Consider the following 72089-nt stretch of genomic DNA (forward strand, 5'->3'; position numbering starts at 1 on the left):
GTGGTGTGAGAAAAGCTGGAGCAGAGTGTTGCAGCTGGATGTTTTTACCAGCATGGGAAGGAGCTGTGCATCTTCTCTGTAAAGACAATGAAACTGCGACTATAAATTCAAGTGCCAAGAGGCTGTTATTGTAGTGACAGCATGACCCTAAGGGACCAGTGACAATGACAATCAGTAACCTTTACACTAGGTGCCTAATCCGCCCAGACTAACAACGGTTGTGTCCATAATGCACCCTCTGCAATTCAAAGTTAGAAGTAGTTACACATCCAATTCTGAACATCCTCTCCAAAGGGATGAGACATTCTCTCTGTTGAAGAACTGGTATTTTTTGACAGATACTGAAGCGAAAGCTGCAACATCTTTGGTTAATTTGCTTTTAGTGGCAAAATTTAAATAGTGAATCTATTTGAGAAAGGATTATGTGACGTATAAGGAATTATCCTCTATTTATATCAAATTCAATTACAAGTGCTTCATTTTTAAGCACAAACAGACTAGATGCTGAAGCACAGATGTGCTCAGGGCCAAAAAGAAGGCAAAAAAGGGCCCAGTTTCCCTTCTCTTCTCCAGAACTGAGCTGACTGTAAATTCAATCACTTAACCACAAACTGCTGCAAGCCAATGGAGCAGCTTTGCTCCAGCAGACTGCAATGACAGCACAGCTCTGCGCCCAGTCTGTGTTTGGCAACGAAGAGCACAGGGATGAAATCTGATGCCCAACATCACAACTTGAAGACACAGTCAGATGGCTATTATTTTCACTGCCAGAACTAAACTTTATTTCCATGTGTATTACATACTGGTATTTGATGCCAAGTACATTAAAATTACTTTAACAGAGGATTGAAGTGAGGAATAAATATTCTTCACTAAACAAGTTAAGAAGGAATGTAAAAACCTATAAGAAAAAACTGTTTTAAGCTTTGTTTTGATTTTGGCAAACCAAGCAGTTAAGTACTCTTCTGTTCTCTCCTCAGATCTTTCTAAGTACCAAAAAAAAGCATCTTCTCATAATCATGCAGCTCAAGAAAAAGTCTTATAAAATCCATTTCTTATGCTAAATATGGTTACAAATAAAAGTATTAACACAAAACTCCCAATTCCTATTTTTAAATACAAATACTGCATTATATTATGAAACGGGGATAATTAAAATATATCAATGACTACAAATCTAGTAATTTAAAGCAAACTCAAACATGCTGTTTGCTTTCATGTGGAAGAATTAGAATATTGTATGGTTCAAACACTGCTGTAATTTCTGTCAACTCCTTGATGCCCAGAATGTCAAACTGCCAAACAGAGACACATATTCAGGTCTGAATAGCACCAGGTGTTTTTCTTTTTCTTCCCCCCCAAGATATTAACATTTAATAAAATGAGTGACATGACAGCTTCCTGAAAGCGACATGCACATGTAGACAATTTGCTTCCAGTCTCCAACTAATAAGCTAAAAGTTTTAGACAATACTGAACAATTAGTCGTGTATTTCATGGTACACAAGGAAATAGTGCTTCCACAGCATCTCCTCAGCTCTCAAGTACAAAAATAGCAGTTATGGGTAGTCAAGAGTTATCAAAACTTTTATTGGTACAGAATGAAAGCAGCATTTACTTTATTTTTTTTTTTAAACCATACATCAGAAAATTCCCTAGTACACATGTGGAGGAGTGAAATAGGCTCTGTACTATTTACCTGCTACTGATCCTAGGTCCAGATTTAAAGTCTTTCCTGGCCAAATACAAACAATATAATTAATAGCAAAGGGAAGGCAGTTCCTCAGTGTGAAAGGTCAGCATTTGGAGTCTTAACTAAAGCACTATTTTTGAAACAATACATCACTTAAATGTATAATTACATACACTACAAGTGGAGAACAAGTTTTTATTAACAAGAACTATTGAGACTGGGCATAAACATCTTAACCACAAACCCTGGAAATCTTATGGGTGCTTTGATGTGGCCCTTTTTGGCGAGAGAGTAAGAGCAATGAAGTATGGCTTTTCAATCTTCCTTTAAAAGCGTGTTTTATAAAGTTTCATAGGCTTAAATTATTTGAGAGGATTTTTCTGTAACAACATTTACTAATTAGAAGCATTAATTACATCAGTATATGAAGCCACTGGCTGACAGCCGATCACCAGCATAACACAGGAGCCGTTTGCTTTTGCTGTTTAAGGGAGGTACTTTTCTAGCGAGAGCCATCCTACAGTACTATTAAACATCTCCGAGGTTACTACATAGCTTCTCAAATAAAATCCTGAACAGTTTTGTTTTCCAGCAGATATTCAAATCAAGCATATGCAGAGAGCAAATACAATCAAGTGCGAACAGTTCAAAAGTCTCTCTCACATGTATTGTTTTACAGTTACCCTCTGCAAAATAAAAGCCCCTCCTTACCCCAGTGAGACGGGGTGAGAAGGGGAAACAGGTCTGCCATTCATGTAGGAGTTTGGCTAGCATAAAGTTTTATTAAAGTTGTTAACAAAAATAGTTACACATTTTTACAATTTAACATCCAGTCTGACAAAAGGCAAATCAATGAAAAAAATACAAAAAAGTAAAAAAGTGCACTACCCAGTCCAGTATTTTGCTTTAAAGTCATGTCACTTACAGTATATGAAAAATAAACCCAGAAGTGTAATTATTTTAAAATACACCGCTTCCATATTTCAGTATTTTACACATATATTCTATAGTGGAAGAGGAGATCTCTTAAAAACTTTACTCTTAAAATATTGAGGTGCATATGCCAAGCGGGACAGACTTGGCAAGTTCAGTTGCAGTAGAGAATCCTTTTAAATTTGGCATTTCATTTACATACCTTACTGTGCCAGCAAGGTCTGTAGTACCCAAACCTTCTAGTAAGAACAGTAATTTTCTTTAATGTAGATTTACTAAAACGGACAACTACAAGAAACGGTGAGGTCAGCAATTCTATGGGATCTTAAGGAGATACGAGTCCTGATGTAGTCGTCAAATGGTACAATGCCACAACAAACTTTAAGGCCATGTTTTATTTGCTGATTAATGGACAAAAGGCAATGGATTTCCCCCCCACCAAATATTTTCTTGAAAGTCTGTGCTCATAAAAATCATGAAAAGTTGGAAAGACTTAATTATTGAAACTTTAAATATATTTTACACAATCTTGTTTGTACAAAAATACAAGTTAAATATAAACATAAAGCAATCATGATAATTTTATGTAAATCCATTTTGTGATATTCTGTTATATATAAAAAAGTTTCTCAGCTCTGTCTCATTTGTGAAAAGATCAATACCAGATTGAATCACTACTGGCAAAGGGCCCTAAAAAGCACACTTTAGCATTAAATATGTTTTACAATGTTAGTACCATTTCCTGATTTCTTCTTTTCTAAAGACTGGCAAAAGATAGGGCAGTATGTCCATAAACCAACAAATAATTTGGCTACAATGTCATAAAACACAAACACACAAATCTGTACAACAAACCCAGTAGCTATGCAGTACGTACTTGTTACACACACACATACACGGACGTGGAATGAAACTTAGTGAGACGCCATTTCTAGTTCACTGTTCTTCAGCCTGGCATTTTGTCTTACTTCATCAAATGAATATGACTTTGTTACCTTTCCATTCTTAAATACGGTGTGAAGGAGATCCTGCAAGAAACACCAGGGTTTCAGCAACTGAGCAAACCGCACAGGTTACACAACCGCGTGAGTGAAAGCCCAAATCCCGTCTGGTAAGACTAGAGCTTCAGACTGTCAGGATACTGAATCTTTGCCCAGCTGCTTCTGACACCTTTTGCTAATCATTAGACAGAAGAAAGGATTTCAGCTGCCCTGCGTGCAGATGGAAGATCTGTGCCAAATAGTCCCCTAAAGTCAGTTGTCCACGTCTGGCCAACGTCAAAACCACACATGCTAAATACGCCCTGGTAGAGCAGCTAGTAATAAAGAAGCCACTCAACCAATTAAGATACAATTCAATTACAGAGGTTTAAAATGAAATCTTTATTTCCCCTAGGGCAACTATGGGGGGAAAAGTAACAAAAAATAAAATAAAATCTTTATTTGCAGGTGCCTTTGCACACACATTGGGTGAAACAGCGCACCAAGAAGGGCTTGCAAATGGCACACGGAAGAGAAGTTAGCACAAGAGTGATGTTGAGCTGCTGCTACGCTTGATGACCTATTGCAAAGACATGTGGCTTCAGGGAAACGGCCCCACAAAAGTGTACTGAAGCTGCACTACAAAAATAACCCTCTCTATACACCCCAGGACAGAAAATTTCTTCAGCACTTATTTCACCTGTTAAAACCAAAGGAACTACCTATTGCCTAGTTTCAGACCCTAAGTCTTGCAATTTGTTTTTGAAGAGATTTCTCACCATTAACTCCCTCTCTCTCTACATATGCATATGTAAAAATCTGCATCACAAGCATATATACATGCATGTGCTTATATATATAAACTTTCAACGTTGTTTTTTCTTTAATCTTTGCATCCGGAGCCCACTATGTAGAATGCATGTAACTGTTTCCTGCCTTGAAATTTCTCAGAGGAAGTTCAGTTTTATCCTTACTGCTGCAGAAAGCAGTATGCCTAGTAGCAGCCCTCAGCCTAGTAGCAAAGTGCTTCTGCATACAAGGAAACTCAAGAAGCTTCCAGCTTTTAAAAGCTGAAGTACAATTCAGTAACTTCTGTTCAGGCCTCTTAATTCAGGAAGAGACTCAACATGCAGTTAAGCATTTTATTACTTGCATGCTGAAGACACAAGACAGATCAAACTGAAAGCCTGATGCTGGCATAAAGTTTGTGCTTATGTTAACAAAATAGCATTTCATTTTGCAATTGTAGAGAATTATCAGGGAAACCAAATTCCTGGTTTAAATTTACATCTTTAAAAACTGGGCAACTGAAGGAACTGTTTAAAAATCCCAATGGGGAAATAAAACCAAGTTTTCATTACTTCTGCTCCTCTCCCACCTCCAATTTGGGTAACTACTCAAATTGTACAATACAGCTGATCCAAAACCACTTGGCTTGCATACGTTCTGCAACACTGAGACGTTAATTTTGGGAAAAAGCATCAATATTCTCTTGCTTCTGAAGACAAGCAAAAGAGAAAGATCTCTCTAACTGTAAAACCTGAACATTCAATTGGCATTCTACAATTCTGCACTTACTGAATTTGGCAGTGAGTCTGCTTCTGAGGTAATAAGATGGGGGATGAACAAAATGACAGTAAAAAAAAATCAATTCTAAAATTAAGTTAAAACCTTTTCCTTGGTCTATTTTGGATGAAGAACGATGCAATACATTTTGGAAATTCATACCTGTCCATACTCCTCAAGGTCTCCCTTGCCTTCTTCAAGCGTCACATAATCTCCAGCCGGTGTCCTATGCAATGACAGTCGTCCTTTCTTTGACCTTTTGTTCGGATCAGCAACTGGATCCTTGAAGACATTTACCTAAAATGAAAAAAGGGGTTTTTTTAAGAGGAAAGGGCTTTGTGGAGCTCGTGTACTTCATGTACCTCATGCAGATGGTGCTAATGTAACAGGAGTTGTCAAACAGTTTTTCAAGTAGGCAGGCCTCTACTGAAAACATAATGGTAGAAGTAGTACAAAGACATACCCCAAGACCGTTGGTCACCACGTAACTACATTTGAAGGAACAGTTTAAGAGATCTCTGGTTAGTTTCTGCAACAAAGCTCCACCAGATCCAAAGGCAATATTCTCAATACTCCATTTATTCTTCTTCATTCCCTCCACAATCTAATAAGAAAAAGAAAATTATGATGGAATGTACTTTTAGGCCATGCTATTCTTCCATAAAAATGCTTTACTACTTAAACAAGACGCTTTTACAGACAATTAAACCAACTAACATTCAGTTTCCAGGAGACATATGTAACAATTCTGTCAATACTGGCTACACTGTTTGCATTTTTATTTGGAATTCCCGCAAAACATCATTATAGAAAGTTTTTACTGTAAAACTGTTCTCATACTGGCATGCGTACTTCCCAACTAGGGTAGCACAGTAATGCAGTGTCCAATCAGAGCTCTAAAGGAAAGACGTAGTAGGAGTATTTCAGAGCCTTCTGTTTTCCCAGAGTTATGGGAAGACCTCAAAGTATAGCAGGATCCTGAAACGAAAGTCACCTTGCTCATCAGCTCGACAAAACTATTACCCCCACTTTGACCAATGGCTTCAACAGAGCAGCCCTCATGAAAAATCACATTGCCTAGAGTTAGATAAGCCATTTCAAAGATGGGAAATGGCAATACAAAAAGCTGCTCCAAAAGTCTCCTTTGCCACCTTCTCGGACACATAGAGATCATTGTGAACTGCACTGCAATCAACAGTCAAATAAAACTTACTATATAATTCCACCCCCACCCTCATTCTACCCAGACAAAAACATGACATCCTCTGGCCTGGAGTAATGTGTGCTAGTTTAGTCATGCTCATAGGTGGCCAGGATTTGTTTCCCTGACCTGTTACCCCTATGACAGCCTGCAATGATGGTTGTGGCCCCAGTAAGAGTGTGCCTGATCTTCTGAACATTTTACTAACAGAAGTGGGTGAGAAAACTTGAGAGTGGGTGAAACAGCAAAACCCCATCCATCTGGAAAAAGGAATGTGAGAAGCAGAATGGAAAGATGTCATCTATGGAGTACAGTGCAGACTTTAAAAGGATTGACGTTGTCAGAAATTTGGTATTTTATGTGCAGTCTCAGCTTTCTGCATTAAAAGGAAATGCCACAGTACCACTAAAAAGGGCTGTTCCAGGAGCTACTGATGTGAAGATAGGTTTTTAGGGGACAGTTAGGACAAAGTTAAAGTTTCATAAGCAAAGAAAAGAGAGACCATTCCAATTTCGGACAGTGGAAAAGAGGTAGCTAATTGTAAGCAAGAGTATACTAGTATTCTGTTTATTCATTCAGTCACATGCAGACTATCTCTTCAGAGAAAAAAGTCTGAACAGCTGATGAGGCCAGCCAAGAGGAGAGGCAGACTGCAGAGCCATAACCTTTTGAGGGTATGCTCTGAACATCTTCCCACTACATTTTTAGCAGACACTACACTGTAGAGATTTCATCAGTGAGTTTCCTCATTCTAGTATTATCAGCTTATTCAGACTCATCCAAGATGCCAAGAGAATCAGACCTCAGGCTCTACAACCACGACTTTCACTCAGGTGAACCCTTTGGTAGTTTGTGTCCTGAACAAGTATCCCTTCAACATGTGAGAATCCTGTGGATTTTAGCAGTCATCATATCCCTCCAGACAGTGACTATATACAAAAAGAATCTGTATTCTCAGGTGAGTAGGTTCTCCTGGAAGCCCTTAAAAGGGGTACCCAGAGAGGACAAAGGACAGAAAGTAATTAAATTCTCCCTTAAGTAAATTCTCTCTGAAGTAACAGAAGGCAACAAAGGAAGGGTAAGAAAAGGGATTTTTCTATGCTCTCTCCTTAAGCACAAAGCCCAACAGCACTATAAAAAACAGACCTGACTGGGCCTAGACACAGACTCTACTTATCTACACTGTCCTTTGAAAAGGCAAATGTAGTTAAAACTCTATCTGGACTCTGATTGAGTTCTCTCCAGATGCTGACCAAGTCTGAAGCCATGAGAACTGTTGGCCAAGCCTGAGCCAATGTATTCTACTCCTTTCCTTACCCAGTTTTATAGATCAGGCCTGACATTAAACCTGCCTGAACATGCCTGCAAGATGTAGCACAGACAACATCCTAGCAAGGCACGTGACGCTTAGACTTCATGTTCACTGATACTCATAGGTTAATGGATGCTAGTACAAGTACAGCATAGCTGGGCCATGGCCACTTAACCTTCTCCCTGAGTGAGAAGAAATGTGACCTTCCTTTCAGCTAGTGTTCCTGCTCTCATTTACAGATAGTTTGTTCAGCTTGTGCCACAGGCACAACTCCTCACTTACCTTGGGTAAAGAACTGGCTTCCACCTTTCCTCTCTCTCCCAAGGGATTTCCTTACTCAGACTGATCTTTGGCTGGTGAGGGGTGGAAGGGAAGGGAAATTGAGACCAAGTTGAAAGTCAGCTCTGCCTTTACCAGTGACCCACAGCAGAGGCCCAGATAACAGCTTCCTTAGGTATGGGGAAGAGCTAGCAAACAGCAGCAGCAACAGGGAAGAAAGGGGGTAGATCTGAAACAAGTGAAGCCTCCCCCAAAGGAAAACAATACGGAAATTTTCTTGTTTCACTTTCAAACCCACAAGGGAAGAACAGTTCAGGCGTCAAGGTTTTGACCAGCTTCCTCTGACCATTATGAGCATGATTAATACAGCAACTGTGACTCCAGGTTAGAGGATTTTCTTTGTATAAAATTTTGAAGGCATCTGGAAATTGAATGTTCAAAGAAAATCCTTTGAAAGTGTAATATATTGTGGGGTTAGCAGATTGGAATGATTTAGAAAGTGAAAGAAAAAAGTCAGAAAAGGTTCCTTACCTGTTCTACCAGCATCCCCTATTAAAACAAAGAATTTTAAAATCCAGTTTATACTCTGAGTTGTTTTCTATATTGTTGTTTCAGCTAGTTTGGATAGTTAAATGAGACTGATCATTCATTACTCGTTCTGGATTTTCCTGTTGTACCCATTACCTTTCATCTGATTCATAACAATAAATCATGGCTAGTATCTAAGGTTGATATGGAGTATTTAGAATTGTCACTTGCACAGACTATGAGATGGGACAAAAAAGTGGCCACAACAATACATTAATATTTGTTCATGCAAACTCCTTTCTGAAAAGGCCACATTGTACCTCAGGGTTGGGTTACTTTGGGGTACATTGTTTGTTTGTGGGGGTTTTGTTTTTCTTCTTTTCTTTTTTTTTTCCAATAGAAATTTTTACCTGGTCTTCCAAAAGTCAGCACAGTAACCTTGGTTTTGCTGACACAAGAGGATAAAAAGATCCCTGAAATTTAAACATTAATAAAATTAAGCAGCAAAACCATGGTCCTTTTGCTCCACCTTAACTTGCCACGGTCAGATGAGAAGTGTCTCTTTCCTTCCTGTGCCTGCTTCTCCCAGCTTAAAACAACAGCTTATTTTCTCTCCTGTATTGTTCTGGTGAGTACTGCCCCCTCTTAGGGCTAACTTAATTACTAAATCACAAAACTGATCACTTAGGGCTTAGTTTGCTGCTCCATTGTGGGCTAAATTAGTTTAATGACCAGCAGGTCAAAGACCAAAGCTGACATGAAGTGCGCACCAAGATTATAAAGTCTAGAAGAGGTAAGAATGGGGCACTTGCAAGCACCGAGTTCTGTCTACTCTGTAAGTCTTGTGGAACTGGATCTTCAATCCTCTTCTACAACATAATACAGGTAAAATTTACTCATAATCAGTGATTGTTGGGGAAAATATGTGAAGAGATAGATCATCTGAACAAAGAATTGCCTCTTCTGCCTCTTATCTTCTCCTGTGGGCTGCTGGAATTATTCTCCTGCTCTATTTAGAACTTGGTGATCAGGACAGGAATTTAGTCCAGTAAAAATTACAGAAAACAACCTTCAAGTTTCTTACAACAAAGAATTAACGCTCCAGTTTCTTTCCTGCCATAAGTCATGAAAATCTCAGCCTTGCTTAACACAGGCGCCAGTCCTGTGCTTAACACAGACACCAGTCCTGTTAAACACTAGTTAAGAACAAGCAGTTCATTAAATACAAGAAAAAAAGAAGAAAAAGTCCCTTCCCCTTGTATCTAATGATAAGATTTTCTTTACAGCTATTAACCTCTCATGCTTGTTCTGTTAAGCATATAAGCACAGCTGTTTATTCTCAGAAAGCCACATGGGACAAAAGAGTAACAAAATAAAAAATTGCTTGAAATAACTTAAAATTAACTTGCTTAGAATAACTTAAAATTAATTGCTAAAAGGCTATTGGAGGCAGAACAAAACTGTAGTGTGACACTGCTCTACAGTTGGCAATTCAGTTAATCTCAGTATTAACAGTTCTCTAATGTTTGTTTGACATTCATGTTATGTGCCCATATTTTATATGCAGATAGTTTCAGATTAACTAAAAAGCAAGCCTGATGTCTCTCTTGCTCCTAATTTTGAGGAAAAGAGAACTTTCTTAAGGATGTGTCAATCCAGAGAGCTAAGACAAATGTCAATAGGATCCAGTAAAATTAATCTTAAACTTATCCAACTTATTTCTGGTTTTGAACTCTAAGACATCTGCAGATGAACTATCCTCCAGGACAAACCAAATCAACTCAGGTTCTCTCCCTTGTACACGCTCTTTGTCATCTGCAGTTACTGCAGGCTGCACCTTTGTAACCACATCATATTACCTATTATCTCCACCAAGTCAATACTGGTGAATTTACAATGAGTTTGAAGCATGCTGCATCTACTCCATAACCAACTTTTGTCCTGATGGAATTGTACTTTTGACTCAGCCTGGTCTGATCTGTTACACAGATTTTCTGGGCTTTCAACAATCTTTATGTTACTAGTTGCCAAACAATGAACTTGCCTTCCTTACTCTTGTTTTTAAAAAGTCTCCTTCAAAGCCACACCTTCAAAAGCAGACTTTGGATGGTACATAACTAACGAGCCAAGCCAGTTAATTACTACTATTGCTATAGCACAGCACTCATGCAGCGTGCTTTAAATATCAATGAAAGGACCAAACACTGCCAGATTTTGATCTGAATAGACTTGACAAGCAAGATGAAAGCAAACAAAAGGCAAGACAGTGGGAGGTGGTTACAACAGGGGGATTGGGAAATGCTTTTTAGGTTTTTTGATGCATCTTAATAATTCTCTGTGTAGTTTTAATGAATTTGTTTTAAGAGTTAGGGTATCACTGCTAGTATCTGGAATGAAGGGCAGGGAGGGGTCATCAGAGAAGCTGCAACATCTGACTAGTCACAGCAGAGTCCAGATTAAATATCAACATTGACAGTATCACCCTGACACTCAAACAGAATCTCCTACCTCTTGCAACGTGTTGATATCCACACCATCTCCTTGAATAACTCTGAGATACGGTGGCAGCAGCTTGTAGCCTTTTGAGTTCTCTGTAATGGGAAACCTCTTCCCTAAGATCTCCAAGACCTATTTGAAAAGAGAAGGCAGACAGTTCAAAATTAAAATAACCCCCTGCCATTCCAATAAAAAACCACAATTTTCACACACATCAAGATCTCAAAAAATAAAAAAAACCCAAACCATAAATACACCCACATATTCTGTTCTAAATCTATCCAGAGTCACACAAACAAAAAGCATGTGAGCCATTGTGGTGGAAGCCATTAGACTAAAGCAGTCACAGACCATATGGCCCTTTCAAATTTGTACCTGAGAGTTAATCAGAACCATGCTTCTTCCCTTTCTTTCTTTGGTTGTTGTGAGACCTTGCTGTTAAATGTTAATGCAAGATTCTGCTCTTCTTCTGCCATCCTTTAAGATGGTGGATGTGGCTTTCAGTTTTCCGTGATTTTGTTAGCCACCAATAATTAAAATGTAACACTGGACTTAACAGTTTTTCTTATCAGCTCTGATCTGATAAAGATTATTCAAAGTTCCTATTTGTGGTGTGTCGTTTGTCCCAAATGGGGCAGGAGGGGTGGGTGGTGGGAATATGCTAGACTGCTGGATGGCTCTAATTTGATCAGAGTACCAACATAACAAAATATTCCTTGCTTTCTTATTAAAACAGTGCTAACAGTTACTCAAATTCAAAGGTTTCAACAGTTTTTATTATAAAACTACAACTATCATCATGATCTCTAAAGAGCTTTAAGGCAAGCAGCATTTTTCAACTTGGATATTGTGTGCCACTTAAACACACATCTTGCAGAAGGGTGCTAAACATCTTACAGAAAAAGGTGCTAAACTTGAATTTGTAGCTGTCCTGGTTTCAGGTGGGATAAAGCTAATTTTCTTCCTAGAAGCTGGTATAGAGCTGTGTTCTGGATTTAGTATGAGACTTATGTTGATAACATACTGATGGTTTTAGTTGTTCCTAGGTAATAGTAGTGTCTATCAAGGACTTCACAGCTTCTTATGCCCTGCCAGGTGCTCAAGAAGCTAGGAGAGCACAGCCAGGACAGCTGACCCCAGCTGGACAGAGGGACATTCCACACCATATAACCTCATGCTCCGGATATAACCGGGGAAGTGAGCCAGGAGGTGGGACTGCTGCTTGGAAACAGGGTGGGCATCCAGGGGGGCAGCATTTTCCTAGGTGGTGAGCATTTGTGTATCACTTGTCGTATTATTATTCTCTACATATTAAACTTTCTTTATCTTAATCCATGATTTCTTTTTTCCATTCTCTTCCCCATCCTCTCTAGGGGTGGGGGAGAAGAGGGATGACGGACTGGCTGTGTGGTGCTCAGTTACAGGATGGGGTTAAACCACAACAGTAGTGTTAAAACAAGTGGATTACATTAATACAGGACACCAAGATGTGGTGATAAGAATTCTTACTGGCCTGGTATTTATTAACACTCAAGTTGTTTCCCATTTTGTTCTTGTCATGAATGTTTCTCTTTACAGAATCATCCCAGCATCGTTAACACCAGCAAAACCGTTACCTTTTGTTAAGAATCACAGAATCAAGAGGTTGGAAAAGACTATTAAGATCATTGAGTCCAACCATTCCTGTCCTGTGCTAAACCATATCCCTAAGTACCTCATCTACCCATCTGGGGGTTGGTGAAAAAGATTAAATTATTCACACTGCAAAAGCTTCCATGTCTGTGCTGACATGAGCTAAATGATCCCAGTTTTCATAGGTCCAATTTATCCAGCATCAGCTACATACTACGCATACCAAGTTACAGCATTATGTTTCCTATGTTTCTTAGCCCATCATTACAAAACAAATAATTGCCCTTCCCAATCTTGTATACACATGATTTCAAGAAAGGATTACCTTTAAAACTGTGTCAAGGGGATTCCCAGAATCTGGTCTGATAATAAGTGGTGCCTCTGGACTTCGGGCTTCAATTATATGCCGTAAGTCATCACCCCATATTTTTTCACAAGCATTGTAAATGTCGTAGCTGTCACTAACCACAGATACAGGCACTGAAGAAAACTGTGTCACTATGTGTTCAAAAGCATCTTTTTCATGATCTTTCCCCCAAGCTGTTATGGTACTGTAAAGTGAATTGAAAAATCCACATTAGAACAGCATTTATATGTGAAATCACACATTCTGTATTTCCTACCAATAATAGTTCAAGATAACAATAGGCAATATGATCACAAGACAACATAAACTATGTGCCTATCAGCTGTGTTGTATGGATAGTAAATATACTATATACTAAATAAAAAACACACCCTGGATTAATCTTTGGGAGCTCAGAAAAACACTTGACACCTGAATCTTCTTTCATATGCAAATGTGGTTTAAAAAATTATTTCTTTTACATTTGTGAGCATTTGTCTTTTAAATCTGAAATTCAGACAGTTGGGCAACTACAGATACAAGAACAGAACATCTGTTCTAGCAACTCTAGGCTACAAAATGGGAAGTAGAGAACTAGCAGCATACGTTAGAAAAATCTTGGAAGAAGCCAGAATTTATTTTATCTTTTAATAGCAATTTAAAACCATTATGCTCACCCATACATTCTTCTAGAGGAACCTCAGGGCATTACCCTTGGTACAAGGGTACAGGCAAGCACATAAAACAGAGTTGCTAAGAGAGGTTGTAAGTTACTGGCCAGCTGATCTGCAGATCTGCAACTCTCAGACCAGCTGACATAACTGACATTAGTGTGTCAACACCTAAATGTGCTCCCATACAAAGCACAGGGGTGCAAGTAAGAGGTAGTGGGCATTGAATTTTTACCATAAAATGCTGTGTGGACAAGATCAGATCAGAGTAGCGAAGGGAGAGAAACAAATTTATTTCCAAGAAGTTGGGGCAGCCTGAGGAACCACCCTGGTGGCATGCCAGAGGCAAGCCCCACACTCATACCACCACCTCACATTGGAGGTTGTGGAACAGTAGAATAATTCCAGAAAAGCTCAGGTCTCTTGCATGAGACCATTTTTGTATCAGCTTGGAAAGGATGACTGCAGCCTGCCTTTGATAACATGAAGTTTAACTAGGGAAAGCTAGCCTGCTCTCATACCACCACTTCAATATGACAAGTATAAGATCCTTGTTCTCTGACTCCATATTCTTGCTTTCATTACAAAGAACTTTATAGTTGGCCATCATTTTTTGATTTAACTGTAGTATGAAGCTAAGAGAAGACATTTCAGACAAAATTTGTGACTTCTATTGATCAAGCAGGCACTCTAGAACAGCATTACAGCAGCAGTCCAGAAAATTTTATGAAGCCGTGTTTCTTCAAAGATGACCACTGTCCTCTGAGGGTTATTCATCTAAGCCTTTCCATTACCTGTCTTGTGATCCTAAGTGAAAATATTCATTATCTAAAAGCACTGGATTTTGTGTTCAGTAAGAAAAAACCCCACCATTCTTTCCTTTATGTTTTGCTCATTTCAGTATGCAGACATACAGGTGAAATCCAAGGAGTTGCATTCACTTGTACAAGGTTCAGATATAAAAGAATGAGAGCTCCTCATCTCAAGCCACTGTTTGAGAGCAGTTCCTTAGTCTTTAAAATTTATTCATGATTCTTAGTGAGACATCAAAGACCTACCATTGCCTGAACTAGTTACACTGTTGGGAAGTTTTAAAGTAACTCCCTCTTCTGGAGGGAGAACATGATCTAGGAGACTCCAGAATTACAACTTCATTTTTGTTCATTTTATGTTTACAACTAATGCAAATCTGCAGTATCTACTTTTACCTGTAAGCTTTAAAGTCCACTCTAAAAAGAATCATCTGAATTTAACCTCCTTATCAGTGTCTAAGTAGAGTTGAAAACGTTGAAGACACATTTACAGATAAGAACAGCCATGCCACTTTTGTGCTTCTAGAACGTACAGGGTCATCAGTATTGAACTTCAGCCTCAACAGATGGATCAGTCATTGTTAATACTATGTAAGTGAAACAGCTTAATATTTCTGGATACCAAGATGGGTAAGAATAAACATCTTTTGTTAAGTTCTTTGAAAAAAGGTGTTAATTGAATCATAGAATGTGTTAAGCTGGAAGGGACCTTTAAAGGTCATCCAGTCCAACCCTTCTGCAGTAAGCAGGAGCATCTTCACTAGATCAGGTTTCTCAGAGCCCCATCAAGCCTGACCCATCTCCAGGGATGGGGCCTCCACTACCTCTCTGGGCAACCTGCTCCAGTGATCTACCACTCTCGTATTGAAGAATTTTTTCCTACTGTCCAACCTAAATTTCCCCTTTTCTAGTTTAAAACCATTACCCCACATCCCATTACATGCCCTTGTGAACAGTTCTTCCCCAGCTTTCTTGGAGGCACCTTTCAGGTATTGGAAGGCTACTATAAGGTCCCCCACAAGCCTTCTCCTCTCCAAGCTGAACAACCCAAACTCTCTCGGACTATCTTCACAGGAGAGGTGCTCTAGCCCTTTGTTCATTTTTGTGGCCCTCCTCTGGATGCACTCCAAAAAATGTCCATGTCCTTCTTGTGTTGAAGGCTCAGCAGTAGCTCAGTATCTTACCTGTGTTCAGCAGCTGGAACAGAATATCCTGGAACCGGATCTTTTGTACCATAATATTTTTTAATTAATGCAATTCCTGCTACTGTGTCTGTTCCTTTGAAGTTCACCAAATGAGCTGAAGCTCCTATTCCTGCAGTCTGAAAAAAATGCAAATTTCAGGTGCCACACCAAGTAGAGAAGCCTAAACCCAGTCCCCACTTAGCAGTACTTTGTCACAGCAAAACTCTTGGTTCACATTTCACCAGTACCCTCTTCGTGCACTTGCAGAGGAAAGTCAGCTTTCATACAGAAGAAAGCTCTCCCAGTCTCACACTCACAGTTCAGGCACACACTCACCCCCATCCCAGATCGCCCACCCCTCCACAATAAACCCAAACACCATTTCACCGCTGAGCAGGGACATGACTGTTAAGTTCGGACTTCTCAGATTATCAGATAAGCAGTACTACCTCTTGTGAAGAAACTCCTCTGTAGCCAAAGTCATGCAGTTTATATTCCAGTCCTTCTAAGCTGCCAGAAGTCTCTAGCAAATATTTGGCCAAAATCTTTTTCTGCTCTCTGGAGTTTGTAGCCACTGTGATTGGATACCATGACTGCACAAGAATAGTCTAAAACAAAACCAATCACATTGTTAGGTGCATGTTTGCTTAGGACCTATAAATCCCCACTTGGCAGTTCATCAGGCACAAAAAAATCTATTTATTTTAATCATCCATTCAGAACGTACTGGTGCCTCCAACAGTTTGCTTTAGCCTTAAATTAATTAGTTTTCATAAAACCTTTATAAGGTAGGCCAGGTATTGACCATCTCAGGAGTTATCACTCCCACGCTACAGACACACAACTGCCCCCATGCTCCTTTCCCTGTGGGTAAATACTGGTGGGAATTTCCTGGAAAATTATTACAACCTCTTGCCAGGTCTGTGTGAGAACGCTAAAAAAAGAATCCAGGCATAGTGAAAATGTAAGTTGCCAGACATTCCCCTTAAACCAATATGGCACTGAGCCTTTAATTTAAGTGCATGAATATTTATTTAGAAAAAACACGTTAACTTTCCAAAACTGACCTCAATCCAATTTGTGAGCCAGTAGCACTCTGGATCTGTGTTTTCTACTGTGAAAAGAACATTTCCTCTGGGAATTACAGACCCTTCAGGAACAGCCTTTATTTCTATAGGAAGATGGCCATCGTATTTCTGTGTAAAAAACAGTAATATTGTTATACAGCAGCCAAGATTAGGCTCTATTATTTGACTGCAATGGATAAAAGTTAGACTGAGTTTACCATTATAGCTTTCTTAATTTCTTTCAACCCTAAAAAGAATTTGGTCTGTTTACACACCCACCAGCCCAAATAAATTAAAAAACCCCACATTTCTAAAAGGGAGGGAAATCCTGTAACCTAAAAAATAGTCTCTCTATTAAACAAAATTATGATTATCAGTTGCATTCCTTGTGCAAATTGATTCAGGGTGGCTTAAATATTCTATAAGAATACCTACATTCTACCTACAGAAGAAGAAATATTTGCAACTCAGTTTTCTTCAATGCTTTCACATGAAGTAAGCTAAAAATCCTGTAGCTATAATCTAGGCCTTCAAAAAAAAACCCTCTAGCTTTGCTTATTTTAGGTGTGTGCTTTGTTAATTTATTAGGGAAGGGTCAGTTTAAAATCTATTTTAAAGAGTATTTTATCATCTCAATTATTCACTAATGTGAAATCTAATCTTGAAGCATCGTTCCATTTTCAAATTCAGTCTTTCATCCCTGAAGGACTAAACATTATGTGAAATATGCCTTTTGAAAAAGAGTAAGCGGCAAACAGTAGCTCTAAAAGAGTAATTACAGCTTTCTGGAAGAGCTTTGCAAGCCAAACTGGTAGCACGTAAAAGTGTTTGGTATATTAATAGTTTTTGACAGAAATCTTCTCATGAGAGATTCTTTAAAGGCAACAAAAACTGCATCAATTCAGAGAAATTACACAGATTCTTAAGTAGCATAAAAACATATTCTCCAGTGCCCAAAACACATCAGAAGTCTGTTCTACGCTGCAGTTTAAAAGTTCCTTCCAAAGTGTGATACAATGAAGCAAAGTGTGCTTACATTCCATACAGTTTGATCGTCAGATTTGGAGAGACATGTTCTCATTTAAAAAGACAATGAAGCCTTCAAAAAGTCTCAAAATAATTTATTAAATAGTCAATGAAGACAAAAGTATACTTAAGTGAAAAATCTTTACCTAACACTGCACACTAGGTAACCAAGCCAGACAGCAAACAGTGGCAGGTATGTGAATATAGACAAGGGAGCAGAATCAGGGTCTCTGCTGCATATAAGAGCATACAAAGACCCACAGGGTACATACACTTCAGTTTGAGGGCCATAAGAATTTGAGATCAAGAAACGGAAATTGCATCTGTTTTTTTTATACACACACACAGACATTTTCTTTCTAAAATTGTGCAAAGGGATAAAAAAAAAATAATATACGGGTATACTGAAAAGGAATGCAGAAAGGGTTCTTTTGACTAAGCCAGAATCATGTACTGAAAGGGAATTAAACCACGTTAAAACTCAAGTGTGGACAGACAGGCAGCATTAAAAGCCTATTAATTCAGTTTAGCCAAAGAGGGATTGAGACTACTTTAAATACAGAGGAGAGTAGTTCACAGTGTAATGTAACTAATAATATGGATTGAATTCACATCTGTAGTTATTTCAAATGGATGCAAGTCCTCTACAAACCTCTCTGTAAGTCCCTCTCAGAAAAAAAGCAGGTTTATTTACTTTGCTACCATTTGCAACACTTAATTGAAATGAATTTTTCTCTTAGACCCCCTACAGTCCTCCCCAGTTGCAAGATGACATCCACATATATTCATAAAGAGAATACACCATAAAACACACAGGGTATGCGGAGAAAAGTGCATGCAAAGGAACTAAAAATTGTGTTTTCAAATGCAAAAAATATCCATTTTCGAGAACCCGCAATGAAACTTTGCATTTAATTAAACTGTAGAGATTAGAACAGCTCTCATGAATGCTATTAGTCTGAATCTGCTGCTTTCACAGAGAAGAGATGTTTGCAATTACTTGAAGATTGACACCTTTTTAAACAAAAGGGAAAGAGGATAATTGTGGAAAGACTTAATTTGGAAGGATTTGCGTGTCAGAAGTGCTCAAGCCTTGCATTTCATAATAAAGTTCAACTTCATTATCTCTGAAAAATTTAGGAAACAATTGAACAAAACATGTATTTTCTGGAACTATTTACACATGCAAGAAGTTGTATTGCTTTCTGCATTAGAATTAAAATGGTTATGATTAGTTACAGAAAGCAGTGCAAATGATGCAAGCAACCACTAAGCACTATATTATAGATGGAGATTTGCCAAGGAGCCCCACTTATCCAAGCTGGCTGACGGCAGCCATAAATCCTTATTACCTGCAAAGCCATATTTGGCATCTGAAAGGATGAAAATTACTTTTCTCTAAGGAATCACAATTATATGATTATTCTTTGACAGCTGCTGCTCCCTGTACACTAAGCATAAAAAGCTAAACTTATCCAGTCTTTACTATCACGGTTAAAAGGAGAGACTGCTTTATTTATTCTACAGTTGATTCATAAATCCTCTGTGATGATCTCAGACTATTTTCATAAATTTTTACCTCCAGAATATAGTTCCATCCCTTTTCATTGAAGACATCATCTTGAAAATGCTCCCTATATACTTCTTTGGCTTCCTTGATTTTCTCTTTGGTCACCACTTTACCTGTGATTTCAGAAAGAGATGAAAGCTTAGCAAATGGTGATATACCCCAACTTAAAAAATGTATAAACAAAAAGGTTCAGACATAGAAAAGTTGCTTTGCCTCCAACAAAGACATAGAAAGCAAGTCAAATACAGTATACTAGCTATGTAAAAAACAAATTTTACTTTCAATTATTATATAGATTAGGATTTTTGAGAAACCAACAGGATAATATAAACTTGTGGCTTGCACATGACTCAGGAACAATCTGGGATCATTACTATTTTATGGCAGGCAATAACCTGTCAAGAGTTTAAGTAGCAGTGCTTTTCCCAGGTGAAGGTGATGATTGTGCAAGCTGGCACGTGCAGCAAGACATAACCAGACCAGCACAAGGGTTAAGCTGCGCTGCATCAGGGAGAATCACCGTGGAGAGGCCGCCTTACAACCCCTCTCTGATTAACCACTTCTGCGATGGGAACTGATAGACCAACCACATTATTTGAACAAGGACTGCTACTGCTTCAGAACCAATCATCTGCCGAAAACATTAGAGAACAATCCTTATATTGCTAAAGAGAAAAGAAACAAGGTTGTCAAGTGTTTTGATTATAGCCAAATGCCAATATTTGGCCAAACTGGCAGAGATATATATGGATTCTGGATCAAGACAAAGATGTGTAAGCCATGTCACTGAAATTCTTCTAAAGCCTGGCAAAAGGAAACTTCCATTCAGACCAGAACATGATATTTGCACATAACACAAAAACCACAAACAAAACAGCAAAAAGGAATTTTCAGAAGTTACTCTTAAAATCATCAATACTTAAAACACTTTCACAAGCAGCCACCGTATTCAATGGCCGAAGCTGAGCAGCAACAAAATTTAAGAGAAATTAAAACCATTATTAGCTTACACAGTACATAAACCATAAAATACAGACTAAAGTTTGAATTCAAAATAAGAAATGTATTTCTGTTCAAACCTTCCACCTTCTTGTGATTCTGTGCACAGTCTTGCCTCTTCCATGTTTCAGTTTAGCCCACTGAAGTAGCTAAATCTCTCATTTTTAGTAAGCCATTGACATAAAGAAACAAAGTAGAGAGTATCTGAATTTGGAGGTGAATATCACTTTAGAAGAGTGGGCATCTCATTTTCAGAACCACATAAGTAACACCTTACGCATGTCACTACTGGCTTTGTACCAAGATAACCTGGAAGTTTTTCAGCTATAAAACTCCACTCCAGCAAGGCTTGAGAAAAAGATGTTTATTTACAGGTAAAGTTTTACTGGAATATGAGACAGTTACCTTTTAAATATTTATTCAGAATGTACTGCAAACCGTAAAAAACAGTTTCTTCATATTTCACTTTCCTTAATTTGGAATTTTCAGTCTTCTTTTCACGACATTCAAAGTAGGAATATACTTTGCTTGTATTAGGTGGATATTGCTTGTAGTGTGTAACCTACATAAAGAAAAAACTTCAGTAAGAGCTCAAAACATCACCACAAGGCACAAGAGAAATAATATTTATATGTTAAAGCTTAGAGTAACTCTTCTGGACTGTTCTTCATCCATTTACATGCAACAGACTAAGCATTTAGTGGATTTACCCTCTTTTAGCCACCTTAAATCTTTAGTTGAGAAAGACTGACTTCCCTGGCTTATTCTTTGCCTTTGTGTCAAGCCTTTCCCCATAATAATCTGCATGGTCAGGCACTGGCTAGGATTTTAGTTGCAGCACTGAGCACCACCATGCTGGGCTGATTTTCACTCTCTCACACCTTGGCCAAGCCTACCAGCTACAGGAAGCACAAAGTTGTCTGGCACTAGCGACACGGAGGTACCCACTGTATTCGATCGACGTTCTGAAGGCTATAATCGCCTTCGTTCAAACAAAAGCCATCCAGGCTCAAGAAGGCCTCATCAATGGGCTTTTACCCAAGTGTTCATTCACCATGAACAGAGTGGACTTCTCAGATCTAGATGATGTCAAATCCAGTTTACAAATATATTAGTGTTGGTAATGGTGTTAAAAGCTACCTGAGGTTTGTACCTCCACACAAAGTTGCTACATGGACTTCTTCCCTAGAAACTCGTCATGTGTACATACAGTGTTATGCCGGATTCAACCACAACAACTTTTTTAGCTACTGATATTTCTACCCAAAACTTTACTTCTGAGTAACGTATCATCTGAAACAAGCACATTCTAACATTAATGACTTCAATCTGAAAAATTATTTCCTAGAGTGCAAAAGTCAAGCCCCGTGCAAAGTCTGTAATTCCATCTCAATCAAAAAGAATACACAATGACATCAATTTCATACTATCAATGTTTAAATTACATGATACAGAAATGAGCTTTATTCCAAAGGTGAAGCTATCAAAATTTTCTTACAACATGCTGAAAAGAAACCTCTGAACAAATTCATACATTCCATAAAGGAAGACTGTTCCTATGGCAGAGTAGAACACCATCTTACATCTGAACAAAACTCAACAAGCTGTGAAAGTTGTTGTCTTCCTCAAGAACTGACTTACAGGTTAGAGCACAAGTTCATTATAAGTTTCTTGCTACTATTTCTTATGCACCAAATCACCCTTCATTCTTCTATCACAAAGAATTGGAAAAGGGATAGTTTAACCACTTCCTCCTATTGTCCTAGATTTTTTTAAATGTGCCTCTGACACTTTCAAAGTAAAGTATTTGAAGGTTTCCCTTGCCTGCATTGCTAAAGCTGCATATTAAAGGATTTAAAAAAAAAAGTATTTTCTTTTTCCTCTCAAATGCAATTTCTATTATTTTGCTCAGTTTGGACAATGAACTACATTGCTCAACTGAATTTTTTTGTTCTCCTATATCAGCACAACGCTGTCATGGTTGTTTCCAATACTGCAAGGAAACATTTGAATAATGAAAAGGTCAATTTTCAGATCTTTCCATTATCTTTACTTGTGTGACGTTTTCAAGGCCAACCAAATAAAACCCAAGCTTGTCATAGCAAGTATTTTGCCTTTTATTTCAAACAAAGCACAGCAACGTGGGTATTTAATGGAGCACAAACCTATTCTGCTCCAATTCCACAGCCACACAAAAGCAGAATGTTGCAGAGTGGCAATGCTAGACCCAAAGACAAAGCCTGGCTCTTAGATTTCGTTCTAGCTGTTCAGAAATGTCTCGCTCCACGAGTTATAACCTGTTCTTTCCTAATTCTACACAGAACTTTCAAAAAATATATCACACCGCCAGCTGACAGAAAACTCCTAAGGACATTGCTATGTTTAAAGGAAAATCAACCCAAACAAAACCAAACATACAAACCTTAACTGCTGCCCCAGCAGACTATGGAGCAGTCAAACACATATCAAAGTGAGCTTGCTTTTCTAACCAACAGAAATATGAACACACACACACACTCCCTTACAAAAAAATCGTATTAAAGGGACTCCAAGAAAACACATGTACCAAAGCCCAGCTGAAGGGTGCCCACACAGCTGGTGATAAAATACAGGGTGTCACGCTGCAGCCAGAGGCGCTGTCTGTCAGTGAGCTCCTAAGGCCTGCTCCAAGTGGCGCGGGGTAAGTCAAAGCACATCTGCAGTGCTTCTAACCCAGTGCACATAGCATGAGGAACAAGCAAGAAGTGCTATAAGGCCTGGCTCGGTCCCAGAGGTATGACGTCATCAGCCTAAGTGAAACCTGGTGGGAAGAGTCCTGTGACTGGTGTGCAGTGATGGGTGGTTACAGGCTTTTCAGAAGAGACAGGCGGGGCCGGAGAGGTGAGGGAGTGGCACTGTATGTAATGGACTGCACGGAGCTGTGCGATGACGCCGTTGAGAGTCTCTGAGTAAGGATTAAGGGACAAACAAATAAAGGGGATGTCATTGTGGGAGTCTACTTCAGGCCACCCAGCAGAACAAAGACACTGATGAAGTATTCTTCAATGAACTACAAGACACCTCTAGATCAACTGCTCTGATCCTTATAGGGAACTTCAACTTGCCAGATGTTAACTGGGACCACACAGCTAATACAAAGAGCTCCAGGAGATTCCTAAAGCAACTGGATGATAACTTCCTTGTTAAGGTAGTAAGGGAGCCAGTGAGGAAAGGTTTCCTCCTAGCTCTCTTGCTCATGAACAAAGGAGGTCTCATGAGGGAAGTGGAGGTATGTGGCCCTCTTGGCCATACTGACCACTAAGTAGTGGAATTAGGAATTGTTGGTGAAAGGAGGAAAACTGCCTCCGAAACTTCAACACTAGATAGATATGGGGAGAGCAGATTTTGGGCTGCTCAGCGAGCTGGTTGGTAAGGCCCACTGGGAAGCTGCTTTTGAAGGCTGGTCACTTTTTAAGTACCACCTTCTAAAAGCACAGGAAGAGGCAATTCCAAAACACTGGAAGACTGGCAGACAGGGCAGAAGGCCAGCTTGACTGAACAGGGATCTTCTAGAGCTTAGATGGAAAAATAAAGTATATGGCCAATGGAAGCAAGGTCAGACAACGTGGGAAGATTACAGGGATGCTGTTCATCTTCATAGGGAGAAAATTTGTGTGGACAAAGCTCAGAGTTGAGGCTGGCCAATACTGTGGCAGACAAAAAGGGTTTTTTTCAAATATGTTAACAACAAGAGGAAGACCAGAGAGAACACTGGTCCATCGCTTGATGAGAACAGCCACTTTACTAACGGGGACACAGATAAAGCAGAGACATTTAACGCCACCTTTGCCTCTGTCTTTGACAGAGTCTAGGAGCTCTGGGACTCCACGTGCCCCAAGCTGGAGGACCACGACTGTGGTAATGATAAATTCCTAGTGAACCCTGAACTTGTGGGTGATCTGCTGCTCCAACCTGGATCCATGTAAGTCCAAGGGCCCCGACAGGATTCATCCCAGGGTACTCAGGGAACTGGCCGGTATCATTGCAAGACTTCTCAATTATTTTTCAATAGTCTTGGGAATCTGGAGAGGTCCCAGTTGACTGGAAGCTGGCAAACCTTGTCCTAATTTTCAGAAAGGATAAGGAAGACAACCCTGGTAATTACAGGCCTGTGAGTCTCACCTCAGTGCCTGGTAAAATTATGGAGAAAAAAATCTAAAGGACAATGCTGTCATTGGTCACAGCCAGCAAAGGTTCAGGAGAGGGAGGTCTTGTCTATCCAACTTGATTTCCTTTTATGATAAGGTCACCCAGCTGGTTGACCCAGGGAAACCAGTTCATTTTATTATTTTTTTTTTTAAACTTCAGTTAGGCCCAGTTCTGTGTAACATTTTCAGAAGTGACCTGCACAGAGGATTAGAGGGTGTCTTAACTTTGCAAACACCACCAAATTGGGAGGAGCTGTTAACTCCATTGAGGGTGGAGAAGCCTTACTGAGCTGGACAGATTGGAGAGCTGGGCAATCACCAACATCACGAGGTTTAACAAAGGCAAGTGCCAGATTCTGCACCTGGGAAGGGGAAACCCTGGCTACACAGATTTGGGGATCAGACACTGGAGGCCATCCATGCTGAGAGGGATCTGGGGATCCTGGTCGACAAAGTTAAACATGAGATAGGGGTGTGTGCAGGCAACCAGGAGGGCCAACTCTATCCTGGGGTGCGTCAAGCACAGCACTGCCAGCCACACAGGGAGGGGATTGTTCCACTCTGCACAGCACTGGTGTGGCCTCACCTCGTGTGCTGTGTGCAGTTTTAGTGCCACAGTACAAAGAGGGACATAAAACTATTGGAGAGTGTCCAGAGGAGGTCAACAAGGATGGTGAAGGGTCTGGAGGGGAAGTCTTATGAGGAGAGGCTGAAGTTCCTTGGTTTGTTCAGTCTGAAGAGGAAGCTGAAGGGAGACCTCATCGCAGTCTATGGCTTCCCAATGAAGGCGAGAGAAGGGGCAGGCACCCATCTCATCTCTTTGGTGATCAGAGATACAACCCGTGGGACTGGCATGGAGCTGCAACAGGGGAGGTTTAGGCTGGATTATTAGGACAGAGGCTCTTTACTGAGGGGATGGTCAGGCACTGGAACCGGCTCCCCAGGGAAGTGGTCACAGCACCAAGCTTGACTGAGTTCAAGAAGCATCTGGCCATTCCCTTCCATTTCAGGAGATTCTATGATTCTAAATCATTAGAGGATGCAGTATCTGTAAGGCAGAGTCAAAACTCCTTGCCTCACCTGTTGCCACTTCACTAACTTATGGCAATAGTATGATAAATTTTGCTCTTTTTTGACTGGAAGGGAATTTTAACTTGGTGCTTCTTTATGATTTGAATCTATCACCTGGGAACTTTGTTGAATTATTTCCGTCCATCATATTGGCATGCTACCGCTTAATGATTTCAGAGTAAACATTTAACGCAGCCCACCAGCTCCAAATGGACACAGCAGACATTCTAGGAACAATTTCTCAAAACAACATTTGATTTCCTTGTGAAAAGCTGTGGTGGGTTGACCCTGGCTGGAGGCCACATGCCCACCAAAGCTGCTCCATCACTGCCCTCCCCAGTTGGACAGGGTGTGTGGGGGGAATACAATAAAAACCTCATGGGTTGAGATAAGGACAGGGAGAGATCACTCACCAATTACTGTCATGGGCAAAACAGACTCAACTTGGCAAAAAATTAGTTTAATTTAATACCAATTAAATCAGAGTAGGATAACAAGAAATTAAAAACTACATTTTAGAACACCTTTTCCTCCCCCCACCTTCTTTCTAGGCTCAACTTCACTCCCAATTTCTCTCCCTCCTCCCCCCAAGTGATGCAGGAGTTGTGGTCCGTTGTCTCTGCGCCTCCTTCCTCCTCAGGAGGAGGACTACTCATGCTCTTCCCCTGCTCCTGCATGAGGTCCCACTCACAGAAGACAGTCCTCCACAAACTTCTCCAATACGAGTCCTTCCCCATAGGCTTCAGTTCTTCACCAACTGCTCCAGCGTGGGTCCCTTCCACAGGCTGCAGAACTTCAAGACCAGACTGTTCCAACATGAGTAACAAGCCCTGCATGTGGGCTCCTCTCTTCACAGGCCACAGGTCCTGCCAGGAGCTTGCTCCAGCACAGGCTTCCCATGGGGTCACAGCCTCCCTCCGGTGCATCCACCTGCTACACCGTGGTCTTCTCTGCAGGCTACAGGGGAATCTCTGCTCTGGCACCTGCAGCACTTCTCTTTCTCCCCTTTTCACTGACTGTGGTATCTGAAGAATTGTTCCTTTCACATCTCCTCACTCTTCTCTGACTACAATTGCTCTGTCTTTCTTTTCCCCTTAACTCTGTTATCCCAGAGGCACTACTACTGTGTCTGATAGGCTCAGCTTTGGTCAGCAGTGGATCCAGCTTCAAGCCGGCTAGCATTGGCTCTGTCAGACATGAAAGAAGCTTCTAGGAGCTTCTCAGTAGCCACCCCTGTAGCCTCCTCATCTACCAAAACCTTTCCACAAAACCCCTCATCTACCAAAACCTTTCCACAAAACCCAATTTTGCTTTAGAGCAAAACAATGTATTGCCACTGTTCTATCCACAACGGTTCAAGCAAACTAAAGAAAACTTCTACTCATATCAGACTGCCTACTCAGGTTTCTTTAAAAGAAGTTCAATTATTCAAATTACTGACTAGGGACAGGTTACTGAAGTCAATATCTAAGTTTTAATGAAAGTTTGTGTGATCTTTGGCTACCATCTTTATGAAGATACTTCGCTTTTGCAGTTCAAAGACGTTTCCACCAGCTAAATGCTTGGATTGTGGGGCCAAAATTAGTTTAAGGTGCACAGTGCACACACACATTGAATCGGTGCCACCTCTTCCTATTGCATTTAAATACAGGGTTTTCAGGGACTTCCCATTCTAGCGCAGCTTTGAAGCAGGATCACAAGACATGATGCTCTGGCTGCAAATCAGAACTTGCGTGTGCTGAAATCAGGCTGGTGTGGTAACTGCCAGATTAATTCTGTATGTAGCATACCTAGGGAAACAGCTCCTTTAGATTATCTTGTTAGCAGTTTCAACCTAAAAAACCACTTAAATCCTTCAAACATTAAGTGACAGGTTTAGCTAAATTTTCTGACATCAGATATACTGGCTAATGCCCAGAAAAGTTAATTCTAGGCATTTAAACCTAAATAAAAAACTTTGTATATGATAGAAATATCAATTATCAATTAATTGCTTCAGGTATTTGAAAGAGATAATGAACTAATTTTACATCAGTTATATGTGTAAGATTCAAATGTATTCTTCAAACATTAGAATCTATTTAAACAGCAAAAGATACACAGCCCTGGCAATTAAGATATTTACATCTAAGCAATATTTACATCTGTAATTTTAAATAACTTGTGCTTCCTTTGACATTCCACAGTGCTATTACTCCTATCTATAAAGCTGAAACACCCTTTGGCTGTCCGCAAGGCTTCTCACAGACTACTCAGTATTCTAAGATACAATCACAACCTTTTAAGTACCACACTTTCCAACCGCTGCTTGCTCCAGGCGTGCTGTACAGGTACACGAGACATCAAGCACAAAACGTACATCCCCTGTTCACTTATCTAGCCATCTGTTTTGTTTCCAAGTTCTTGGGCAGGGCACCATACCTAGCAAGAGCATCTGCTCACAAAACATCACACAGCTCTGGCCATTAGGTGGACTACTAGGACATGGTGAAATAATATCCATCCACTGTAGTGATGCTCAGGAGTTTTGGTATGTAGTAAAATGCCTGGTAGTAAAAAAAAAAGTCTAAAAAATGATCAAGCTGCCCAGAGCAGTAACAGTTCACAGAAGACAGGAAGAATGCCATTGAAAACAACCAAATCAACACACAAAAAACCCCAGAAAACCACACAAGGCACAGGACAATCAAAACTGTCCTTCAAAAAGTGCCTGAACTTTCCTTGTTGTGAGATGAAGCTTTGCAGCTTGAGTATTCTAAAGAAAAGTGGAAAGAACAATCAGTGCCAATGTACATGTCAAGGCAGTATTGATAAATCTATGCTTTCAGTTAGGGAATGACAGAAGCAGGACTTGTAGAGACATGATCTTGATAAGCAGGAGGGACGATAAAGCAAAAAGAACCCCTTTCTCTGTGGAATAACAGAAAAACCCACCGACAAACCCAACAAAAGCCACTACTGGGATTAAGAGATCCTTATAAGAAAACACCCCCCCCCGTCGAATATCTTCAAATACCTTTTGATATTTAGTTCAAAGACTGTGGTTCAGGTTTTGTCTACAAGAAGGATGACAAACAGCCTTGGAATAAGTATCTACAAGAAGGTTATACACTATGACTGAAATAGAGCACTTTTATTCCAGTTGTGATAGCTCTTTATTAAATTTAATCCAAATAAAGTTACATTCTGAACATAGAATACCTCCACAAGGCCTGCTTAACTAAATCAAGTCAGCCATTTGAGAACAACCATGAAGCATAAATTGCATTTAGAAGAGCCATCCAAAAATCCACCCCAAACATTAAGAGTTAAAATTTAAGAAAAAGCAATTAACAGGTATTCACCACAAAATAAGGTAGACTGAGGTAAGGGCTGTACTTTTAGGGGCTAAACCATTGGCACAAAAGCCAAATAATTTTATAATCCACAAGCTTTGTTGGACAAGAGATTGCAGTGAGACTTTAAATGGTTATTTCAGTCTATGTAACTCAACCATTTGAAAACATGAGCAAACTAGGTCTGACGTGTAGAGAAGTCAGGCATGCATGCCAAGTTCTCCACTGGTGGTTTATTCCTGGTGCTCAGTTAGGTCAGATGGGAGATACTATAAACCATCAGAAAGATGCTTCTAAACCCTGCCTAAAGCAAAGAAAAAAACCCTGCAAATACTTAGCCAGCAGCATCTTGCCTGTACTGTAACAAGTGATAATGACAGTTCAACTAGGACAGCGTTTCGACTTCCTAGAGTTATTTTGAAAAATCTTTAGTTCAAAATGGGTACAGAACATCCCATCTGCTGAGCGCCATGGCACTGTACAGTCAGAAACATGAAGAACAAAGGGAGAAGTGAAAGATAAGCCAGGAGAACTGTGGCCCTGGAACTAGCAGCTGGGCCACTTGACCAAGGCACTTCAGGTCTGCAGCAGGGAAGCAGTGCCCGAGGTGTGGGCTGGTCACTGTACTGCAAGCCTTGACAGTACACGGAAGTGAGCTAGAGCCTTCCCAGTGCAGGTGAGCAAATATCAGCTGTAGCCTGTTTCATAAGACACGGAACAATGAGATCTATGTTTGTGGGGTGCAGTGTCAGAACGGCATATTGATACTGGAAGAGACATATTTGGGGGATCCTCATACCCACACGCAACTTCCCAAGATAGATGATTTTACTGCAGCAGTGTTTCTGGCATTTACACCAGGGAAACTGCTGCCAAGCACCACTGAGATGGAAAGAGACCGTGGTTTGAAAGACTGCTTTACCTAAGCCTTTTATGAGGTTTAACCAATGAAGCGGTTGAAAACAAAGGTTGACTGTAACCTATATGGAAAAGAACATTGTTAATGCCAACATGGTGATGAACTGGTGCCTGGGAAGAAAGGGAATGGTTTTCCAGATATACCTCATTGGGGTGAGACACAACCAACAGCAGTTATAAGGTATTGCTGGCCACCTTCAGGAAGCAAAAATCCACAAGTGTGCTTAGCATTTCTATTCAACAAAGATGCTTTTGTAACTTTCAAAGCAAACACAAAAGGAACACACACCACAAACAAAAGTGGAAATTAAACCAAACCAAAAGTCAGAGTGGTTAAACGATAAGATTATTTGAAGAGGAAACCTCAGAAGAATCAATCTTTAGTAAGTCAATAAAAAGGGCATCCAAAACCAGAAGGTAAAGTGAAAGTCTCTTGCAAGTGAGTACCAAAAATTAATAATAAAAAAATCTTATTATTTGGCTATATGTGAACTTCCAATTGCCAAAGGAAAGTAGCCTTAGAGAATCTCCAGACCCCTTTATTAAAAATCCTAAGTGATGCGAATATAGATTTAGATGTTTGATACATAAAATAAGAATATTGGGAGACAGCTGCACTTACAGGACGAGAGGGATAAACTAATGCAGGTTACGACTGAAGGCTCATCTCGCACCACTTTTAATGTCTCTATATTCCAGCTCACCCATCATCTCTTAGACACATATTGAAAAATAAGAGGACCAGAGGTGAACAGCGGCAAAAAAAAAGAAAACTAAGCACAGCACATGCAAGCAACTGAACTGAATTCCTATGGAAGCTGCACATTATCAGCAGAGATGCTGCAAGTGATCACGTTCACATTCATCTAAAAACAAGGTCAAGCTTAAGCACTAGAACTGAGAACATACACTGCTCAGAGAAAATACATTTTAAAGAGGTAGCACTTTACAGCAGATTTCTTTACCCTCAAAAATTTCTGTGTGTTTTGCATCCAAGATTATCATAACAAAGATGACAAATTGCCTTATGTTTACTGTTTACACATTTGTGAATAGTCAGCTGCACTACTTCATACTGCTACAAGCTTCCAGTTCCTTAATTAAAAAAAAAAAAAACAGCATTTACCTTTTCAATAATGAAAGCTGCAATGACTCTGGAAGGGGTTACTTTCCATTAATGTAAAGCCTGGCTGATTTCTGTACAGTTGCAGAGTTCCTTTAGAGCAATGATGCCTTGGGATTTGTAACAGGACTGCATGACTGCAAATCAAAACTTGGAAGATAACGAGCCTAGATAGAGTGAGGATTGCTGCTTATAAGGAATGCTGAGCCAGAAGTTTCCAATGCACTAACAGAATTACAGGAGGTAAGAGAACACATTCACACCCCCACCACATGATCTTAATTAAAAACATAAATACATGTATACACGCATGGGCTGCTGAAGAGAATATTTTGTAGACATTAAGTACCAGTCAAAACCAATAAGCTAAAAAGAGTAGTCATGTCTTTTCCTTGCATACCTCCAACCTTCGAAATAAACATACAGGCTGTCAGAGTCTGGAATAAACACATACTCATGTGAAGTGCTTCAGAAGAAGCATGTGCTTTTACTCTGCATGGATGTAGGAAAGACAAATACTTAAAACTGAACATGTAAGGCACACAGAGTTCAAACATGCCTTTTAGGCTTCCCTGAAGTGCCCAGAAAACCAAATTACAAAACAGATTTCGTTTACAGTCTAGATAGCAAGTCAGCTCCTCCTATGGAGTAATTGCATGGCAGCTTATTAAAGCTATCAGCTTAATTACGAAACATTCCAACCAACAGGAATACATGTCATTGGTAAAAGCAAAACAAGCTGTTACTAATTTAGCAAACAAGGTTCAGTTCTCATTTTGACAGCCTCTCCCCACTCGCAGCTCACGGTCCATGCAGCCCAAGCCCAGCCTCCAGTACCTTAAGACTGAACAGCACAGCTCTGATAAACTGAAACTTTGAAGGGAGTTTCAGACTCTATCTACCCTGGAAGATGTTTTGTCTGTGTAAAAATAAACATGGGATAAACAGACCACTGGGAGCCTAAATGAAAAACAGAGAGGGCATGTGTCAACAATGTCAGGGGCAGGAGGAACCGAATGGCACAAACCCTTTAGCTTGGGAAGCACAATGAGTGAGCAGAACTTGTCACAGAGGTGCAAGATTACAGGGACTTCTTGGCATAGACACAAGTGTAAGAATGACCTGTGAGCTTCAAGGCGGCTGCTGATATCCCCTCACTCATAGCTTTTTAGGAACAAGGATTTTGACTTCAAATGCTTCCCTTTTTCAGTAATACTGAGCCACCAGCAGAAAACGTTACTATTGAAAGCATCATTTGCTATAGTGGACATTCACACAGAGAGGTTCCCCAGACAACACCACATTGATGAATCTCTTGGATAATAAGATTTTGAAAGAACTAAAAAGACCGCTGTTATTCATCAGCACGATGTACACACACCATACCATATGTCCACACCCAGACTCAGAGGGGATGGCCTGTAATACCCAGCACACAGCAGGAATTACACTGTTGGGGGATTTGGAGAAGCTTAAGAATATGCAACAAAGTACACAGGAAGAATAAAAACCTAACTGTAAAAACCTTTATCTTGTTATTGGGGTTAGAGAAACCGGATGATTTGAAGCCCAGCCTCAAAATCCTGGAGTACTTGTACAATTCAGTAAGCCCCAGTCAGTAACGGAAGTTCAGGAGTGGGTCTGGTGTGTAGCAAGTATCTGAAACACACACGCTGGGAACTATTCTTATCTAGATAGATCAAGTATACTAGAAATGAGCATGAGATTCAGTCGTTTTTCAAAAAACGGCTTTAGAGATTCTGAAACTGAATATTTAATAACCTTCAATGGCCTAAGAGGAACTGTCCTATGATGCACACAGAGACATACAACTTTGAGGGAGAGGAGGCTGGATTAATCATCAACAGACAAGTCTCTGCCTAACAAATTACTTTGTTTCTGATTTTTATAGGCACTAAACCAGTAACCAATTTTCTCTCCACCCCAAATTTCCAACTGCAGCAAGAGAGAACTGGGATGGCTGGAGCTAACGCTCAAACTAGGGAGCTGTGACAGTTGTGACCCTGAGACACCAGAACGTTTTACTCACCAACAGCTGCCTAAGTTAGGACTGTACTGTTCGGGATGGGCAGCACATTCTCCCCTGCCCCAAGCTGTTTATTTCCACGTGATTTCCATCCCCAACATTAGTTTGCATGGATTGGCATCTGCTGCAATAGGATCACCAAGTAAGCTTCTGAACTCATACTTTTTTCCTCAGGAGTCTGAATGTCACACACGGTACTGCACACAAACAGATGCTACAATTGTGGATAGAAATATCTTTTAAAAAGAGAACCACAGAAGATCAATTCTCAATTTTGCTTTAATCACTATTAAGAGTGTTTAGTAACTCCCGTAAAAAGCTTGATGTTGCGAACTACCAGTTATTTTAGTGCAATTGTTACTGAAAGTGCTCTCACTAAGTGAGTTTCATCGATTAGGAAATGACAGTATCATTCATAGAGAAGATAAGTGATGTTTGCTCATACTGCCTAACAAGATAAAAGAAGCTACTTGTTTAAGGGTTGTTCAAAGATACTGGAGTTCCTAAGATTTAGGAAAAAAGCATACAAAACCAGAGACAAACTGAACAGTCCTAATAAAGCAAAGTAGGTGTTTTCAACTATTTTTAATATAATACTAACTGCTCCTAGATGCCACAGAAAACTTCATCCCAATACAGCTTTAAACTGGGAAAAAAAAAACCCTCAGGCCTTTACTTGACCTCGTCAAGATTTCTACCACTCCTGGAAGGTTACCAGATCATCTGTCCTTATGAAGCAGCAAATGAAACAGAAGCAAACTGGTCATCTGTCATCCCAGTGCTCCTCGCTACCACTAATCCTAGAACAGACCTAGTAAAATTAGGAAAAGTGTCTTGCAAATTAAGATTTAAAATAGATACCGTTTAAACCTAGGCCTACAGTATTGAATGTGATTAGCCTCAGACATGGAATAAAGTTGGATCTCCTATATTTGAGTAAGTTTAATGACGAAGGCTTAAACTTAGTTCTTCAGAGTACTGTAGTTAGATTAAGCCCTTCATGAAAGCAGCTTTGTGAGCCCTCAACAGCAACATGAGCATGCTCTGACTGAACTGCCCAATGCACCTTCTCACAAACTGCAACGATAAATGTTAAGAATTTCCTTACAAGAAGAGTGCCTTTATATAACATCATATAACAACACCACCACTGAGGAGCTGGGAAAGGTACAGCAGCACAAGTCAGCAATCAGAGCACATACGGAAGCTGGTGCGATCGTAGCTGGCCAGTAACAAGAGGCGGCCACCACATCGTATCTGCTTTTCTCAACTCATCCTGAGTGGTCAAACCTCAAAAGGACTATGGCGCAATTAGTGCTTTATAACAACAATCAGGACTGATTCTGCAGCCTGTTTTGGGCACCCACAGCCCCCTCTGATATTGTAACGCAGCTCCAGAGAAAAATAAGAAAAGTTAGGTGTTCGGTGTAGGAGACGCAGGGCACATCTGTACGGCCAGATTTGGGAAGTCACATGCTGGCTCTGCCCAGTGTCCGGAAACCTTATGCTTACATTAATGCGACGCTGTGCAGAAGTAGGGCTTGGGCCTGGGCATACTCATGTCGTGAGGCATGTCAAGAGCTTCTGGGTTAGAAATCGCCGTATCGGGGCACGGACAGCACACCGGTACCTCGGCCATTGCTATCAAGCGACCCCATTTCCAAGTAATTACACGGAATAAAGGGAGGAGCACGGAGTGTGCTTCCCTACTCTGGACCACCTCGCCTACCGAATTCGACACTGCAAGGACCAGAAACTAATCGGAGGACTAGAAAACACACGTTTCGAGCCAGCCAGCTCCTCAGAGCACCCTGCATCACGGCCAGGCGGGAGCTGCAGGCTGCCAGCAACCCGCAGTTTCTCCGCCCGAGCTGAGCGAAGCAGGAGAAACGAGACACGGGGAAACTCCTCTGCCCGCTTTCCTGCCCTCCCACCGCGGCAACACGTGCGCCCGCTCCCGTCCCTGGCCAGAGAGGGAGGGAAGGCGGGAGAACAGCCCGGCGGCCGCCGCGGGCCAGAAGATGCTCGGTGGCGGCAACCGGCCCCCGCCTCCGGCGTGCCCACTATGGCCGCCCCTCGCGCCCTGCCCGCCCCGCTCCGCGCCCACAGGGCGGTGGGACGCCGGCGCCCACCCCGCCCGCTTTCACTTTCTTTTCTCGCCCAGCCGCCGCCTCCCCCTAGGAAACGCGGCCCCGGGCACCCGGCGGGGGGAAGCGGGGCTCGACCGCTCCCTCCCTCCGCGGCAGGGGGCTTGGGGAGGGGGTGGGGGGGAAGCCCCCGGCCGGGCCTCCGCGGTCCCGTCCCCCCCTCACGCCTCCCCCGAGGCTGAGCACCCTCTCTTACGCCTCGGGGCGGGGGTGGTCCCTCCCAGACCCGGCCAGGCTGGCGGGCGAAGGGAGCCGGTGGCGGCGGGGACGGCCCGGCTCGGCGCCCCGCGGACGGAGCGCCCCGGCTCCAGGCCCGGCGGGTCCGGTGCGGTGGTGCCAGGGCGCCCGCAGAGGTGACCCCCGCCCGCCGCGCCCGCGCCCACCTTGTAGGAGTCGGTGGCGAGGAGGATGTTGAACTCGGCCCCCGCCGCAGCGCACTCCATACCGCCGAGCCCGAGGAGGCGCCGCCGCCAGCACGGACAGGACTGGGCTGCGCTGCCGCCGCCGCCAGGCGCTCGGTGCGGGGGGGAGAGAGGAGAAAGGGGGGACGGGGCGGGACGCGGGGATTACGGCCGGGGGGCGGAGACCTCACTCGGCTTCTTGCACCGCTGATTGGCTGCACCTCGCCGCCGCCGAAGGAGGGGCCGTGAGGTCACGGAGCAGGTGGGGCGGGGCCAGGGCGCCAGGCAGGCTCTGATTGGGCCCGCCGCCTGGTCGGTGCAGGGGAAGGGAGGAGGTGGCTATGACATCTTGGGAAGGCGGGGAAGAGTCCACTGCTGCACGTTCTCTTTCATTGGATTCCGGGCAGAGGGCAGGAGGGGCGGGGCCCGGTTCGTGACGTCACGAAGCAGCCGGTGCGCGCTCTCTAGCCATTGGCCAGCGGCGCGGCGGCGGGCGGCCGGGATGGTCGGCAGAGCGGGCGACGCCTCCGGCGGCGGGTGGGGAGGGGGTAGCCCGAGCGAGCGACACGCGCATGCGCGGAGCCCCTCCCCCTACCCCCGGTTTCGTTTCTCTGCGGCCGCCGCCTCCGGCTGATAGTTACGAGAAAGGGCGGTGGCAGCAGTAGCAGCCTCAGCCCCTGCGACGGGGCTGGCTCTGCCCGTGGCCCTGCCCCTGCCCGTTTCGGACGCCGTGCTCCCGATAGCTGCTCTGCCGGGTGCGCGGTGGCCGTGTGTAAGGCCGGGGCCTTGAGGCGCACGTGATGTGCGTGCTCGGTGGCAGCGCCTGGCCTTCGGTGCTAATGAGGAGGAGAAAGGAGACGGGCACATATGCTTGGGGAAAGAGACAGTGTAACGGGTTGCAGGACCTGGGGCAAGCGGAAAGCCTGTGTGAGCGCCTGAAAGGAGCTGCGGTTGCCATGTGAAGCACGATGACCCAACGGCCAAGCGCAGGAGCCCCTGCCTCCCATTCCCAAGTGCTGGGATTGCCTGATGGGAAAGGACTCCCTGATACCACAATCCCTGGCTGTCCCTCCAGTGCCCACAACCATTCCTCCAGTGGGAGAATAAGAATGAGCCTATTGTATAGAAGGACACGTTCCAGCCTTCTTTTAAATAGGTGTTGAACTGAAATGATGTGTAAAGATCCTTATGGCTTCCAACAGGTTTCAGTTATACTTGTAATTGATCTAACCTGTGTCAGTACTTGATGGTTTTGAGCCATATTTGCTATTGTTTTAATCTGTGACAATGGGAAACGCTGCTGCTCTGGGAGCAAGGTGCAAGAACAGTTTCTGGCACAATCATGGCTCAGTCATCACGAGAAGATGGTTTTCATGGTGGGAAGATTGCTCTCTACTAATTGGAAATATGGAAAAAATACATTAAATGTTGACAGTACTGCATTAAAAAGTACTGTTTAATTACCCTTTTCTGCAAAACCACTGGTGAATTAAAGCTTAGGTGGACATTTGATGATATACAAATCCAAACCCAAAAGTGTATAACCAGTATAAAGTGTGTATCTCTTTATTAAAATGATTCAGAAATGGTGGTTTTCACCAGTCAGACTTTCATAGAAATATTAATATCCAAGAGAAATGGGATCCAGATATTTTGACCTGGTTCTACATGGTCATGGTTGATCCCTAATTGTACTGAGACACATTGTTTTAGTTACCCTTGTGTGGTTTGACCCCGGCTGGAGGCCAGAGACCCACCAAACTCTCTCTCTCTCTCCCCTTTTCAGCTGGACAGAGGAGAAATATATATTGAGATAAGGACAGGGGGAGATCATTCTGCAATCAGTTTCATGGGTAAAACAGACTCAACACAGAATAAAGGAAAGAAATCTCTAATTTCTTTACTAAACTACACACATGGTGAAACTAGAGTCAGGCAATGAGAAGTGGGACCAGATCTTAAAACACCTCCCCCCACCCCTCCCTTCTTCCTGGGCTCAACTTTATTCTTGATTTTGCTCCCTTCTTTGCCCCCATTGTTGGATGGGGAGGGGCTGGGAATGGGGGAAGGGGCGTTATGGTCAGTTCCTCATTAATTGTTTTCCTTCTTAGATTGGGAGGGGGCATTCCTCACACTCTGGAGCCCTCATGCTGCAGCATGGGGTCCTACCCACAGGAGACAGTCCTCCATGAACTTCTCCAACGTAAGTCCTTTCCCACAGGGCTTCAGCTCTTCACCAGCTGCCCCACCGTTGGTCACTTCTATGGGGTGCAGTCATAAATCATACAATGTCTCTCAGTCTCTCAGGCCCAGACTGCTCCAGCATGGTCCTCCACGGAGTCACAAGTCCCCTCACCCCAAGCAAACCTGCTCTGGCATGGATCTCTCTTGCTCATCTCTCTCCACCTGTGATGTGGGTCAGAGTGTCTTCTAGACGTCTCCACCTGCTCCAGCATAGGGTCACTCCACAGGCTGCAGGTGGGGTCTCTGCTCCCCGTCCTCTTCCATGGGCTGCAGGGGGACACCGGCTTCACCACGGGTTTCCATAGGCTGCTGGGGCATCTTTCTCTCCGGCACCTGGAGTGCCTCCTGCCCCTCTTCTTCCCTGGTAGCAAAAAGCAGCTGCTTGTGGGTTTTTTTTCTGCTAAATATGATTCCCAGAGGCACTGTGACTGTTGCTGATGGGCTCAGCCTTGATCAGCAACGACTCCGGCCTTGAGCCGGCTGGTGTTTGTTCTTTTGGGCCTGCAGAGAGCTTCTGGCTGCTTCTTGCAGAAGCCACCCCGACAGCCCCCCTCCTCCCCCAGAACCCAGCCATGCAAAACTCATGTGCCCCTGTTGACTTCAGTGTGCTCTCGCTTTGTACCATTGCATGTGAGAGAAGCACCAGGTCTTTTGTTTAACTTTGAATACTTAGTATTCAACTATTTACTTAAAAAAATATTAAAAAAGTAAACACTGACAGCTACTGACAATCAAGCTGTATGAAACTACTTTCATTAGTTTTCTCAGGAGGGGAAGTGTTCCCATGGAGGAGGAAAAAGGCAATGAAGGAGTTGAAACATTAAGAGGAGTTTCCTGTACATTTTCCTCTGCCAGCTTGTCTGTGTGCAATTTTGCAAGAAAATCTGTGAGTAGTGATGGCAATTGCTGTCATTGCTATTATCCACCATGCACTTGCAACTTACCCATCTCCTTGCATTTGACTTTCCACTTGCTCTTGTTCAGTCCCATAGACACAAAGTTATTAATGGCCAATCACAGCAAAAAAAGTTTCAATTTCCATTTTCCTTTCTCAGGCTCTCTGTAAGCATTCCTCTTCTTACCTCATTGACTTGTTTGTTGCTGCATAGCCAACTCGCTGTTCCCTTCCACTGGCAAAACTTCCCTAAAGTGCTGTTTGCATGCCAGTCTAGAAAACTGCTCTACCTTTTTCTACATCTTCCTTAAATGTAAAATTATTTTCCTAAAGTTGTGTGGACTTGATGCTTCCGTAATTACTTCTGAGGAGTCCTTTCTGGAGTATCCCATCAATGCGACAGCATGATTGTGGGACAATCTGTAATTATATACAAATCTCCTTTGTTTTGTCTGTGACATCTGTGATGTCATTTACATCAGATTTTTTCCCCTTCCCATGTCCTTTTTCTGTGCATTTTTCATGGGGAAATTTCTCTGTCGCAAAGTACGAGTCTTCCTTTTTGTTTGAAAAATCTATTTTAACATAAGGCAGATCAGTAAAAAGAAATAAAATAATTTGATCAGATGAGTCTTTTATGTTAACTCTGGGAAGAAATTAGAAACATCAGAGAAATACAACAGGGCTTGTTTTGTGAAAAAATGGCCTTTCTTGCTACAGAATTCTGCTGATATATCTCCAAACCTTCAACAGAATAATTAATGATTATTTGCTCAGACAGAATTTTTAATTGTCAGCATCTTCCCCCTCCTCATGCTGGCTCTTTCTTGTATCTTACGACGTGCCAGAACTTGAATAATGGTTTAATTTAGCTCATATGAACATATCTAAAGCTGTATCTGTAATGAAATATTGTAAAGTTAGGGCACTTCAGAGTATTAATAGCAAATGGTATTATGCTAAACAGAACCATATTAAATCACAGTTTGCTAGTGAGGAGAACATATTTTAAATTTGGAAAAAATTAAATAAAGCTCTTGCAGCAGTAGATGGTGGGAGTATAGTACAACGGCAAAGAGAAATAATCTTAGGAACCTCAAACACTCGATTCCTGTGCTGTATTTTTCATCTGTTATCAGTGAAACCAACTCTAGACTGTTCATTTAGCTCCTTGAAACCAGGATTTATAATGTATGTGAGGCTTAACTTCTCTCTACAGATGGAACCACACCAAGAATCATGTTCTTCAATTTAAATGCACGTTCAGCTAAATTGTTTCTGAGACCATTTATCCTACTGATAAAGTCAGGGTTCTTCAATAATTATCTTATAACATTTTCCTTTGGCACATGAGAGCTTTTTAGAGGTACTCATGTTTTTAATAAACAGAGCTCTAATATTAGGTTTAATAATTTCATATTAATCCAAGGCCATGCTTTGTTCCTCAGGGATTTCTGATAATAAATGATACTCTACGTTGCAGAAATGACCAGTCAGCAATTTTTATATGTAAAGTCTATAATGTAGTCTACTCTTGTAGAGGAAAGCTATCCTGCAAATACATTCTTGGGCTGATGTCCTAGCAGGTATACAAGGACACCCAAATTGAGATGGATATTACATTACATCTGTTCTTCAGTCACTGTTGCAAAACTTGGTATTTATTTCATTTAGCTGTGTGAAGTCCCATAACAGTTGCACAGAAGATGTATGTGACTGAAATTTCTGCACACACCGTGGTTATGCTCAGAGGGTAATTTTTTTTTTCTCCCTAAAGAGTTTCTTGTTCTTTTGGTCAATAATACTGAGCCCAAAACAATCCCCTGTGCTCCCTTTATCTTGGTGATAATTCTAAGTCATATTGACAGATTAAATGTCATCGTTATCTCTTCATACTGTTACTCTTCTGTTCAAATATGCTGGCAAAAGTACAGAATTTCAGCTCTAGTCCTTTATGCTTTAGGTTTGGTGCAGCCAGTACTTATGGTGGTATTTAAGCTTATAATGATCGACAAGAAGTCCCTTGGTGTCTGACAGCCAGGTTGGTATTGCTGGAATATATCAGGCATCTGTCACTCTCCACCTCAGTGCATACAGTTCTTTGCTGTGGAGCTATGAGGAAAACAGAGCGGAGCTTGTAGACTTTTTTAAAAGGTTAAGTCTCCTAAATCTCCTTTTATCCTTCCTAAAGCTTCCCACCCTACACCATTCTGCAGTATCTCAGTGTTTCCTCTGTGTTCTTGTAGTGAGAACACCATGGACACCTGGCTGGGACTCCAGAGTTAATCAGTGCATAATTGGTTAAGATCATATAAGTAGATTTTGGTAGGCTCGAGTATTTAATTCTCATTGCTAAACAGTATCCATTAATAGTCTTGTTAAATAGCATCCCAATCAGAAGGAATTATGGAGAGGTAGATTATTTTGCATAGAAGTGAATAAAAAAATCCTGACACATCATTTTAAATCCTATTCAGGGAACGAAGCAAGCCTAGGCTTTCTCCCTTATAGTTTATCCAAGGACACATGTGGAAGTCTGATTAAATCATAACTCAAAATATTCTTTAAAAGTTACGGGCTATGCAGCCTGTATAAATAACTGACTATGGTATGTACAAAAAAATAAGAGGAATTGCTTTCTCTATGCAGTATATAGGACAAGGTTAAATCCACTGCAAGAGTCTGTTTATAGGAGATGGCAGAGTCTTCTGGTGAGCAGTCACACTAGATTATATGTAATTTGATATTTAGATCTTTTGTCTGTTAATGGGTATACATATAAAAATCCCCGATCTTTGTTGAAATGCTGCTTGAAGGCCTGCCTGATGAAGTTCATGTTCAGTCCATGGCATAGCATCTCTTTTCTGAGCTCCAGTTACCGAGAGGTGTTTTTAAGACTGCAGAACCTGGGTCAGAAGATTCACAGCTCGGCACAGGTAACCTTCACATGTTTGTCAGGTTTTGTGCTTCTGAGCGTGAGTCACAGCAAGACTGGTTTTTCTTTATGTCTCCTTAAGAATTCTCTCTCGCCATGAAGTCTTCTCTTAGGAAGTCATTGCATGTATTTCTGCTGGGAATTGGATTACTAGTTTTCCAGACATGCTGTGAGACTTCTTTCCTTGATTTTTGGAAGAGGTGAATTTCAGATTATGACTATGGCTTTGTATCACAGCACATAAATTTCTGTTTCTTGACGTGCATTGGGTAACCAGTCCTGAGGTTTTTGCATGTTCTCCAAAGAGTAACAAAAGTTCAATCGTTTCATTGTTCAGAGTAATGTGAACCTGAGATAACTTGAAAATGCATTTATACAGATGGATGATTGTCGCAGGACACCTCACAGTTTCCTGTGTTACAGAGATGCCTGACTGTTTCTGCATAGTCACTGTGGATCCAGCTTTGGCCGAGTCCTGACACTCCTTCCATACAAAGGCACACACGTGGATCCGCTCTCCATTGTTTTAATGCATAAGATTCCTCAGGAGCTGGATGACAAGGAAGTGTTGTACGTGGATATTTGAGTGCATCTGTCTAGGGCCAGCTTGACTCAAGAAAGACCTCCTTGAGCAGGAGCTTGCTGAAACTAACATGGCTTCATGAAGTTAAAAGTGCTGATGTTGCCCTTTAAGTTTTCCTGGTTTGCACTGTGGTCCAGGGGCACAGTGAGTGGAGCTGGCTGGGGTCACTAGAGTTTATTCTTCATGTTCCAGATCATATAAAAATGGTTAAAGTGCTTCCAGTTCAGAAACAACATTGAAAGCTGTTTAATCTTGTTTGTGCAGCGCTGTAGCTGAGCCAATAAACTTTGTATTAATAACCCCTGAGCTATACAGAAAATGTCCAAGGCCCAGTTAATGTGCAACTGAAATAACTTTCTACAGCCAGTTAAGTGGTGGCTGTGGAGTGTGGGGGACAGTGCAAGAAGGGAGCTCACGTTGAGTGTCACCTCTGCTTGTTCACATGTCAAGGTTCCCAAGCATCAAAAAACCCCGTATTTCTTTTTCTTTTAAATCAAGTAAGTACCAAGTCTTTTCTTTGCATCTCAAACCAAATTTCCTTCACTTCATTAGAGTGGTCTGAGGCTCAGCTTGGGCAAATAGAGTTCATTGTAATGAATGCAGCCGGCTTATTACAGGGAAAAGAGTGAAATATTTCCAATAAATTCAGGATTCAGGAGTACTTCTAGTTTCTTCATCAGTGTTTGGCCAATGGAGTCTTTGTGATGTTAGGACATAGTGTGAAGATTTCACTGCTTTGGAATAAAACAATTAAGAGTGAGTCCTCTGGAGCCAAGACCATTTCTAGTTCCGTGTCCATCACCTGATACAGTGGGAACTGATTGAAACCAGAGCTTCTGCAAGAACACAAAAACGAGAGCAACTGTGGTGTCTGAGGGGCATGACTGTGTGGTGGAAGGATGAGACAGCTTAAGCTAAACTGATTGAATTTTGTTATGTATTTCACAACTCATGGTATATATTCGAACATGAGAGAGAGAGATGTACAGTTGTGTGTGTAGGTAAAAATACAAGACAACACCTGCTACACCATCCAATTAGCAGAAAAAGTTCAATGAACCTGCCACAGTTACGTCTGAGGACCAAACAACAGTTGTGCAGTTTGGAAAGACAGAAGAGGACTTTCTGATGATCCAGGTCTCAATGTTCATCCCAGAAAGCTGAAGGTTATATTGTTCTCCATTTGATTTCTACTTACCCAGGAATAAACAAAAAAACCTTGAACCCCCTAGAAAAATCAATTGTTCAGAATTTCTATTTCCATTGTGTGAACAACATGAAACATTTTACATATTTAATGATTCCCTAGTTCCTGTATGTTCATGCAGATTTTGCCAGAGAATACCTGAAGCAAACCAAGATAAATCAACATGTTTGTAGAAAACAGTAGAGGACCAGACACTTGGCATTCTACTACAGCCCATTAGTTAGAGGAGTTTCACAGCTTATGATATCGACCTGTCTCCTCACATGAACTTCAGGCTTCAACTGCCTTTTCTCTGGGGTTGTGTTAACATGCTCTGACACTTTCTACTTCGGCTTGATCCTGTAACACGCAGTGCTGCTGCAGCGAGCGCTCTGAGCTGCCGTTGACTTTGGTATGCTCAGGATCCCGTATGCTGTTTCTTTAAAGAGAGAAAAAAAGGAATAATTTATTTATGTTCTCTGAAAGAATGGTATAGAGGGCAAGCTGTACAGAACAGACAGTTTTTGGGAAAAAAAATATCACAAGACTGCAGAATTTATTGCACTACAGGTTTAAAGAAACGCATGATTTTTCCCTTGCATCCTTTATAAAAGGGAACTGGGAGGTTTATCAGGCAAAGACCTTGTTCCTGCTGTTCCTGAGGAGTGTGACTATTTAGGTTATAGAGGGATCAGGACAGAGATCCAAGCACTGTCCATATTCATAACAGTTCATCACAGATTACAGTTTGACTGGGACACCAATTAAGACCGTTTCAGTCAGTCAGTGAGGGTATGTGTAACTGTGGCTGGAGCTGTGCTACTGCATAAGGATGCAGGGCTGTTCTGCCAAGTCATCCTAGCTGAGGTGAGAAAGCCCTGCATACAGATGCAGGATCGCTTCTGCTCGCTCAGTGCTGCTGCGTCCAAACTGCTGCGGGACTGCCATGGCTTGTGCTTCTCCTACGCTGAGCTGGAAAGCAGAATTGTCTAGAACACCTCTGAAAATGGGGAAATCCTCATGGAAGTACATGCTTGAGTTTGTATTTCATTGTTCTTAAGGTAACAAAGAAGGAAAAAAGAGATGGACTTAGAATATTAGCCAAAGTCCATGTTCAGCAAAAACTACCACAGGTGCTTAAATGTAGGATGTTAGCAGTTTATTGACTTGAGTGGGATTAAAGTCATCACATTTGGTAAATAATTGCAGAAGTGATGAATTAGTGAGTGTGTGCTGGAGATACTTCTTTTTGATGTCCCAAATAGAAATAACCTCAGAAAAAAAAAGTTACTTTCTTAAAAAGAGCCTTACGCAGTATTTGCACTGTGCATAGAGCACTTTGCTTCCCAAGATCTGTGTTGACTGATTTACACAGAGTCACTGGAGCAGCACACACCCTTCTAGAGCAGTTCCCCGCACTCCTTACGGTTATAGATGTGATGTGGGTTTCTTCTGCTCTCTTTCAGACCCAATCCATCTTCAGTTCTCTCCACAGTAGACAACCCTGAGCAGTTTGGCATGCAGCCTAGGCTTGCACGTAGCCAGCTGGTCCGGGAGCTGTGCTGGAGGGCACTGACTGGGAGCATCCGCACAGCCCCCTTCTGCGGTGCTGCTGTTCTCCTGTGTGGGCATTTTACTGCTCTCGCTCACCACATGGAAAGAGATTGCAGCTGCATTTTGTGAAGAGCTTAATCCCATTAGTGTGCATGAAGCATGGCCTAGAAATGCTCTGTGGATGTAAGCAGAGGGATGTTGTCTGTGGATGCTGACGGGGTGACGAGAGGTGAGCGCTGAAGCAGTCAGGCTGTGAGCATGCACGGCAGCAAACACAGGACAGTCTTTGGGCTATACACATAGGCACCCACTGCGTTATACAGAGCTTTCTGTGAATGGTATCTTTGGATTTAGGTCTTTTCCTTCTATTAAATTCTACTTTACTCAACTTTGTCCTAATTTTAATTTAGTGCTTTGTAATTAAACATGAAATGAAAACTGGAGATTGGAACCAACTGTGGCAGGAGGAGAGGGGGTGAACTTTATGCATCAATTTCAGTACAGATCAGACTGATGCATAAATTAAAGAAGCACATTATCTCAAATTATGAGGCGCTACAAGAAGTGCTGAGAAGTGGAAGGAAAAGCTGCCTGAGCCTAGAAGGAAGAGAGATGGCAGGCATGCTGTGTAACAGCTTGTGCTGCATCAGGAATCAATGTGGGATCCCGGTTTGAGCTATTTGATTTGGATTGCACCTACCCAACAGATACCTTTAGAGTCTGGCTTTTCCCTTTCACTCATTGGCATTTGGAGAGTTTGTCAATCTGATAAGTTGCAGGAACTGAATTACAGCATGGCCCCCTGCACACAGTGTTTTCTTGCCAGATATTCTCCTCCTTGTTTGCCAAGCTCCCTGAATTCAGTGCCTGACTACAGTCTCATTTCTTCCCCAGTGCTCTCAAGAAATGAACCAAATAATTAAAACACACCCCTGAAATCCATACTGGTTTATAGCTAGTCCTTCCTCTGGGGTCATTAGCAAGGGGTCTTTTATCATTCTCACCCTGTAAATTTGATTCTGAGGTGTCAAAGTTAGCAGAAGCAGGAGTGAGATTTTAGCTTGCTGATTTTTAGAGGTAGGATTTATGTGTCAAAAGGGCACTGAAGTTACTGCTTAGCATGAAATGATAATCAGTCTCTAGCAATATTGATTTTTTAAAAATGCAAATAAGATAATTTTTAAGGAAAAAAATAATAATCCATCATTTAGCTGACTGGGTAACAAGTAATAATTGTTCTACAAATGGCGTGCAATAATCCTTGGTGTCAAATGAAATACGAAACTTTCCATTGTCTCTGAGAATTTTACTATCTTGAACCAGTCCCTCCCTTATGTTTCCATTTTCTCATTCTTTCTGTCTTTCTATCTAAAGCACCTGTTTTGCTGCTTGTGGCAGTGGTGTCTGTCTTCTTGCTGGGGAGGCAGAAGGTATCTGATGTGTCTGATGTATCTCTGCAGATACCTCCTCCTATGGTTTACATACTGTTTTTTTCTTTTTTTTATATATATTTCTGATCATAGCAGTGGAAATTAATCCATATTGCTTTTAATAAGATTTATTTCTATGTCACTTTATTACTGTTTATGTATTATCCAGTCACCTGTAACAAAGATCTGCCGTTTGATAATAACTTGATTCCAATTTAAAAATTTAAATTTAGAAGATTTTTAGTATTTACATAACAATTAACTGATAAGTGTTGTGCAATATTTATTAATCCCAAAGGTCTTTTTTACAGAGAGAATGGAAATGCAACACTGTAAATTTGAGGGGGAATATCTGAGTGTGTAGCTCAAGAAAGTGTTCTATCTGATGATGAAATACTGGAATCAAAACTTTTCCTCCCAATGGAAAATATTTAGAGGACAGTGAGGGTCAACTCACTAGCACGGAGCAATGGAAAAAAGTGAGAGTGAAAATAAACAATCCAGGAAACAACAGAGAAAGTATATATGTAAAAGAAATGGTCACTCATCCTTGTTTACATAGGCATGCTGGAATAATCTTTCCCACCCTTCCTTGGAGCCATGGCTATGGGGAGGTTCTCAGGCATGCCACTAGATGAGGAAATCAGCAGTACAGTTATAGTCTGAGTTATCTGTTGAGTCACGCTGTGGTTCACTGGTGTTCTAGCTGATGGTTTTCCAGGTTAGCATCTCTTCCAGCATATAAGCTTTCAAAGAGAGATACCAGAGGTTATTTTTATGTTGCACAAGGGCAAAGTCTCACAAAGATTATATGAGAGCTCCAGCTGCAGCCAGGAGGTGGTATGGTTCCAGATTCAGACCCAGGAATTAAAGCATTTTCCTGGATGCAATGGTATATGGATGGTCTCTAAAAACATCATGTTCTTTTTGAGCTGTTGAGAGAGGGGATGCATGAGGAAGGGCAATAGATGAGTTGAAATCTTGGCAAGCCCTAGGCCCATTTCTGCCTCTGCCATTACCTGTTAGATCTCAGATAACTAAACTCTGTGATAATTCATAGAGCCATCCAAGTCGAAAGACCTTGGAAGATCTCTAATCTCGCCTGCTGCTCAAAGCAGGTTGATAAGGGATTCAGAACATATTGTTCAGGGCTTTGTTGTGTCAGATCTTGAAAATCTCCAAGGATAGAGATTCTCCATTGTCTCTGGACTATTTGTTTCAATGCTTAATTACAATTAAGCATTGCGATTTTCTCCCTCCCTTATATCCATATGGAAACTCTTTTGTTCAACCTCCTTGTAGGCATTGAAAGGCTGGTATTTGGTGCTCTGTAAACCCTTCTCCAGGTTAAAGAAGCTCAGGTTCACCTCATAGGGCATGTGTGATCAAGAATTTCTCAAGAGACACTTGCCTTAGTCCTCTTCCAAGGAGAAAATAGTTCTCCTTTACATCCCTATCCCAGCACGACAGCCCAGGAGACCTTGCCAATGCAGACTGAAGGAAGCACTGAGTACCTCAGTCTTACCTGTGCCCACTGTCACTAAATCATCTGTCCCATTCACAGCAGCCCCACATTTGGTCGCTTATTTTAATACTAATATAGCAGTTGTCTCTGATGTCATTTGCAAGTTTCAACTCTAGCCAAGCTTTAGCTTTCCTGACATCACCCCTGAGTGCTTGGGCAATGTTTTCAGTATTTTGAGAACCTTTGTCTCATCTGTTTGTCTGTCCGTCCATCCATCCATCCATGCAGACATCTCAGAGCACTTAGTATGACTGATCTCATAATGTCTCAGTGATTCCAGTGATGTCATAGCTGTGTATCCAGAAGCAGAGCTCTAGCTGCTCCTCTTTCTCTGGCTGCATGTGAGCTGTCACCTTTACATCAATTTAATCTTCACAAGGACTCTCTTGCTCCTGTTGCCTTGTCTCATATACTTACCACCCTGACCTCCCTTGCGTAACTGCAAAATGTTATCACCATTCCCCAATGTGTCTTGTTTGAAGTCCTCTTTACCAGTTGGCAAACCTATTCCTCTCCTGAACATGAGAATGGTTGTACTTTTCCGCATTACCGTCATATCAGAATGATAAATACATGAAAAAAATTACAAGCAGAGGTGGTTGAAAAGAGAACCATCTGCCCTGTGGGAAACTTTTGTGTGTGATGAAAATTCATTATGTTAAAAACAAAGGTAGAAATGTCCATCTTTCATGTGGATTTGCTAATAATTCTTTTAAGATAAATACAAACATTTTGTTAAAAAAGGTCTTGGAAAAATGTTGAAATTGAGGCAGGGAGCTTGGCTTCAAGATATCTGCTTCAGCTGCAGTGCACAACATGGATGCCTGGAGCCCTACCAGGATGAAGGGAACTGGGATACTGGAAGCATTGGAATGCACCTGGAAGCTTTGGATCCAGTGGCTGGAGAGTTGATGGGCTTCTTGTTCTCTGTTAAAGCACTAAATAAAGCTAGGTCATCCATACCTTTGGGGTTTCCTGGAAGACTGAGCATGCTCTAGTCTTAATAAATAGGTTGGCAGCAAGCGAGGTAAGGGTTTATTTGAACTTTTTATTAAAAAACTCTTTGAAGCCTGTATGTGTTCATGGGATGTGTTAGTTCTAGCTACTCAGTATTTCCTACCAGTTAAGTCAGAAAATTCCCCCAACCAGTTGCTCAGATAACACAGTACTCTTACTCTGATAATGCAGGCTGTTGGGAACCCAGGAAACGGTCGTCCCCGTCATCGCAGACAGAGACTGTGGGTGATTATGCCAGTGGTGAAGAACGTGGCTATAGTGCCATACATGAATCGTCTGTTCCCCTTTTACTCTGCACAGACAATAACGCCTTCATGAAGATAGCTGACTCTTCTTGATGATTCCCTTCTTCAAGTGAGCTGACTGAAAGAGCTATCAGAGTAGGGAATGTGGATTGCAGAAGTCCCCCTTGAAGGACTCTACAAGAAATGTAAATATCTCAGAGCAATTGCTGTAGTCACCATTTCCTCTGTCGACTTCAATCAGGAAGTGAGCTCACAATAGTGGGACAAGTCTATATAAGCAATACATGCTGAAATCTTTCTGCATATAGATACTTCTGTATACTTTTGGGGGAGATTTTGAAGTCCATAAATTCATTATAAGGAACCAAGGACTTCCAATGCTCCCATGAATACTTCAGCAAATACTGCTGTGATTTATTCATGTATAAAACACTACGTTGTATTTTATCTTCTGTGAAATTTCTCCTCTTCAATTCAGTTATTTGGAAAAACATAGTGAATTCCTGCATATTAATTATAAATCCCTCGGGAAAACCTGGACTTCACTTAGCATTTTTCGAGCTACGTCTAGCAGTTAACATGGAAGCAGTGAGACTGAAGGGTTTTGATCTTCTACAGCTCAGGGCTGCAGCTCTACCTGGCACTTAATGGCAGTGATGCAAGAACAGATGCTCCATTTTTTAAGGGCACTACCAGAGCATAAACTTTTTTCATACATACTGATCACATACAACTTACCTGTGTGAATAGGGAAGAGTGAAATTAAAATACCTGGACCTTGTTTCATTCTCTGTTACATTGATATAAAATAGGCATAAACATTGAAATCTCTAGCAGTAACTGCTAAGTAAAACAGGTATAATAAATACATAATTGTGAAAATTTAAACTGTTTTTTCGCCTTTTCTGATTTAAGTAAAATGGATTACCAGACGGGAATTCTGATTCAATGAAGGCAAAGGCTTCATTAGCAAAAGACTTCAAAATGGCTTTTTTTCTGATGTCCAGTTTTGTTAAATTGTAATAATTAAATCTTTCAAAGATCAATAAAGACCTGTACCATTAGCATATGTATTCTAGCATATTGAATAAAACCAAATTTTCAAATAATGAATGAAACTGTTGTATGCCACATGAGAGTGACTGTATATCCTACCAATATCAAGCCTGTCACATGTAATCTGATTAAGCTCATGAGAACTTGGTTTCTCAATATTAAAAGCACCATTTGCAGCAGTAGGAGATTCTTATCTTCTATGGACTAGCCAGTGGACAAGATAAAAGGTATATTCTCTTATTAAAATGGACTGTAGTGCAACAGGGGATGTTTAGGTTGGATATTAGGAAGAGGTTCTTTACTGAGAGGGTGGTTGGGCACTGGAACAGGCTCCCCAGGGAAGTGGTCACAGCACTGAGCTTGGGTGAGTTTGAGAAGGGTCTGGACAATGCACTCAGTCACATGCTCTGACTTGTCTGGCCCTGTGTGGAGCCAGGAGTTGAACTTGATGATCCTTCTGGGTCCCTTCCATCTCAGGAGATTCTATGAATCTATCATCCACTGATGATTTATGCCATTACCAGAGGGTCTTGCACTATAGAATGAAATAAAATGTGTCTACATCATTATATTGTCTCATACAAATGTTTGGAAGGTTTTGCTAATCTTATCAATGCAATTAGATTTTGAAAAATACCTTTCTTTAATGAAAAGTTGATTATATACATCCCCTGCTATATATGTAACATACCTTTTTATGTACCTCATGGAGATTTTTTTAATAGGTTATTTCTCCAAGAACAAAAATTTTACATTTTTCTGTCTCCTGCTGTAGCCAGATCAGAAGCCCAAAGAAATGTGAGATGGGAAGAATTTATATTCTGTGGGGTTTTGTGTTCTTATTATCTTAGAGAGCCTTACAGATTTTTATTTTCTTTAAAGTAAGAATATTAATCCAAGATTCTGAATAAATTTTCCATCTCTTCAACTTAATTGGAACAAAGGTCTTCAGGTTATTTTTCATATGTAGTCAAACACTGCTATGTGGTTTTGAAAAGTCACTTCAATTCACGGAGAATTTCTGAATATATGAGAAATTTTGATCAATAAGATGGTAATCAAAAAGAATATGTTTTGTACTTCTGTACCAGTCCACCCTCCTTAGATCTTAAGAGTCCTTTGAAAATTGAAGGAATGAAGCCTGTAAAATATATCAAGTGGGTAACTTTTCACTTAATAAAGAGGGGTGTTAAGGCATACAAATTTGTAACCATTTTTTAAAATGTCCACTGGGATATTTTTAGGGAAAGACTTTGTCCCAGGCTCTGGATACAGAACAGTTTACAGCATTTAACTGTGTTTAGCCCTTGAATTTTCAATTCCATGGAGTCATATAGCATTTTTTATGGTGCCTTCATCACTGTGTGTACCTCATTCTCTGATCACTCCACTTAGTTTGTGTTCTTCCATGACCTGTGTTGTACCTCAAAGATGCTCTCCACTCAGCAGCTTGCTGCCAGGGCCTATTGGCATGGGCATTGTGTTTTGCTCTTTGCTATTCCATCTGGGGATTTTGCTGTTCTTTTTGCTATCTTTACTAAGGCTTTACTTTTTGGTTTTTTCTCCTCTACCTTATCCTCGAGAAAAGGTAGATATCCCAGCCTTCATCCTCCTACAGAAGGAGGACATGGGGTGTCTAGAAATTACATTGTTCATGTTAAGCTATGCTGAAAGAGGAGGGAGGGTGTCAAGATTTGCTGCCAGGAAGATTTTCTAGCAGTAGTGTTGGAAGGGGATCATTATTAGCAGCATATTGGTTCAAGATTTAAGGCAATAAGTCTGTGGTCAAGGTCTTGTAAAAAATAATCTTAAGATGATCAAGGTGAAAGCTTTGTCTAAGAATTCATGGTTCCACATGTAGTTTGGCCTCTGTGTAAATTCTGTCATGGTAGAGGAAACCTTGGGTATTGTCTTGTCATTCTCATCCAAGGACAAGAACGGTGACCTAGGTGAAGCTCATTCTGTGGAATCAGGAAACAGCTTCCATCCTTGGTCCTCATGCCATGGTTCTTGACTACCCAGAAGCATAACATTTGTGACTGCATTGCTTTGTACTGTTCCTTCAACCTTAAGAGAAGGAAGAAGGGTGAACAAGTGAATGCAAGCATTTTCCAAAGCTCTCCCAGCCATTCTCACTGGTCTAGACCACCTACAGACAGTTGAGCGTATTGGGTTTGTTAAACAGAAGTTTCCATTGTTTGGCATCAGCTGGAGAGGACTTACATACAGGAACTAGCTGTGTCACACCAGCCATTCTGGTTAAGACCATGCTGCAATAACTGTGTTGGTTGTGTACATTGTGATTGCAGCTCTGGGAGGAAAAATTGCTCTGAACAGATCTGCTTTCATTTCCTGCCACTGGTTTCACGGTATTACTGTCACAGTACTATTGCAGTTACATTTATTTCCTTACATGGGAAAAAAATCAGTGCAGCGCTGTCTTCCCCACAGCCCCCTTTTTCCATTCCCAGATCTTTCTGGGCTACAGTGTCCCTTCTCCATTTTCTACTAGCCCTGGAAAATATCTACCTGTTGGTAGGCCATGCTGGCATTCCCAAGAGTTCAGGCAGCCATCAGCAGAACCATTCCATTGTATGCTAAAAGAAGAGGGAAAGGCTGGAAAAAATAGGTGCTGTCTGATAAAGCAAGATAGAAACCTCCCAATTCTTCATGTAAATGGGTCCCAGGATGCACAGAGAATTGTAAGTCAGCATGAGACCAGTGTATGTTGGAGATAACTTCGACTAAAACTTATTAGAACTTACTCTTCTGGTTCCTACCTGAACATGGAATCTGTGGTGAGTCACCAGGCCCACTGGAAATGGAGCACAGAGGCAAACTGCAACAGCAATTAGACCTCCATGAAGTTTAGAAAATCATAGAATAATTCAGGGCAGAAGGGACCTCAGGAGGTCTCAGATTCATCTATGGGATCAGATTGTCTTGCTTGGGACTTTATCCAGTTGAATCTTGAAATCCTTGGAGGATGGAGGTTCCATAACCTCTGGACAATCTATTCTAATGTTTGATTGTTCTCATGGTGAAAAAGTTTTTCTCAGTATCCAACCTGATATAACCTCTCATTTCAATTCATGCCTGTTAACTTTTTCTCTTTTGCTAAGGATCACTTAGAACAATCACCAGACTATAGAAGCCCAGACTCTCCTCATGGAATATGTGCAGCAGCCCCTTGATCATCCTGAACCTCCACTGAACTTATTGCAATAGATCAACACCAGTCTTGTATTGGAAAGCCCCAAACTGGATGTGGTATTTTAGATATGGCCTAATGATACAATCACCTCGCTCATTCTACTTGCGCTGCTGCTGTTAATACAACCCAGGAGGCTGCCTGCCTTTCCTGCTGGGGCACACTGTTGGCTCATGTTCAGCTTGCTGTCTGCCAGAACCACAGAATCACTAGGTTGGAAAAGACATTTAAGATCATTGAGTCCAACCGTTCCTGTCCTATGCTAAACCATATCTCTGTGTACCTCATCTACCTGTCCTTTAAACACATCCAGGGATGGTGACTCAACCACCCACCTGGGCAGCCTGTTCTACATCTCAACCTCCAGGCCTTGTTCAGAAGAGTTGCTCTCTAGCCAGTGCCCAACCCGTATAGTCACAGGGGGTTCTCCTGTAGCAGGTGTAAGGCTTTGCATGTGTCTTCATGGATTTTTAGAAGGTTCCTGCTAGTCCATTCCCCTAAGCTGCCTAGGTCCCTCCAAGGGACTGCTATGCCCTTGAGCATATGGCCTGGTTTTCCCTCCCACCCTGTCAATTTGGTGTCATCAGAAAACAATGCCTCATTCAGGAGACTGGTAAAGTCAGTGAACAGGGTATATCCAATGACAGACCCCTGCAGTACTCCACTTGTTACTTGCCTCCAGTTATAGTCCTGCCTGTTAACTGTTAAGGTAAACCAGCTTTTTCTATCTGGTTGTCTAGCTATCCAGACTGTAACATCCCGACTTTGATACAAGATTATTGTGGGACAGCATGTCAAAACCCATGCTAAACTCAAAGTGAGGGGCATCCACTTCTCTCCCCTCACCATAAATCTAGTCATTTTATCATAGAAGGCAATCAGATCAATTAGAGGTAATTTCCCCTTTGTAACAATCATGCTGACTGTTCCAATTCACCTTCTCCTTCATATGCCCAGAAATGTGCTCTAAGAAGCCTCAGTAGTGAGGCTGATCATGCCATTTTTGAAGATAGGTGTAAAATTTGCCTTTGTCTATTCACTGGGGACTTTCTCCAACCTTTCAAAAATTAGATTGGCCTCACTATTGTATAGGTCAGTTCTCTCAGCACTATGAGGTGCAGCCTGGCTGGTCCCTTGAACTGAGATGGATCGAGTCCTAACAAATCATCCTTGACTTAATTGCTGATAGTTCTTCTCCTCGAATCCTGCTTTTCAGCTGAGATGCCCAAGAGACCTTGTAAGTGAAGGCTGAGGAAAAAGTAGCACTAGGTACCTCAGCTCCTCCTGTGTCCACTGTCACTAAAAAGTCTACCCCATTAAGCAGCCATCCCATATTTTCCTTATTCATCCTTCTACATGCATGTAGTGGTAGAAATCCTTCTTAATACCCTTTACACCTTTTGCAAGTTTCAGCTCTGCTTGAATTTGGCTTTCCTAAGGCCAGCCCTGTGTCTGCACAATCTTTCTAAATTCCTCAGTTGTGATTTATTCTTGCTTAAAAAAAAAAAATAAATCCCTATTTACACCATCCAGTCTCCTGGTAAGTTTACTTGACATCTTACATATTGCACTTGTGCTTGGAGGATGCTATACTTAAGGCATTGGCAGCTTTCCTGGGCTACTTTACACTTCAGAGCTGTTTCCCACGGGATTCTACCTGTCAGTTGCCAGAAAAAGCCGTTTTGATCTCTTAAAATTCAGGGTCTCTAGTGTCCTACTTATCTTCCTTATTTCCCTCAGGATCTTGAACCCCACTACTTCATGGTCACTACAGCCAAGGCTCCCACTGATAATCACATCCACAAATAATCCTTCCTTCTTTGTGAATATCAGATCCAGCTCGGTATCACCCATGTTCAGGCCATTCAGTTTCTGTGTAAAGAATTTATCCGTGCCATCCTCCAAAATTCTGGTGTATTGCTTACATGGCACTGTGTGGCCCTTCCAGCTGATGTCAGAGAGGCTGAAACACCCCAAAAGTGCTGACAAATCAATGATTTTGAGACTTCCATATTAGCAAAAGACCTTGTCCACTTTCTCACCTTGATCACCTGGTCAAGGTCCAGGTTCAATGCCCCCTCAGAATATGGTCTTTTCTGGCCTATCTTCTGATCCTGACCCACAAGCTCTCTACCAGCATGTCATCTGTTCCATAGGAGAGCTCCATACATGCAACCTGCCTCTTCACATAAAGGACAACTGGACAACTCTCTTGACCTCTTTCCTCCTGTCATTTCTTAAGAGCTTCTATCTATCCCTCATGTTACTGTTGTCATGCAAGCTGTATCACCACATCTCAGATGTTCCAGTGATGTTGCAGTTCTGCATGTGGTGCTCTAGGTCTTCATGCTTGTTTTTCAGGCTGTGGAAATACAGTTGAGATGGGTATCCTTTTGCCCTGTCTTATTGCTGGCATTTCTCTTGTTCCCACTCACATAATTTGCTTTCAACTACCAACCTACCTTTCCTTACCTAACTGTGTGCCATCACATCAATTTCCCAGTCTTTCTGGTTTAAAGCCCTTCTTACCAGAATGGCCAGCCTTTTGACAAAGATGGTCTTGCCCTGCTTCATCAGGTGTATCCCGTCACTCATAATTAGTCTTCAATCCTCAAATAGCATCCTGTCTTTTTAAAAGCCAAATCCCTGTTTGACTGACAATAAGGGTTGGTTAAAGTGCTCAGAAACATACTGGACCAGACCACTTCTTGGTCTGGATGGGTCACAGCATAGCATACAGTGTGTGAACAGCAAGCGTGAGAAGGGTTTTTTGTCTCTGTACTCAAAAGCATTATCCACTTTCCTAGAGGACTACCTGAATCCCCAAGAGGTGCTCAGTTATCTCACTAATTAGAGCTGATTATAAAGTCCCAGCAGAGAAGGGCATTTACCATGGTGTCCTTCATATACTGTGCATAAACTGACTCTTCCCTCCCCTTGCCTGTGCTTGCTCAACTCCTCTCTGTGATCAGATAGGAGATAGGATGCTGCTGAGCTGAATGTGTTGAAAGAGCCTCGTTTCTCAGTGGCCTAATCCTGTTACAACACAGGCAACAAATGAACAAGTCTCTGAGGCTTCTCACTCCACTACTGAAAATGAGGACGCCTGTTGAGGGCACTGTAGGGAGCAGATATGAGCGGTACATTGTATTGTGTATTTTCAGGAATCTGCAGGGATTGATAGCCATGTTTCATCCACAAGGTTCTCAGCTGGAGAGACTTGGCCTTCTGACCTGGAGCCCACACCATTTGGGTGCAATGTTCATGGAAGGGCTCTTGAGCCGCTGTGCAGTGGAGACAAGCCCAGTCTGGATAGTGTTCCAGACCAAAGTAATAACCCCAATCTCCCTCTAACTGCCAGTGAGACATTCCAATTGGACAGCAGCAGTTTGAGCCCAGTAGTTTTCTCCAGGACATGTGGTAAATATGTACTGCAGACATACCCAGAGAGGAACGTGTGTTCGTTTGTTTTCCACAACACTGTGGCCCCTTCTTCCTCGAGGGAGGACTTCTCATGCTCTTCCTTTGCTCCAGTGTGGGGTCTTCCCATGGGAGACAGTCCTCCACAAACTAACACGAGTCCTTCCCATGGGCTGCAGTTCTTCACCAACAACCAGCATGGGTCCCTTCTACGGTGTGCAGACCTTCAGGACTAGACTGTTCCAGCATGGGTTCCCCACAGGATCACAAGTCCCCAGAGCAAACCTGTTCCTCTCTTCACAGGGACACAGGTCCTGCCAGGAGCCAGCTGCAGCTTGGGTTTCCCATGGCGTCTCAGCCTCCTTTGGGAATCCACCTCCTCTGGCATGGGGTCCTCCACGGGCTGCAGGTGGATATCTGCTCCCCCGTCAACCTCCATGGGCTGCAGAGGGACAGCCTGCCTCATCATTTTTCCCATGGGCTGCAGGGAAATCTGCTCCAGCACACAGAGCACCTCCTCCTCCTCTTCCTTCTTCACTGACCTTGGTGACAGTTGAGTTTCTCACATCTTCTCACACCTCGCTCTAGCTGTAAAAACTGCTGCTGCTTTGGGGTTTTTTGTTTGGGGTTTTTTTTTTTCCCTTTTCCTTCTTAACTCTGTTATCCCAGAGGCACTACTGCTGCGGCTGATGGGCTTGGCCTTGGCCAGTGGCGGGTCTGTCATGGAGCTGGCTGGTATTGACTCTGTCAGACATGTGGGAAGCTTCTAGGAGCTTCTCATAGAAGCCATCCCTGTAGCTGCCACCTCCCCCCCGCCCCCCCGCCCCCCCCCCCCAAAAACGCAAACCCAAAACAAACCTGGTATTGTCTGGAACTGGGTTTGAAACACAGATAACTCTGTGGTGTGGAAATTAGACAGCAACCAAAAATTGAGCCAGATCTTCTGCAGCACATGCCTTACAACAGGACTACAATCACTCTGTACATGGTACTTGTATTCATCAGGTTCTAAGCAAAGAAGTATCTACATGAGGTTAGACACTCAATGTATTAAAATTATGCTTTTTTAGGGATAAGTGTTCTTTTATAACAGGACATTGCTCATACACAGCCTTGAAAATGCTTTGATTCCTCTGAGACTGCAGAGGTTCAAATCCCTTGAAGCAATGGTACGACAGCCTCATCACCTAGCAGTCCACAGCTCACAGCTTCTTAACTCAACTGACTCCAGAAAAATGCAATCTCAGACTAATTAAATAGACAGCTGCAGCCTTTCACAAGTTCCAGTAACATATTGCCCTTTGCTGTTTCCAAGGCTTTCAGGGGGAATATAGTAACTCACATGTACTTCAGCATAGCCCATATGCATACACTGAAGTTAAACAACCCTTCAGTTTCCAGGTTTTTACATACATAATCATGTGCAATGAAAATGTGATCAGGGACTTTAGAGCCAAAAAAATAAAAAGAAAAATAAAAGAAAGGGAGCACAGAAGGAATGAGGAAGACAGTCTGCATTTCAAATTATCTGATGCCGTTTTTCCTATCAACATTTGCACAGCAATTCTGAATCAGATCAGTCTTTATGTGACTGTCTCCAAAATACTTGGATTTCTTCCAGGTATTTATTATGTGCTGGAGCTCCTGCCAGCTGAGAATGCATTGTCAGAGATCACCTTCATATGTCCTCAAGGAATCTTCATTCTCTTGGCCTTGTGAGAATATATGCAGCAAAACTCAGCTGTTGAATGGCTTAATGCTGCTTTCATCTGGTGTCCAAGAAGAACTGTTAAAGGTTGAGCATCCTAAAAGGAATTTGAGAAAACAGACATTCATCATTTGGCAGACTATCTCAATGTACTGTATCTGGCAGATGAAAGATACACATGGAGTGACAATAACTATCTTGGGGTAAACATCAATAATTTGCAAGTCGCTCTGAAAAATCTTTGTGGTTTGGTTGTAGAAGTTTGCAACTGTCTGGAGTAGTGAGCTCTCTCTATTAAATATCTATATTTAGATATTTTTAAATGTATGTATTTAATTTTCTATAAATTAATGTGCATTTGTTCACCTATCCCTGAGATAAATGACACACAGGAATTCCATGAAGATACTATCACCATAATAGTAAAGAAAAACTGCAGTATGTGGCAGGTTAACTGAGCTACGTGTGTTATTCCTGCCTGATGAGGGCCAGAACTTGTACTAATGGTGACATTTTCACTGTCCACAACATCTAATACTACAGTATAATGTAACTGTGACTTCGACCCTCTTGCACACTGTGTAACTTCTTTTTACATGAAATATTTGCTGATGTTTCACTTTCACATTGGTTTCTGTTCTTTCACCCCGGGGCGTATCACTCAGACTGTGTCTGTGATTAAGGGGATCTTCAGGCACCACATCTGCTGACAGCAGAATTGACTAGCTTGGCAATTGTGTAATAGTACAATTTTATTTCCACTTTTGATTTACTCAAAGTAGGATTAGGGATCAGCATTAAAATTAAGTGCTTGGCCACTGCAAGCAGCCCTCCCTGGGAAGCTGCCATGGTTTTCTTTGTTTAGAAGCATATTTTGAAGAGAAGCTTTAGATTTCACAGTGCACTCATTATGGACAGCAATATCTGAGGGTATTTGAGGACTTTTTAACCGCTACCAGAGATGACATTTTTCTTTATAAATTTAGATAGGTACAAATAAAGCTGTCAGAAATTATTTAGATCAATGAAGTGATTGAATTTTAGCAATCATTGTACCTTCAGCTATAGGAGCATCGGTGCGAAAAACAATCAAGCATGAAAACTCCCCGTCAGCCAGCAGAAGCTGGAAAGATGGAGTCCACCCAAATGCACCAGCTCTGCTGGCTGCCCCAACATGCTTAAACCTCTCCTAAGCCTTTCACCAAAATGAGCATAGCTGGAGCAGGCCTGTGCAGCTCTTATGTGGTATGAGGAGACTGTTTTCTCAGCTCAGAGTATGAGTACACAGAGGAATTGTGTGAGACAACTTCGTGTATGCCTCAGTGGTCCCAGATCTCTATGCAAAGTGTACGGAGAGTGGTAGCTACACACAGTCTGACTGTGGGTTAGGCTTTGGCTTCCATTCCACAATCTCAGCATATTCCCCCTTACACACACACACACACGCACACAGAGGACAATTATAAGGCTGAAACTCATCCTAAAGTAGGAACGCTGCTTGGCAAGCATCAGGCTGTCAGGTTTCCTCCTTTGCAATGCTTTCTGAGAGACAGACAGACAGCCACTTTTCAGACTCCCTTCATTTGGCAGCCGAAACAAAAAAAACTCAGCTCTGATAGTCTTTGGCTCTACTTCTAAGATGGTTACTACAGTTCATAATTAAAATGAGCCAAGTGCTGATAGGCAGTTAACCCTCACATTCATGCTTTTGGGGATACACTAAGCTGCTGAGCTGTGCATCTTTCAGAGGGACTGCTATAAAGATATTTTAATAACCCTTTCTTGTGCAGCCCAATGTTGCATAGACACTCAACAATGTGTATATATATATAAAACCCCACCCTTTTTAAAAAAAATCTTATCATAAGGTAAATCTCACATGGAGTGTCAAATCTCTCACAATGGTTGCTCACTGCCCTATTCCAAAGGGAGTCCCCGTTGAAACGGTCATACAAGCTCTGGGTTGCAAGCCATCCTACAGTCCTGCATGATCCCACAGCATCGATCCCTGCTACTGCACCTGCTGCAATGGGCAGTTGTTGCAGACAATGTAGCATTGTTCTGCCGTGGTGACCTGCCTGGGGTGAGCCTGGGACCTGCTGTCTGCCAAAAATGAGCCCAGCCTGCTCTGAAGTGAATGGAAACCATACAGTGAAAATACACACCCACGAGTGACCCATGCCAGAGCCCGGGCACTGAAAAAAGAGCAGGAGCCATGATGTGCAGAACGGTGGAAACCATTGCCCAGTGTCAGGCATCGTGCCATGGAGCCTGCTGGAAGCACCTATGTGCAGGGCCGCAGAAAGCCATTGCTCACACCACTTCCCACGCCGCCCATCCTGTTCCTAGAAGAGTTTTGACGGACTGTAACTGCGGCAAGAACAAGGGAAGTTGAAGCTGGTTAGGAGAGAGGATGCAGTTTTCTGTTTGTCTGGCTGTTTGTGTTCTTTTTCTTGATAGCCAAATCATGGATTGGAAGCTTGTGTGGCCTGGCAATAAACAAACTCAGCTAAGGTTTCCCAACTCTGGACTGTTTGGTCCATGATAGCTACATACAAAGTATCTTAATTATGTACAAAAGACTGTTCTACATGAGCATTTTTGCATCTGCAGGAACAGTTTGTACTGACTGTTTGCAAATGCCTTATCTATGTATAACTTGATCCCTTCTGCAACAGAACAGAACTGCGTGTGAATCTCAGGGACACTCCTCCAAGGATGTTAATCAACACATACATATTTAGGCATACAAAGAAGATGAGCTACAGCAGGAGCTACCTGGGGGAATATGTAGAACCGTCCAAAATTTCCATCTGGAGAGATCCTTTGTGTCAATTACTTAATTATGGACATGGTGAGGAGTTCAGACCTGCTTTCAAGGCAGTCTGTTTTCTCAAAGCAGCCCTCCTATCTCATCTGCTCTGATGACAAACTGAGGCACTCCTGGACCACCCAGGGGATGAATGACTTCAGTACACTAGGTTTGCAGAGAGGCATAGCCCTGATACCCAGTTGTGCTGCAGTTATAATTATGGGACAGGCTTGAGTTTTATACTTGGAACTGAAGTCTGACAGCTCGTCACTCCAAGATGTTTTCCTGGTCTTTACAATTTGGAAATCTCAGTTCTTGAATTACTAATTGAAACAATTTATTCAAACAGAACACACTTCCAAATCCTTCTGGACCATGAAATTTCCCAGGGAAAATTGTAGAATTGTCCAAAGCAATCAATCAGTGTTGCAGATCGGCTTTTATTTATCCAAACCTATGACTTAGCTCCATTTTAAGAGAATCACTGGCCTCTGTCACATTTTTAGCAAGATAATGTTATCATAAATTGCAATTGGGTGTAAATTATTAAGGTAACCATCACATGAACTTTAAGCTTTTCTTCATCTTGACATTTGCCATCAGTGGATTTCCTGTTTGTGTGTTGTCTTGCACAGGTACATGCTTCAAGTCGTCAAGGCTACCAGAGAAAGCAATATGGCCTCACAACCCCCCTTGAGATTATAATCTGCTTATTTCTTTTGCAGAGTTAAATGGGGGTTGCAGTGTCTTTCTGAACAGGTCTTTTCCCCTATCCCCAAGGATTACCCAGTCCTGCCCCAAACCTGCCATATGGGAGGTGCTGAGGTCCTCTGAGCTTTGCTACACAACAGTGTTCAGAATCAGTGGGTTTAATGCAGACTCTGAGAAGGATGGTGGATTGGTCAAGAATTGCTTCAGGGCAATGTTTCTGTTACCAACACTACCTAATGCAGTCTTGCTTTACCTCAGTAAGAAGAAAAACTGTCCATGGGCCACATTTGCAAGAGTGTCCACAGGCAGTTTAGTCTGTTTTACCAAATCAAACATCTCTCAGATGTGAGCAGGAGTCCTAGATTAGATGATAACATGACAGAGGGTATTTTGATGCAGAAAAGAGATGCAGCCATCCCCAGCAGCCCCAGCAGTAGAACTCCTGCAGCCTCAGGAGGGCCTTGGAGGGTGTCTTCTCAGACAGTCCGGTCAGCAGTTGCTGTAATATGACATCATCTCCTCTTGTTAGAGAGGAAAAAAGAGGAAACTATATTGCTGAGAAATGGGGTTTGAAATAGTAGAGAGAAGTATTTGATAACAGCTTGAGGTCAGGCCACTCTGCATCTGGGGCTTTCACTTCAGGTTAAGGTATCTGGGGATGAAGAACCCTAACTCCCCTTGTCTGTAAGTGAATAGTGCCCAGCTCAGACTGGCTTCAGTCCCAGCTGAACTCCACCGAAATACCGATGACTAAATAATAATCATCTCCCATTCAATAGCTGTCTGTGGGAATGGAGCACAGCACTGTTTAGTTTTGACCAGCAATAACCCTGAGCAAATCAGCACCATCTGGTCTCAGCTCAGAGCTTTCCTGATCAGCATAAAATAAAATAGGTGCAAAAGTTTCAGCAAACAGCTACCCCCAGCATTGTCAGACTAGCATCGCATGTCAGTCTTTCTTTCCAGCAATGTCCCCAGGGGTCTGTCCACCCTTACTCAGTGCTGACAAGGTCTGGATCTCTGGCCTGAAATATTCTCACCCACAGCTTTGGGGTTCCAGTGAAAACAGGAGAAGAATTTTGTCATGATGTTAAATTATGTTCATCCTCACTAACCTCTGGTGACGAATGGCTCCATCTGAATTTAATGCTGCCAGCCTTTTTGCATTTGTATGAAATATAGTTATAATATATCTTAAGGACCTGTCAGGGAAAGAGCTACAGCATTTTTATGCAGGATAACTCCCTGAGGAAGTGGGATGAAAAGGAACTACCTCAAAGCTTACTGCAGTAAAAATCATATGAGGCAGTTCAGTCAGAGACTGGTCCCAGAAGGGTCCACGGACCCCTAGCAAATAAAGAGACTTTGTTTCTGTCACAGAACCATCCCTGCTGAGGGGTGACAAGCTCCTGGAACCGAATCAGGAACTGGAACAATGAAATGGCATGGAAGAAACCTACTTCTTATTTTTCTAATAGAGTAGTACCCTCTCCCTTTCTCATACTTGCAAGTAAACAGGAGTCAGCCCCGACCCGTGCTGCCATGGCACAGAAATAACAGTGGCATGGGCTTGTGGTCAGTGGATATGGACAGCGTGGTGCTCAGCCTGGGCTGACCTGCCCTGATAGGAGGCAGGATGACGAAAGGAACTGGGGGGAGCAGCTGGGCACCATGCTGGCTTGGTGGGATGTCGTGCTGCTTGTTAGACTGGCAGTAAGCAACACCATGTCCGCTCCTGGAGCCCTGGGAAATTGCTCTCAGCTATAAGAGCTCACAAAGGTTGCACCCAACTTTCCAGGATCTTGAAGCTCAAAGATGGGAATAAACTAAGAATTGTTTTTATACAGTCATCAAACTAACGAACATTTAATACTTTACAACAACTCACTGTTTCTCAATACCCTGCTGAGGTGCATGTTCTATCTGTTCAGTTAGGTACTTCGAGAGTAAAATGGGGGTGTCTCTTTTTAATACATGTTCTTGCACAAGACAAAGCTCCAGGCTTGTTCCCTGACTCTCCCAAATACGCAATCTTCAAGCTAACACTTCTCCTGCCATCAGCTATGAAGCAGATGGGTGTGAGCTGCCTTCCTCCTTCCCCACATGTGTGTCTGTCTGTCTTTCTCGAGCCTGCTCAAGCTGCCTGAACCTCGCAGCCACAGAGTCCCTGGACATGAGCAGCCCTTACCACTTCATCATTCATAGCATCCTTCACCAAACCAAGATGAAGTGGAGAAGCTGCCACATGTTCCTACTGGGAAGGGAGACAGTATTTGGAGAGGAAAAGAGTGTTCCCCACTTTCCAGCCCTGCTCAGACACAGCAGGCTGTATTCAGAGAGGGAAATACAAGCTACTTGTTGCAGAATAACTCTCACAGAAAGAGGGTTTTCCCCACCTGTAGTGCAATACTAGTTGTTTCTGCACTTTTGCCATGTAGGTTAGTAGTTTTTAAGTGAGAATGAATATTTCCTTCCAGGTGATATGTGAAAAAAAAGGTTAATTTAATTTAATCCTGTTTCCTTGTCAGGGTTCCATTTCAAGCATAGATGTTGGGTTGAGCCACACCAAGTTTACAAGTGCCTCCTGTTATTTAAGAAATCTTCCCTTGCCGAGCTCAGCACACCAGCAGGAATCCAGCTGGCTTTCACTCCACCTTCTGAGAGAATCCCTTTCAAAGCCCACCCTCTCAGAGACACCATGACCTGTCCATTCAGCATTTTTCTGTCTCAGCGACCTAAACCCTAAAGTTTGACTTAATCCTGTCATGTCTAGCAGTCAGGATCTGTTCAGGGACTGCCAGAGTCTGACAGTCTAACCTGGGACCGTGTACGCCATGGGGAGTGATGCAGGAGTGGTACAAGGAGAAGCAACAGTGTTTTCACAGATGATGTAAAGGAAGCCATTGCATCATGGAGATGCAGAATTCCCTTCCACAGCATAGAAAGTACTTATCCAATAGTCATAAAATCCTGACTATGAAACTGGGGGTGCAACAATCACTCACAGGGTTTTTTTTTTTTGGAGTGAATTTAGACTACCTTGACTCAATCCTAGAATAAAATTGCTTGTAATCTGCAAAAAGTCATACTATATCCATTTCACTTCCTGAAAAGGCTGTTGTGTGTTTCTTGCTTCCAGCAGTTTGTAGATTACACTGAAGGTTTTCCTGATGCTGAGGCAATGTTTTTGATAGGAAATAAAGCCCTGTTCACCGGCCCAGAGGCCCTCTAACATGGTTCAGTTTGTGTCCATACAGCCAAACTCTCACATCACCAAAACAGATGGCTGCATCCAAACAGCCTGCAAGGACCCAGGCTCGTTCCAGCCAGCACCTTGGCCAGACATAGTGTTGGATACCCAGACCTCACCCGTGCCAAGGATCTTACTGATGATTGATTTCTTGGTCACAAACTGGTGATCAGGCCTCGTTTCTGGCTCCATTTTGCTCTTTGCTGACAACTAAAGCCTCAAGTGTTGCATGGAGAAGCCTGCTCTGGGTTGAAAGGAGGAGGTAGGAGTGGTGGGGTGCCCCAGGGCAGGCTGCCCCTCTCCCCATGCTCAGCTTTCAGGCTGTGGCATGGCATCTGCTGGCCCAGCTGGCCTGACAGCCAGGGGACAACTGGCTCAGCATCATCATCGCTGCCTGTAAACCACAGCGGGGGTGGCAGAGGGGCTGTTACCTGGCATAAATGTGTGCACAAGGCAAGCGATTTATGAGAGGTTTTTCAGGGGGTAAGAGGAAGGATGTGCTGTATCTAGGGCTTTCACAATAGAGGAGGAATAGTCCTGAACAGGAACTGTTGGATTTTTAGAGGCATTTAGGGAATCCTGAGAGGATGCATGTCTAGAGGAGGGCATGATAATGACAATGGCCTCACACAAACGACTGCACAAGTGACTCAGCTGGGGACAGAGCTGGCAGTAAGGGAGCAACCACTGGCTCCAGTGGGAGGGAGGGAAGGAAGACTGGAGACAACAACAGGAGGAAGGGAAATCCCATGTGAAGAAGCAGGCTCATGCAAGATGTTGAGGGTGTCTGTAAATGAGACTGGAGCAGGGCAGGCTGGTAAGGAGGCAAAGCCAGGTTTCAGGAAAGGCAAAAGAGATAATTGCTAATTCATCCTCTCTCCCCATCAAGGCTATATGAAATTTCCTCCCCTCATCTCTGAGCCATGCCCCCCTCCTTGTACTGGGTTACTTCTCCCATTCTTTTATTTTCTTACTGGTCTTCCTCCTCCCCCCATCCAGTCCCTGTGCAGTCTCTTTGCCTGTGTGGAGCATTTGCCAGATGTATCAGGCAGGGACAGCTTGGGCTGTGACAAGAGTGGGGTCTGTATCCCTGAATAAAATCTCCCTGAGCCTTATTTCACCTTTGGGTTAATGATGGCTGGTGCACATGCCGGCACTGGGCATGGCACCACAATGCCTTGGAAGAGGATGGACAGGACTGGAAGGTCACTGTGCCTGCACAATGTCCCCCAGTCGGGATTTCCCAGGATACCTTTAAGTGGAGACAAGTGCATGGTAACTTGGGCTGAGCATGAAAAGCAGCAGGCAGGAGTCAGCTGCAAGGTCTCAACACCTTGGATGTCCTGTGATGCTGTTTGTGAGGCAAGAGGTGAGGATTTATTACGTAACTGTGTGCTTCAGCCCCTCAGTGGGTTTGAGCAAAGCAGATTTTTGTGAAGTCCCACAAGCTAAAGAGCAATGTCAAGACAAATGGGAAGTGTTGAGCATTTTGGAAAGTACTTCTGCTAGTACCAGTCCCCCTTGCTGTGTCCCTTCAGCAGCTGCATTCTTCTAGTTGTGCTATCCCAGCTTCTCAGAGAGAACTTGTTGATTTTAGAGGTGCATGGGCAGAAACCTGCCAAGAGGGTTGTGGGGTTTTTTTGCTCCTTTTTGCAAATGCAGATTTCAAAATCAGTGATAATCCCATTTTATAGTGCGTGGGAGCCATGATTAACACTCTGGCCAGGCAAAAGTTCAGTTTCAAGGCTGAGGAGGGCCTGAGAATGACTGTACTTCGCCAAAATATGTCCAGTTTTGTTTTACTGCAGCAAGATTGTGAATTAACATACTTCCCCTTCCAGCTCAGAGATGCCACAAAGGGTCTGTGGCAGAAAGTGTTTCTGCTTGGCCATCTGGGCTCCTGTGTCTGTGAGGGGATTTGGCTAACCCTGAATACGATGCCATCTGCCAGATTCATCCATTTCTCCTTCACTATCTATGTAATATTCCTTTTATGTACCCACAGCAAATGGCAGACCACCTGTGTGTTTTATCTTTTAAAAAGAAACTCCTAATTTGGCTGCCTCTGAAATGCAGGATTAGTTGATAAAAGTTTTCTTCTGGACACAACATTTATTTTAATGTCCAAAATTGAAGTTGTACAAAGACCCATGCTGGATTTAATTTGTGCTGAGGGCATGTTGACTGTAGTGGATGGCTTGTGCAAGAACAGTGCCAGAAATCTGCAGTCAAGATTAGGATGCAATTGTGCTAGGTGCTGTACACACTTGATGAGGGAAAGGCATTTTACACTGAGATACAGCTTGAAATCAGAGGACTGTTCGTGGCTGGAAGTACCAGTGATTATTTCCACCCAAGCCAAATGGTTTTGCCTCCATTGCCTCTCTTTTGAGGGTGTCTCTCTTTATATTGCAGTGCCAACCTCATCTCAGATTTTCCAGGCTCCAGGGGAAGATGAGTGTGTTAGTTGTCTTGCTGAAGGGAACATGAGCTGTGTTTCAGACAAGAGGGCCATTTGAGGGAAATGACATCTCCAATCCACTCTTTGCTGCAGAACAAGCAAACTCCCATCGCTACTTGAAATTAAAAAAGTGAAGCGCCGCAAATCACACGCATTTCCAGACATGGGAGAACCAGACAAGTCCTGGATTCTTGCACACATTTTGCTTAGCTCTGTGAGCATGCAGGCTGTTTTTTGCAGTGTTTCCTCTAGAGCTAGACAGTTTTGTTTAGAAAAAAATTATCAGTGTTTGCTGACACACATCTTACATTCATCACAGCTATTTACTGATTCACTTGCCGTGATTAATGTGATAGCAACTGATGAATGATTAACAGAGAGCACTCCACGACTGGTCAAGGCAACTGCAAAATCTTTAACTTTTCAGAGCAAGCAATGCATTTGGGAATATCCCTTCCTTTGCCCCTGAGTTTCTTTTTTTCCCATCCCCTGGGGTTTGTGCCACGGGGCAATCTGGCTGGTGCTTGGGCATGGCTTTGGCAGCTCTGATTGTGGCACAGCTTCTCTAGTGATGGGTATGGATGCTGATTGATAGAACAAATGTAAATCTGGGATTTTTCTAATGGGAAGAAGGGAGTCTAATGATAGCTGTGATTATAATTCAGTATTCTTAGCTACCGATGCAAGAGTATTTTACTCTATGTCTCTCTAGATAATACTTTAGACTATATTATTAAAATAATCTTATCAGAAGCACAACTTCAACAAACTTCACCCATGTGAAAAGAAACACCTAAGGTCACAATGAGGTTAATTTTGGGGGATGCTTTGATCACTCCAAGAAGACTGCTAAGAAAATTTCATAGTTCCAGGGTTATTTACCTGCTGCTCATTCACCTACTCCTATTATTTAGCTTTTCTCTCCTTGGTCCTTTCATCCATTCTGTATTCCTGCCCATTGCTTTCTAGAAGAAAAGAGGCCAGGCAGCTTCTTGGGGAGGACTCTGTGCCTGAAAGGCAATGGCACCACAAGAAAACCCCCTTGACTAGTTAAGATATTGTGCAGTCAAGGAGCTGAACTTCCATCTGCCTGTTGAGTAGTTATGATATAATATAATTCCCATCAACTTGCTGCGTATTTATTAAGCTGTGTTTTGAATCCTGTGGCTTAGACCAGAGAACGTATTTTCTAGAGACAGTTGACTTAGTGAGTAACAAGGATGTTGGCAAGCTACCAAGGGAAGTTGAACAAAAAGGTGATTTTCGTTCTCTGAAGGCTGCTGAGCTGACTGCTGATAAGGTGCCAAGCGCTTCCTAGCTTTCACAGATCAGGACTCCAAATTCACAGGCCTCCTGAGGAATTTAGGAATCTCTGTTAAGCCTATTAAATCCCCCTGATGTTTCTAACAACAGCTTAGATTTTATCACTAATAAAAGAAAATTCACAGTTCCTCTGGATTTATTCCATCTTATCTCAACAGCTGAAAGAGAGCTTGGCTAAAAGGATAAAGAACTTTTTTTTATCAGTGTATTAAGCCATTCTCCTTGCATCAGTCCAAACCAGACACGTGATCTAACATGCTCTTGAGTATTTGGGCTGGAGTGATTCAGAGGGTTACTACTATGACATTTCAGAGACTTCTATTCCTGAGCAGGGGCAGCAGCAGCAGTTGTCCACTGAGCTCCTCAGTTATCCTATGTATTAGTGTAAGTGGTGCCACTGGCAATGTTGATAGCTTTGGTTAACAGAAGAGGGGACAGGCTACTCTTTGACTGCCTGTGCTATGGACCAGGAGCTGAGGATCAGAAAAAGCACCTACAAGCAATGCCATAGGAATGCAAAGTCACAGCATGGATGAGGTCTGAAGGCACCTATGGAGGTCATCTAGTCCAGCCCCGCTGCTCAGAGCAAGGTCAGCTACAACAGGCTGCTCAGGACTGTGTCCTGCCCAGCTTTGAAAAATCTCCAAGGATGGAAACCCCATGCACTGTTTGAACAACCTGCTCTGCGGTCCAAGGACCTTCTCAGTAAAAAAATGTGGGTTGTTTTAATGTTCATTGTAGTTTCCTGTGTTACTGTTTGTGCTCATTTCCTCTTCTCCTACCACTGAGCACCACTGAAAAGACTGTCTTAAACCCTGCATCTCCCCGAGCTGTCCCTTCCCAGGCTGAACAGCTTACTCAGCCACTTCTTGTATGTCAGATGTTTTTAATCATATTCATGGTCCTTTTCTGGATTCAATCTGTTAGATCCATGGCTGTCTTGTAGCAGGAAGCCCAGAATGAGACACAAGACCCCACTGCTGAGCACAGGGGAAGGCTTATCTCCCTCATCCTGCTGATGACACTGCCTAATGCAGCCAGGAGGCTGGTGGCCACCTTTTCTGGAAGAGCACATTGCTGGGTCATGGCTTGATTGTCTACCAGGACTCCCAGGTCTTTTTCTGCAAAGCTGCTTTCCAGACTGCTTTGATATGTGAAGTTCTTCCTGAGCAAGTGACGGATCCAATGCTTCCCAGTGTTGAGCTTGTAAAGTTCCTGCCCACCTGTTTCTCCAGCCTATGCAGGTGTCTCTGAATGGCAGCAAAAACCTCTGGTGCCACTTGTTCAGTTTTATACTGTGTGCCAGCTTTCAGGGAGTGCACTCTCTCCCATCATCCAGGCCACTGTCAAAGATGTTCAACAGTACTGGCTTCAATATTGAGCGCTGAGCTACTCCAGTAGTGACTGACCTCTGGTTGAACTTGGTGCCACTGATCCTCTTCTCACTATGCATTTATCTAGTCCATACTTAACCAGTTCATCAATAAGGATGTTTTGGTAGAGAGTGTCAAATGCTTGGACAGAGTCAGTATAAATAATGTGCACTTTGCTTTGGTCTTTGCCATTAAAATATGCCTTCAAGAATCACAAGCCCCTGAGACCAAAACACGTGATGCACAGTTCAGTTGGTTACCACTCACAGACCATTGATGCCCAGCTAGTTCCCAAGCCACGGTCCAAGTTCCTGGCCAGCTTCCCTGAAGCTATATAACAAGCATGACATCATATGGCACAGAATATCCCTTTGACCAGTTTGGGTCAGCTGTCCTGGACATGTCCCAGCTTCTTGGGCACCAGCAGCCTCCACGCTAGCATGGCAGTAAGAGAAGCTGAAAAGTCCTTGACTTGGTGTAAACATTGCCTAGCAACCAACAAACTATTGGTGTAATATCAACATTATCCTCATCTTCAATCCAAAATACAGCACTAGACGAACTACTAGGAAGAAAATGAACTCTATCCCAGCTGCAACCAGGGCAACTGTAATAAACTTTTGTACCTCATTCCATGCATTGCTTGGCAAAAGGATTTGGCAAACTAGTGGAAGCTGATCTTTGGTGCAAGGAACTGTCAGTACCGAAGGTTTGTGACGTGTACAGAATGAGGGATGGACCTGCTGAGAAGGGAGATGGCTCCTGTGGCTTGGTGGGCAGGACATGGTGGACCTGTATTGTTTCACTGCTTCTGCCATTGGTGTCCTGGTCACGACAGATAAATCTCTTCTGCAAGATCAGTGAAAGATAGCTTCCTGGTTCTCCACAACTGTTATGAAAAAGTATTTATTGAAACAATAATGAGGAGCACTGTAAGATGAGAATCTTAGATGAAAAGAACTTGTTAGGGCTGATAGGGTGCAGCAAATAAAACCTCAAGTAGCTGAGGTTTGAACAGCAATACTGAAACTCAAAGTCAGATTAAATCAGAAAGAAAAGTTTTCTAGCGTGATGTAAAGAAGAATAAAATTTGCATTGTTTCTGTTATAAAATAATTGTTGAAGTGTGTTTTAGAATAGCTTTACAGCTGATAAGAGGGAAGCAGAGATCTGTGAGTTAGGATCAGATGGAATGAACTGGACTCTCTGGGAAAAGCTGTGCACTAGCAGCAGATTGTGCCTAAAGGGATTCAGGTTTTCTTGGTTTTGTTCTTTTTTTCCCATGGGACACCTTGAGGGCTGGATCCAGAGGTCATTGCAGTCAGGGTAACTGAACAGACACGCAGGAATATGGTGGTGGCCTCCACACACTGCTGCTTCTTGAATGATTGTCTCCTGATTTCTATCTAGAGGAAAAGTGGTGTTTTGCAGTTCGATTTCTCCTTCTACAGCTTCCCACATCAGGAGGCCACTTCAGGGGTTTGCTATCAAAGATCTTCTGAATGGCAGTGTGTGCTGTGAAACCAGCATTTCATGGGAACATCTCAGAGATAGAGACAGGATACATTATTGCCTCATAAACAGAGTGTCACTTTGTAGTGTGTCAGCTGCTTTTGGGTTATTGCTC

The 72089-nt window shown here is 42.3% G+C and overlaps 1 protein-coding gene across 1 annotated transcript; it reads right to left on the bottom strand.

The window, feature by feature from the left end:
• Positions 1–770: 770 nt before the first annotated feature.
• On the bottom strand, positions 771–35599 carry NAMPT (nicotinamide phosphoribosyltransferase). The gene is made up of 11 exons (XM_084279558.1): positions 35507–35599; positions 20701–20857; positions 19306–19409; positions 16701–16829; positions 16083–16241; positions 15634–15770; positions 12946–13171; positions 11001–11120; positions 5636–5776; positions 5335–5469; positions 771–3654 (listed from the first exon to the last, which is right to left on the bottom strand). The coding sequence occupies exons 1-11, from the start codon at positions 35564–35566 to the stop codon at positions 3541–3543; spliced, it is 1482 nt and encodes a 493-aa protein (XP_084135684.1). The 5' UTR covers positions 35567–35599; the 3' UTR covers positions 771–3540.
• Positions 35600–72089: the final 36490 nt, after the last annotated feature.

Source organism: Gallinula chloropus, assembly GCF_964237585.1.
Source record: "Gallinula chloropus genome assembly, chromosome: 1".
NCBI lineage: Eukaryota > Metazoa > Chordata > Aves > Gruiformes > Rallidae > Gallinula > Gallinula chloropus.

Excerpts from the sequence above, each read along its gene's own strand:
- NAMPT (XM_084279558.1), bottom strand. The coding sequence starts at position 35,566 with ATGGAGTGCGCTGCGGCGGGGGCCGAGTTCAACATCCTCCTCGCCACC. Across the intron at positions 13,172-15,633 it reads GTTCCAGCTGCTGAACACAG|TACCATAACAGCTTGGGGGA; the intron begins GTAAGATACTGA and ends TTCACTTTACAG. Across the intron at positions 3,655-5,334 it reads ACCTTGAGGAGTATGGACAG|GATCTCCTTCACACCGTATT; the intron begins GTATGAATTTCC and ends TGTTTCTTGCAG.